Raw genomic sequence first — 59,851 nt, forward strand, 5'->3', positions numbered from 1 at the left:
TGGTGGGTGTAGGGGGTGGGCAGTAGCCTCAGGTCTTCTTGGCTTGTCTCTCTCGTTGTGGAACTACCACCTTACAGGCCTGGGCAAAGGTATAGGGCCCCAGGATTCTCAGTAGCACCAGGCCCAGGTAGAGCATCCATCCTACCAGTGGGGGCTGCGCAGAAGGGAGTCTGTCACCTTGCAGCGGCAACCACCCAGAACTTAGCCTCAGCAAGCAGTAGCTGGGGGCAGAATGAGAAATGCTGGCATCCTGCCTTTCCCAAGAAGACAATCCTCTGGTTGGGAGCTAGGGGCACAGGGAGCTCCGTGTTCTTGGCTGCACTGGTCTGAAATGGAGTTTCTGTCCTCCTGAGCTGGGAGACAGCAGCGAGGGAGTGGGTCTTAGCTCAAATACCACCCTCTCACTTTTCTTACTGAGTTTTAGATTTTCTTGAATAAGTGTTTCTTCATTTACTGTATGCCCTTAGGAGACTTTAAATGGTTGGCTTTAAAAAAAAATTTCATTAGTTTCATTGGGGGGTGGGTCTGCAGAGCTGCTCATGCTGTCATGCCAGAAGTGGAACTCCTTCCACTCTTCAGTGCTCTGCAACTCCACTGTGCGCCCCCCGCCCCACCCCATTCCAGACTGTTCTCATCAAGGTCATCAATAGCCCCTGAGTGCCAAACCCAGTGGGTGCTCCCCACTATTTTATTTGAGCTCTCTGTAGTTTCTGACACTGTTTGCCTTCCTTGGGCTTCTGTGATGCTGTACTCACTTGGTTTTCTTCCTCCTTCATCCATAATTCTTGTAACATCTTTCATAAGCTCATTCTCCTCTGCCTGACCCTTAAAATGAAGCACAGTATTTCCTCTGGTCCCTTCCTCAATTCTCTTTCTTTCTTCAAACGGTTGTTCACATCCATAGTTTCAATGCCACCTAGGCATGAACAGGCTGCACGGCCAACTCTGCCCTGCCCCCATCTGTATCTCTCAGCCCTGATCATTGCCTTAGGCTTCACAACTACATGTCTACTTGGGCATCCCAGCTTACCCAGATTTGTACCCATAATCTTCCTCCTAACCTGACCCTACTCCTGTATCGCCCCCTCCCCATCTTACTGAGGAGCATCTCTATCCATCATTCCCCAAGCCAGAAACCTGGAATTACTCTAGACTCCAGTGCTGCCCCCTCACATTAGTCACTAAGTCTACAAACTATGCTCAGGGCCACTGCTTTGGCACCCTAGTCCAGACCCTCATCTACTCCTGGACCGCTGAAACAGCCTCCCAGCTGCTCCCTGACTTCCTGTTTCGCCTCCCTTCGATCCATTCTGCACTGTCGCTCCAGTATTTGTTAAATGAAAATCTGTCCATTCCCTTAAAGGTTTCATCACTTACCATCATGTTCTGGTGAAGTTCAAACTCTCAGCCTCGCACACTAGACCCTTGTGATCTACCCACTGCCCGCCCTTCCAGATCACCCACCACGGACCTTCTCCAAGTGCCGTCCTTGCACCAGCCTCGCCTGGGAACTTGTTAGAAATGCAAATTCTCAGGCTCCACCTCAGACCTACATACTCAGAAAATCTGGAGTGGGTCCAGCCATCTGTGCTTTACCAAGTCCTCCAGGAGATTCTGAGGCACGCTGGAGCTGAGAAGCACAAATCACCCTTGACTCCAGCCATATCCCACTTTCCTACATCACCAGGCCTCTACCCGTGGTAGCCCCTTTGGCTGAATGCCTTTTCCTTTCTTAATTCCTATTTGTTCTTTAAGAGTCAGCTTAAGCTGTTCAGTGCTCTTTTGTACTCGATAATGACCTCAGAACAGCTTTACTGCAGTATAAACCAAGATCTCCTCCTAAGTGATTGTTAGCTGCCTTTCCGCTAACTGCAATCCTCTTGAGGGCAGGAATGTTTTCTCACCCCCCACACGCTGCCTGGCTCAGGGCAGGCACTCTAAATGTGCTGAATTTTAAGGATGAGTTTTCTAACAGGCAGAATGGGGAGTCAGGAGATAAAGACTATCATTCTAATTTTCAAAACATCACATGAACAGGAAGGTAAGAAATGCCCCCATCTGCCATCGAAGCTGATGACACTCTCTCTGAGGCAGCCAACTCCCAACTAGTTCCCCTTTCAGTCACGTTGATGATCTCAAACTTCTCCTTACGGAGGCCAGCCTCCCTTGCCGCCCAACGGAAGAGAATAAAAACAGGACTCAATATTGTCCCTTCAGAGGAAGGCTTTATTGTAACATAAAATACACAATTTTGTGGCTGCCCCAAATTTTACACAATATTTTTTTGGTGGCTATATACTAATCTGCCTCAACACTAAAATATGTATCTGAAATAATTTCACAAAGTTTTAAAAAGAAAAATTATAAAAAGTGTGCTTCCATTTTCAGTTAATATTCATTTTTACTCTCCCCCCGCCCCCGACAAAACCCTGCACATATCACACACTGAAACATTTTGATGACACGCGCGTGTGTATGTGTGTGTGTGTGTGTCTGGGAGGGAGCGAGAGGCTGAGGCAGTCAGGGCTTGCTCTTGCCTCTTGTGGTTAGGGAGAAGAGAGAAAACATAATGCAGATAGCAAGCGCACCTTTCCGTCAAAGCTCTCTCCCACTGACGGGCACAGCCTCAGGACAAGGAGGACAGCTCAGTAACTGTACAAGCACGGGGACCCAGGCTCGGGCAGCCACACTCTTCACACCTGTCCCCTCAAGCCCAATGCCAACTGTGAAGTGAGAGCTCTGCCCTCAGCCTGCCCTGGGGCCAGTCCACTACCATCTGGAAGTGTGTCACTGCCCACAGGGGGTGCCACAGAGGCAGGCACTGGGGAAGCCTGAGTGACAGTAGGGAAGGACTCTAAGCGGGGCCCACAGCACACGGGCCTCCTCTTCGCCTGTCCCCAAAACTTCCATCCTCACGGGTAGAATTTAACCAAATCTTGAAGGGTATGTAAGGGGCTCAGCAGCATCCTATGTCAACGCTGGTATCCGTGGCGGGGTCAGCCTGCTTCTCAGAGGCAGAGAGAGTCTACTGCCCGGCATAGAAAAATAAATCAGTGTATGAAACCAAGCCAGGGCAAACAGCAGCTTTTAAAAAGTCATCTTCCAATAAATAATTTACTACAGAGGAATATTTTCCTGTAACATCAAAACACTGATAAATTCAGAAGTTATTTTTGTAAAAAAAATATCTGTTTATTTACTCACATGTATAAAAATAAGGTTTTTAGGGCCATTCTCTCCAGGGTATGATCACGTCCTCCTTTTAAAGAGGGGGCCCAGGGGTGATCTTGTAGGCCTAACCCAAAAGCCACACCTGCGTACCCCTCTTCCACCCCGCCCACCACAGCCCATTCCTTCCCTCTGGGGGAAAGCTATGGAAGAAACTGTGGACAAAATTATGCTGAGGCTTTTTTGTTTTGCTTTGTTTTCGCAGCTTCCCAAACTTCCCAGAAAACCTGCTGACTGCATTTCCCCAAATTACCAAGGCCTGACACCCAGCACCCCGCACCAGGTGGGCAACGACACCCGCTGAGTACACTGGCCCTGGGTCCAGACCATACGCCCGCCACCCACTCCGCAGACAGCGTTGTGTGAACAGTGAAGGGAAACGAGGTGACCTGGGATGAATGACACAGGAAGAAAGAATTCTGATGTCAAATTCGGTGGGAAGAGGAAAACAAAAAAGTCCCAATTTGGAAGCAAAAACACTATTCAACATTGCAGAAAGCCGTTATCGGTAAGCCTTCGGAAAGCCTCGCTTGTGTCCCCACCAGCGCAGAGGAAGGACGGCAGACTGGACGGCAGCTTCCCTGGGTAACAAGCCAACACTCTCAGCGCCTGTGAGTCAGGACTGGGCATTCCACCCCAGCGGGAACACAAAGGACATCAACACAGAAAGCTTCGGCGCTGTGGCCCTCTTTTCTTTCCTCTAGTTCATCAAACGGGTCTGCACATGTGCACACACACAGGAACTGAGTGGCAATTCCACAGAGCAAGAGAAGGAGGGAGGAAGAGAGAAAGGAGGAAAGAGGAGGGAGGGAGAGAACATTTAGATGGGTTAAATGTTATCTAAAAAACCATTACCCATCTGAAAACCTAGGACTCCCCTTGCCCCTTTTCCCATGCCTTCCCAGGACAACAGGGGCGGGGAGAGGGAAGCAGGGAGGACTGGCTTTCTTTGTCAAAAGGCAGTTTCTACATTTCAGAAGAAAAGCAGACAATGATGGTTATATATCAATTGCTCGGCAGACACAGTGACAAAGACTGACCAGAGAGGAGGTGCTTCCCCGCCCTCTGTCCTTCTCTTACTTGAACAGCCACCTGTCAGAGTTCAGCCACCCACAAGACACATGGCCAAGTTCCAGGGTTCATGGAACTAACTGCCTTTTTGCACAAGGTTAAAACAACCACAGTCTCTGCTTGTGGCCCCAGTGCTGCGAGCTCAACTCCGGACAGCAAGGGGGAGAAACACCACAACGTGCAAACTCACACGCACTCACACTCACACTCACACACTCACTCCCTTCATTGGTGCCACCATGCACAGAAACACTAAAGTCAAAACTAGTATTAACACTTCACATTATAAGTATTGTTTCCAAAGAGAAGCGATTCATGGAATTAAAACATCCACAAGAGTAACTCCTCTAGTGAGGATGAAGAAGCCGAAGATGGAGACGGGAGGTCACGACTGCGCATGAGGGATCCACTGACTGTCCATAGGTCGGCCTAAGAGTTCCTCCACCCGCCGCGCCACGTCCATGGTGTCGTCCAGATCGAAGTCCCCATCGGTGTCAAGGACAGGGTCAGGGCTTGGGAGGGAAAGAGAAGAGACGAACAGGAAGGGAAAGGTTGTCAGAGGCCAAGGATGAGGAGCAGAGACCACCCCACCAGGTGAGTGGCCCAAGACTGCCTGTCCCCTCAGCCTAGGTTCCGTGGGAAAAGAACCACTCCTGATCGGAACACTGGGGAGCAGAGTCCCCTGACAGCTAGTTGGACAGATACTCAGACTAAACTACCTACCCCAGCCGCCCCTAGCACTGACTGTCCCATCTCATCTAAATCCCACCTGGTCCTTCTACAGAGCAAGAAAAATCTCCACTTTGGGAGAGGCGAGCAGATGACAATTGTCCAACCCTACTCTAAACTGCCAATATCTTCTGGTCAAATCTCTCCCTTCCTCCCGCACCCCTACCAGAGCCCGGGCTGGGCTGGGTGGTCTCAGCCCTAGAGAAGCTCTGGGTTCCTTTGCCCACCAGCCCTCCAGGGGTCCAGCCTGAGGCCAAGTGCCCGTTCCTCCCCGCGGAGCCCAGGAGAACACAACCTACTTCTGTGGGTACATGTTATAATGAGCCTGGGGACACACGGCTGGGGAGGGGGCCTGGTCCATGTAGGTGGCGCTGCCCCCGGCAGAGTCTGCAGATGCGCTCACAAACCTGCGGGAGGAAGCAGAGCAGAGCCTCAGTGGCCTCAGGGCAGCAGCTGACTGGGGAGGGGCTCAGAGGGCATCTTCATGTCTTTTTTGGGTGTAAAAGGACAAAGCGCCCACTGGGCCTGGGACTCCGGCTGCAGGAGTGGGCCCCGGGTACTGGCCCCATCAGGACCAAGCCCAGTTCCCTCCCCAGGGCTGAGCCAGGTTTGGGGCGGGGAGGGAACGCTGGGCCCATGAACAGGAGGGGTTGGCAGGGAGGGGTGAGGAGAGCGGGGGGAGGAGAAAAGAGGCAGCAGGAGACCAGAGCTGGACCCTGGACACTTACTCAGGGACCACTTGCTTGATCTGTGGCTTCACGTATCCGTCCACTGCTTTAGCTGCCGAGGGGGGAACGGTGATGAGAACCAAAGTTCTCAAATGAAATAAAAACGCAATCTCCCTTAAGAGTCACATGTTCTCTTAGGATAGGACACAACCACCTAATTTTATCTTAGGATCTGATACAAGCACTTAATATTTCACCCTGTTAGGAGGACTGGGTAGAGGAGAAGCCTTAATACTAAAACTGCACGTTAAGCTATCTTCCAAGTTGGCATGCGTATGTCAATAAATTCTTCAAACCACAGAAAATATATACTTCAACACGAATCTAAATCAAGCATTCATTGCATACTAACTGTAAAACGAAAAAATATCTTAAAAAGTTTAAAGTCAAAAATACAGCAGAGGCACAGGATTTGCTCTGTCTCCCAGGAGACAAAATTAGGACCAACAGGACGAGGTTGGAAGGGGACAAATTCTCAGTCATATAAGGAAGAATGTCATCATCATCAGAACTGCCCCAAAAAAGCAATGGGCTGTCTTGGGAAGAAATGATTTCCTTGTCATGGGAGGTTTTCAAGTAGAAGGTGTACAAACGTTTGTCAGGGAGGCGCAGAAGAATCTAAGAAACAGAGAGGAATTAATTTGACTTGACAATCCGCAAAGTTACGCTGAGGATCGACTCTTTTCTACTTCTAGGAGATGGACTATGCCTCTGGCATCTGCATGCTCTTTGGTGCCCCTGGGGTTTCTGCATTTGGGGTAATGTGATGGTCGCTCCTGCCAGTGAGTGCTGTCTCTGCCCCACGGCTAGTTAAAAAGAATGCTGGCATTGTGTCTCTTTCTCTCGCCAAAGAACCCTCCCTGGGATGTGGAGGCTAGGGAATAAACCTGAAGTGATCTGGTCAGCCACAGTGACCTTTTTAAAGGCTGATTATGGAAGTCCAGTTAAGTACGTAGTACGAATGCGACAGCCTGAGGTCAGTAATAAAGTCTTGTTTCCTGGGTGTGAGTATGGGAATAAGTATAATCTTCACTGTATTAGACAATAAACATGATGCTAAGGTCAACAGGACGAAGAGCTTGTCACAGAAACACCCAAGGCAGTGAAATGTCACATGGTCACAAACTGCTTGTTACCCTAACCTGCTTCTCCTAGAGGCTTCAAATGTCAGGAGCTATATTTTCATAATATCTCATGCTTTTTGTGCTTTATAGACTACAGAGAACTTTACAGGTTGGCAGAAAAGATAAAAATCAAAGAAATGCTGTAAAAAATAGGATTTAAAAATCTAAATTATCTGTGCTAACCAAGAGAAGCAGGGACAGATTTAATCCAAAATACCACATCAATCTAAAAATATTTTGGCTTACTTTCCCACCTAGAAATAGAACTACAATCTTAGGGTGGGAAGGCATGATACAAAAGACAGAATCTATAAAGGAAGAAGGTTGATAGATTGGGCTATATAGAAAACATAAGTCTCTGCATTTCAGCAAAATAAACCTTAAATGTTAAAGGACACACTGAGAAAAATATTTGCTATATATAATAAAGGGTTTATTTACTATATAAAAATACTTACACATCATTAAGGAAAAAAGGAATTCCAAAAGAAAAATGAGCCAGGAATATGAATGCACTTCACAGGAAAAAATATAAATGGTCAATAATGTGGTGGTTAAAAAATACAGGCTCTGGAGCTAGACTGTTTGAGCTCAAATCCTGGCTTGGCCACTTCCTAGCTATGTGTCCTTTGCGAATTATTTTATATCTTTGTGAGTCAGTTCCTCATCTGTAAAATGGGGATGAGTAATAGTACCTACATTACAGACGTGTTTTGAGGATTAAAGGAGATACTACATGAAAATGTGCTCAGAAAAGTGCCCAGCACCCAGTAAGCATCCAACAAATGTTATTACTCTATTTATTATTATTGTTATTATTAACACTACACGAAAAGATGTTTTGACCTTACCCAGAATCAAAGAAATGAAAATAAGAACTGAGATACCATTTTTATGTCAATCTTACTGGCAAACATGAGATGGATGAATACAGAATCTATGATTGGCAGGAGGATGGAGAAGCAGATACTCCAACAGACAACCGTGGGAGTGAAAACGGACTCTGCTTTCTGGAAGGCAATTCTGGAAAGATGTGTCAAAATGCTTGAAAAGTATACACCCTTTGACACAAATTCTACCTTAGGAATTTATCCTAAGGAAATAGTTGAATAAGATGTATATACCAGGTTATCTCAAAATTAATCATAATAAAAAACTGAATAACTTAAATTGTAAGTATCTTAAATAACCGACATGGAATCATCATACAACAGAATTCTATGCAATCATTAAAATGATATTGTAAGATTATATTAACTGGCCTGTGACTCTGCCTATGATATACGTTTAAGTGAAAAAAAAATCAGGTCACAGAAGATGATGGACAGCATGATCCAAACCTTTTACTAGACTCTGGCCCCTCCTACTGCTCTGCCCTCATCTCCCACCACTTTCTCCCCTGCTCATCCAGCTCTAGCCGCCCGGGGCCTTGTGAGGTTTTCCAAACAGGCCAATCTCACTCCCACTGCAGGGCTTCTGTACTTGTTCTCTTAGCCTAGAATGTTTCCTCTCCAGCTCTTTGTGTGGCTGGCCTCCTCACTTCATTCAGGTCTGTTCTGATGTCACCTGCTCAGAGAAGCCTTACCTGGCCACTCTAGTGAATGCTACTCCCCATCCTCCTCCTTGTCACTTCTCTATCCCCCTCCCTTGCTTACTTGTCTTCATAGCATCCACTACTAAATAAATACATTTATTTCTTTACTTGTTTATTGTCTTCCTTCTGCTACTAGGTTGTAACCTCCACACAGGAAGTACTTAATAAGCATCTGGTAACTGACTGACGGAAGAACACACACCTATATAGATGGGAAGAATATTCACCAAATTGTGATTAATCTGTAGATGAGAGATGTGTGATACCTAATTTCTTTTCTATCCTTTCTTGAAATTTAAAAATAAATACATAATACTTTTATGTTCAGAAAACAATAAAACCATCTGTTTTGAAAAATAAAATTTTACCTTCCTAATTTCGTTTCGTCTAAGCTCGTATTAAAAGCAATTTGTTCCCTTCAATTTGATATTTGAGGTTAGTGGCAGATGTGTTTTCTGTATGTCTGAAGACGACAGCCCAGGATTTACTTCTGCCCTGGATAAGGCTCAATAACTAAATGCTAATTGTGTAAGTTTTCATGCAAGACAGACACACGCACACTCACACAAAACTAAAACAAAACCCAAATCACAACAAAACCAAATCAGAATGCGAACATTGTTACCAGTGGCAGGCTCGCATGGAACCGGTGTGTAATATTTGGAGTACACTTCATCTTTTGGCCGATCAGGAAACACGTAGATAAGGTAATTTAGGTCCCCCAAGCGGTCAGCCAGGGACCGGATGGAGAAGTCTCTGGTGGTAAAAGGCATCAGATTCCAAAACATTCTCTCCTCTAGATCAATAAACAGAATAACCATATTCTAAACATGATTTCTGAACAGGAAGTCTTAAAACCAAAATATACTACAAATTAAAGCTCTCCATTAAAATAGTCCCAATAAAAATCTCCATTTAAAAATAACCACAGGTTGGCGATCCAGTAGTTTTTAAAAGCCAGGGGTGGATAAGCAGGTAAGGCATATACCACCTTCCTAGGGACCCCATTATCTCAGGTAGTTTCAAGTTCAGATGGTATTTGTCCCTCTCTAGAAGAAACAGTTCTTGCTGACCCTGTACAACAGTATATGGAGAGACAGGAAGCACATCCACAGCCAGGGGACGTGTGAGAGCTATTAAAAGCTACTAAAACCTTCAAGCCGCAAAAAAACTAGTAAGCTGCTCTTTTCTTATTGTGAGGGTCAGAAGAAAGAACTAACATTCTTAGATGGAAATGATCAATGGCAACATCCTTATGCTAATTAGAATAAAGGCATAATTAAAATAATATTACTTCCAGTCTAAATGACTGCAAATCATCAAAATAATTCTTCACTGAAAGAAGTTTAAGGTTGAGTAATAAGAAGGCAAACATTTCAAAAGGGAAGCAGCTGAGATTTTGGAGAGAATTATTACAGGTAGCCATGTCAGTGTGACACATTTGTGTTTCTCAAAATTAGTAACTGCGTTTCTCATGATAAGATTGTACACAGGCTGCGTATTATTAGCAGCTGTCTCACGGTTAGACATCTGTGTCCCTTAATCAGTACTGGCCCCATAACAAGTATTCAAACTGTTTGTTAAAGTAATTTTGCGACAAAAGCAGCTAACTAGAGCCAAGACATGTCTTAAAAAGGGAGGGGCACTCACGAGAGTCAAATTTCCAAGCAATGGTGATGCCGCCGATTTCAGAGTCACTGAATCTCAGCAGGAAAGTCCCATCGGGCTTGTTAATGAGTAGGTCGTGGGCCTGTTGCTTGTTCACGAAACCCAAAATAGCCCTGGATCACAAAGCCAAAGGAGCAGAAGCAGAGTGTGATGTTTTAACACCAGAAAGAAACCGTACATACTCTATCGCTGACTTAGGAAATGACTATTCTCACCCATCATTCCAATGCGGCTTGAGATGTTTTTTTAACACTTCCATCACACCATCAAACCACTGCCAGAAAGTGTAATTCCGTCCTGGTAAATTCTCCTGGTTGGAGATACAACAATGAACACAAGAAGGCAACAGTAACACTTGGAACATGATCTGTATATACTTTAACTGGAAAAATTAAATGGAAAACAAACATCTACGCTGTCAGAATCAGACAAATATACATGCCTGCCCGAGTTTTACCAAATGGTCCCACAACCAAAAAACCAGAGAGAAAAAGGGGGAATAAGGGAAAATACTACAGGGCAATTATACCCCCCCACATCCCCCCCACCACCAGTGGACCCTGCTACACACTTTCCCCTGGATCTGGGCTGATGAGTCCTTTGCTGTCATTGATATGTGGTCTGTGACCAGCAGCAGCACCTGGGAGCTTCTGAGAAATGCAAATTTCCAGGTCCCATCTCAGACATAGTGAATAAGAGCCTGCATCTTAACAAGATGCCCAGGTGATCTATAAACCTGAACTGTATGAGATCACACGGTGAGGCCACAGAGATTGCTCCATCACACAGCTTTCACCAATAATTATCAGCAGAACTCGGTTATCTGATTCCATTGGAAGGCAGGAGCCTTAATGCAATGGCAAAGACAGACGGCCCAGGCCTCCTGCTTCCCGTCAAACAAACCTGTGACCACTAGCAAAGCTGCTGGCCAAGTGCTTAGCACACAACCGTTTAAAAGAGACTCAGAGACTATGAGATCTCTGAATTAGAGCACTTAAAATACTTGGGGGCGAGGGTGTAAGCAAAGATACAAAAAGTTAAATTTAAAATCAAAGATGTGCCAGGTGACATCTGAATTACCCGAGGCTGGAGGACAAGTTTCCTACATCAGCACCCCCTCTTGTGGGTTGAGGGTCCCATGGGAGCTGGCTTGCATTACACATCAGGGGACATCAGAGAGTCAGTGGGACAGAGCCATGGAGCTCTGATCATCACATAAGCTTGACTTCTCATGAGTTACGTTACCACCTGCTTTGCTCAGTTTCCTTTATAAAGGACGAAAATGCACTAGCTGTGCACAAAGCCCAATTTACTTCAATATTCAAAGATGTAATTTTCTCCATAAAAATGTAGTGGTCCACCTCTTCAAAGCTTCCTGTTACTCTGGGCACATTGTCTGAGAGACAGGAAGAACAAGGGCCTGGGGCAGGGAGCCTCCCGAGGCAGCTGGTTTGGAGGGACTGATCTAAGAGCAGCTGGCAGCGGGTCCCTCACCCTGTTGAACTGGGACCAGGACACGGACATGCTGTTGTAGTCCTCCAGGTGGCTGCTGCTGCTGTTGAACAGCTTCTGCGCCAGGAACACGAGGTTCTCCTTGGTCAGGCCTCGGTTGCTCTGCACTTCGGCCTTGAATTTCATGTTGAGGGCTTCACACAGCTGCGGCCACAGCACTTTGTCGGGCACGGCAAATGGCACCCTGCCCTGAGAGCGAGGGAAGCCAGAATTTAGGAGAAAATAGTCGCATGATTTATTCCCTCCACTCAAAGGAAAAACACTGATAGCTGGAAGTCGTTAAGACGTTTGTCTTGCTGAGCCTGAGGATAAATTCAAACTTTCTTGGGGTATGCAGTTGTGTGAAATTCAGAAGGTTCCACTTTGCCTTCTTCCCACATAACTTAGAAGGTAACCTCAGGCTATCTAGGGTGTTCTGTAAATAAGCTGCTGAACGTACCGTCCCATCCTGTGTTCTAACCAGCCACGAAAACAAAACATGACCACCGTCTGGCTCTTACACTGTCAACTCAATGGGAACAGAAAGCTAAAAGGCTGGCTCTCTAGGTACAGAGAGAGAGAATGTGTGTGTGCTCATACACGTGTGTGCACAAGCGCAATCCTCACCCTTGACACCTTCTGCCAAGACCTCTAGCTCAAAGGGAAACAACTTAGTATGGAAGAGTGGAAACTATGAGTTGGATGGCTTTATTGAGAAACAGGCTAGAATATGATTTTTTAATACTGCCTTTCACCCGTTCAGCCATAGCACTTCATTTTATTTATCATAAAAAATTTATTGAATAAGCGATCTCCTTAACAGGATATAAAATTTAAAGAGCAGAGAAGGGTATACAGTGAAGTCACTATCCTATCCTGTTCCCCCAGCAGCCCAAAGGCATGTAAGCTAGTTTCTTCTGTACACCTCCAAAGACTTCTATGCGTGCCAGCAAATAAATATAACTTTTCCTTTTTAAAAATATAAATAGGAGCATAAAATCCATATGTTCTGCATCTCTCTTTTTTCACTTAATGCTATATCTGGGAGACCTCACATCAGCACATAAGGAAATTCCTCATTTTCTTTTGTGGCTGCTAAATATTCTACAGTATGGAAGAACAAGAATATATTTAACTAGATCCCCACAGTCGGATATGTACGTATCAGCCTTCCAAACAACGCTGCAGTGTACTTATATGTTTGACACATAAGCTAACATATCTGTAAATTTCCACAAGTATATATTTATTTTAAAACAGCATAAGATGTACATTAGTCATTAAAATAACTAAAAATGTTAAAATGTTTATTTAGACAAGATACTTTAGCAATGACATGTTGCAGGACATGTCTAAGTTACATGGGGAGTGAGAACTGTGGATAGGCAGGGAAGGAAACGAGAGAAGATGATGCAATTCTATCCAGGAGGCTTATCAGGACATGATGTATGCAGATGTTTTTTAAAAGGAGTCTCAAACTCAGGGTTTGTAGCATAAGCATGGTAGAATTTCTGCTAAACATCTCACCTTTGCAGCAAAAATATTGTTCTCTAAAGAGGACTATTGAGAATGCTAAGTAAGACTCTTTTTTTTTTTTTTTAAAAGATTTTATTTTTTCCTTTTTCTCCCCAAAGCCCCCCGGTACACAGTTGTATATTCTTCCTTGTGGGTCCTTCTAGTTGTGGCATGTGGGACGCTGCCTCAGCGTGGTTTGATGAGCAGTGCCAAGTCCGCACCCAGGATTCGAACCAACGAAACACTGGGCCGCCTGCAGCAGAGCGCGCGAACTTAACCACTCGGCCACGGGGCCAGCCCCTAAGTAAGACTCTTAACATGAGAGTCACATTCAAGAAGGACATACTTTCATGTCCTGAATAAACAACTATACCCTTTTATCACGCTTTTATGGACTAAGCTTTACTGGAAATACGCAACACGTAGAATTTCGCCTAGGGAAATGTTTAGAAAATGCCCATTAAGCAGCGCACTAGTGGTATTCAGATAGTATGCGGGTGCATAAACCCACAGGATCATATTTGCTCCTTTAGACAAAGCATCTCATTCTTCATGAGAGACCCGCGATGAATCACAAAATCTAAAATTTGGAAAAGACATTAAATGTCACCCTCATTTATTGTTAGGAAGAAGACAGGAAGCAACTTGTAAGCTAAAGTAACTTCCTGAGAGGTCTAACCTCTAAAAGGAAACTGGGAGTCCCAAATTCCATTCAGGGTTTCACCCAAGAATTTAAAATAATATTTACTATTGACTATGTGTCAAGCATTTCGCACGTTACCTAATTTAATCTTCCTAACACCACCACGGAGCATTATTATCCCTGTGTTGCAGACACTTCCGGGAAACTTAAGCTCAGACAGGTAAAGAGAATTTCCCATGGTCACAGAGTGAGGAAATGGTGGAGCTTGAATTCAGACCTTGGCCTGACTTTAAGGTCATGCTCTTTCCATTTTCCACATCCTCTTTATTCTGCCTCCTGCTAAGGAAAACAGCATTTTTTTCTATGCTTTTTTGGGGGATAACACATGAAAAAGATTCATGTTTACATCAAGTTCTTAAGACCCGCAGGCCCAAGGAATCCACTTACAGGCTCTGCAAAGGCATTGTCCCAGAGAACAGTGGCCGTTGCGTTGTTGTCCTGGCTGCCATGGACAATCACCACCACCGGGAGGGACAGGGTCTAGAAAGACACAGGAGAAGGGCTCAGTGTCCACAGCCACACTTTCTTCCCCTTTCCCTTTTTTTCTATCACAATACGTTCATTCTCCCTTCAAGCTTCAGTAAATGTCACCCTCAGGTACAGAATCTGAAAGGCTCCAGGAATAACATGACTTTTCACATTGGCACACTCTTAGAAATTTTTGCTTGCTTGATTGATTCATTTTTGCTGAGGAAGATGCAACCTGAGCTAACATCTGTGCCAATCTTCCTCTTTTTGCTGAGGAAGGAGCATCCTGAGCTAACGTCTGTGCCAATTTGCCTCTGTTTTGTATGTAGGTCACTGCCACAGCATGGCTGAAGAGTGGTGCAGGTCTGTGCCCAGGATCCGAATCCACGAACCCAGGCTGCCAAAGCAGAGCATGCCAAACTTAACCACTACATCAAGAGGCGGGCTCAATTTTACATATTTTAAAAGAGATGTTGCTTAGATACTTCTGAAGGATGGAATACGTTTCTGAAAGCTACATGGAGTACGAGAGAGAAAAGAGAAAGAGTATGGAGACATTTCTGGGAAAAAATAGCAAGTAACCAATGTCTAAAACTATAACCGTAACTCAAACTCATTTCTCTTGATTCCTTCTCCACCTGTATCTCCAACTATTCCAGTTTGTTATAATTTGTTCGTATCTTAAGAGAATCTAAGAATCTAAGTTCTAAGGAGGAGGTCTCCTCACTTTCTGTTCATCAATAATCAAACAGAAGAGACTATGTGATCAAAACGATTCTTTTGTGACATAAAGTACGTACATACGTACACACACACACACAACTGAGGGAGGCCTTTACCTTGACTTGAAAAACCAGCTCATTTCCACCAATACTGAACTGTGATTCAAACAGGATTGTAAATTTCTCTTCTGTCACTGACTCTGCTCCACGACGGTCAGACCTCTTAATTCGTTTCAGGGACTGCAAAGGAGAAAAATAAGACGAAGAACCCCTCAAACAACTGGGGAAAGTTTGTCTTTGCTCTTCTCCCATCCTCACCATGTTCCTGAAGTGGGCGCTGAGGGTGCCGGTGGCCTGGTGATACTCCATCACGCAGCAGTTGTTCAGGATCTCTCCACTGTAATCACTGCAAGTCAGAGAGACTCAGCTCTAATCCCACAGCGTCTCAGCCCCACAGGGAGAAAACATATTTGGGATAGAGGACGTAAGAAGGTTGTTAAAAACTTAGATCACTTACAGGAAATGTTAGTTACATAAAATATACAAGAAATAAATATACATAAAATACACAAGAAGTTTCCTTGGATGTATCCCTATTAAATGACACAAAATCATAACTGCTTCATAGAAAAACCCCTTTATAGTCTGAGAGCCAAAGAGGCCAGAAGGGCTAATGGGGTTCCCACACTGAAACAGCTGAGACCAGAAAGCTTCTTAGAGAATCTTTGTCTTTCTATGGCAAGGACTCGAAAAGAGGAGGGGGTGGGGGGAGGGGCACGTACTTGCGGGTGTTCTCGTTCTTGAGCAGTGACTTGGCCTGCTGCTCACTGATGATGGTGGCCTTCACCTGGGGGGGGGTTCATGTGCACGTTCAGCTTCCCGCCCACCAGCAGGCGCACAGTGGCTGCGAACTTGGTCTGGGTCTTCAGGACCTGAGGGGGCTGCTTCTCGATGATGAATGTGCTGTGGGAACACAAGTGACCAGATGCTGCCTCAGGGGACTGCGCTCTGGTCCCTCTGCATGGGGAGGCTGCCTCAGCGGGTGACTTAGGAGCCCGTGTCGCAGCCCCTGTTCCCAGGGAGGCTGCTGAGAGTCGGGGGAGATAGCGAGAGGGGAGGCAGTGAAATGACCTCAGCAGCTGGCACGGGCTGCAGGGGACGAGGGCAGCCCTTGTAGTGTCCACAAGAGAAAATGGGCAAGGTCAACACCAAGAGGCCACAGCAGCTGGGGACGGAGGGGGTTGAGGGTGTGAGGCAGAGAGAGACAAGGACTCAAGCGAGAGTTCCCATCTGCAAAGCACCCCTCCCTCCCCCAGGCCAACCACATGGGGGGCTGGGTGTGGCCAAGACGCAGCCATCACCTGGTCACCAGGGCCGAGATGATGTCTGTGATGGTGGCATTGACCTCGGCCAGCATCTCCTCCACGGGGCCGGGGATGGGCAGCTGCTGGCAGAGGTGCTCAGCTCTGCGGATCTGCTGCCGGTTCTGCCAGATGATCTCGGCCAACTTCTCACACCTGCACAGCAGCCCCAGGGCCAACGGGAGGACAATGGCTTCACCCCCATGTCCCACGCCAGAGGTGGGAGGCTCCCAGGCTGGGGAGAACCCCCAACACCCAGCTCCACCCTTCCCCAGGAAGACTCATGCCTTAGCCACCACTCTACCCACTGAGCGAGCAGACCTGCCCTGCCTTCTGGAGACACAGAGAAACACAGCAGGAGTCGCCCTGATTTGGGCCCCACCAGCATGCCCATCACTCTACACACCCAGCCCTGCCCTGCTCCCCAACACAGTGATTCCTTCCCAGGGAAGACGGTGTGATCTGGGGGCATCAAAGTCTGTATGAGGAACTGGAACCACTGGTGAAATAAGACCTGTCCCACGACAGAGCGAGCCCACTGCACACGAAAATGCAGGAGGCAGAACAAGCAGCTGGTGGCACCACATTGAGCCCCTGCCCGGCCCCGCCTGCCCTCCCTGCCTGCCTCCCCCACACCCATTACCAGGACTGGAGCACGTCCAGGCTGCCCTCGGGGGGCCCTCCATTCCCGGCCAGCTGCTGCCGCCGCTTCCACTGGATCAGTTCGTCATCCAGAATGATGGTCTGCTGCTTCCGCAGCAGCTGCAGGGTCTTCTGGTGCTTCTCGGCCAGCTCCTGAGGGAGGTGGGGACAGCAGGCCCTTCTGGGCTCCCAGACAACAACCTGCAGGCCCTCACTAAGGAGGCGGGCCCGGGACCAGGCCCCAGGCACACGCTTTGCTCCGGCCCAGACCTGCTCTGCTGCACATGCCCCCACAGGAAAGAGAGATCTGGCCTCCTGTTCTCCCAGGTCCTGCTCTCTTCCTGGCTCTAGCCCCATTCCGGCCCCCTGGACAGCCCGGGATGTGGACCTCCGGGCCTGGGAGGAGAGGGACGCAGACCCCACTCACCACGCGGTACTGCTGCAGCGTCTGGGCCTCGCGCTGCAGCCAGGCCTCCAGGGACACCTGCTTCTGCTGGAGGGCCGTCTCCCGGCTCAGACGCTCCTGCGGGTTCAGCTGGGCCAGCTGGGCAAACTGAGCTGGAGGAGGGACAGGATACCCATGACCACGGCCTCCAGCCTCCAGCAAGAAGCCCAGAGGAACCACACACACCTGTTCTGGAGACAAGGCCTTCAAGGGGACACATCTGACCAGGGGCAAGTTGGGGTTCTAGCCGCCAAGGGTGCCCAGAGCTGCGTGGGCTCTGCTCCCTGGCCTCCCGGCTCTGAGCTCCCCTCCAGGGAGTGGGGAGACAGAAGCTTGGGGTACAGCCGAGGACAATCCTGCCCTGCGGCCTTCCATCCCACCCGAGCCCACCCAGCTGGCTGCCCAGCCCTCCTCACGCCACACGGGGGTCTGGATGGGAGCCACGCTGCCTGGTTTGAAGTGTGCCCTCGCTGTTTACTAGATGGGTGATCTCGGGCACATCGCTCTCCTGTGCCTCAGTTTCCCCATGTGAAAAACAGGAGAACCACAGCACCTGCTCAGTGAGTGCTGTGAGGAGTAAACAAGCGATGAGCCAGAAAATGCTCAAGAGAATGCCCGGCATGTGCAGCTCTGGGTGAGAGTCAGTCCTTCGCGGTTAATGGGTTACAGGACGGCATTAAAGGGTGACGGAGACGGCAGCTGCCCCGCCCCACCTCACACGGCAAAGCATCAGCGGGAAGGCCCCGCTCCGCTGCTCCGTCCCATTTCCCGGAGCACACCAGCCCCTCCTCGGGGAAGAAGGCGTCTCTCCAGGTGCCGGCAGGGGCCTCACATGTCTGTCCAGGCTGGGCCCCCTCGAGGCCAGACGGCCAGCCAGGAGAGAGGGGAGACTCCGAGAGAGGGGGACAGAGTGTGCAGGGCCCGCTGGGGACACAAAAGCAGCAAGATTCTCTCAGGAAAGGGAGCGGATTCCTTCCACAGGGGCTGACAGGAATCTCATCAACGGCAGGAATGGGGGTCAGTGCGGCCTCACCACCATTTTCAAAAAGTCCGCTATGACAAACTTCAGACACAGGGAGGTGGAAAGCATGATGCAGGACACCTGGGTACCAATAACCCAGCTGGAGGAATCAAACATCTCCACAGCTAAAGCCACCTGTGCACCGTCTCCTGCTTGCAAACCATCCCTTCCCTCCAACGGTAACACTGTCTTAAACGTGGGCTCACCACCTCTGCCAGGAGCCTTTCCAACCTCCCAGTGTCCTCACTCAGCTGCGTGAGAAGATGTGAGCGTCAGCATGTCTTGGTCGATCAAGTTCCTGGCAGGCCTCTGAGGGCCATGTCACACTGACGTAGGCCCTGCCCCACGGATGCACAAGCTGGGACAGACTAAAGCAACTCTGCACACCCAGGAAAAGCCCAGAACCAGAAGAGAACTGAGAAACAGGGTTCCAATCGCACCGCAGGGGACTGAGCAGGAAGAGAAGTGTCCAGGCATGGAACATGGCAGAGGAATCTGGACGGCCGCCTCGGGAATCCTGCCACCCACAGGGAGGTGGTGGTGAGCCCAACACCTGGGCCCAGCTTCCCCAGGCAAGTGACCCAATTAGTCTCTCCTGGCAATTTGCAGAAGCTTCTGGGAAGGATGCCAGCAGACGCGAGGCAACTGTCTGCTCCACTGGAGGGAGCTGAGCCTTTCCGTGCACAAACAGGTCAATAGTCTGGGTTTCTGATGGGTGAACTTGGATAAATGGGACTGAACTGACATTGCATAATGAGTACAAACCCAAACTGGAATCCAAACCCAAACTCATAAATAGGAAACAGAAAACCAAATATAGGATCAGAAGTACTAGCAACCAGTCAAAAGCCTTGGGTAGAACTAACAGGCTGAAATCTCCTGTTCCCGAATCTAGGAAGAGGGTCATCCTTTCTCTGGGGTCCGTCTGGGGTGGATTCAGACGGAAGACATGCTAGAATCATCCCACCAACATTCACTCAACACCTACTATGATCTAGGCAATGTGCTGGCCTCAGAGCACAGAGATAAAAGACACAGTCCCTTCTTAAAGAATTTATATTCTACTGGGGAAGACAGAGTTAATAAATAGTATCAATACAGTTCTAAGATCGAGCCCAAATGCACGGTATCAGAGGAGCAGGCGGTATGTGTATGTGTATGTTTGTATGGAGGCTTCTCTGAGATTCTGTGATGGAGGAAGGGAGAGGAAACCATCACACTGCCAACTTCCTACAAGGCCAATAGGGGGCGCTGGTGGTGCTCCACAGCCTCAAGACAGACTCTGAAGTTCTCTGTACCCAAGTACCAAGCAGGATTTACCCCAGGAAGGGGAGCCTTTGTCCATAAAGTGTAACTGAGGTGCATTAGTGTGCTCTGCCCCAGGACAGCCTCTCCGAATAACTGCACAAAACAACATTAAAAGTTTTTCACCACAAACACAGTCCCTTGGCCCTTATACTGTCCCTGCTTAGAGAGTTTAACATTTCAGTAAAGCAGCATTTATAAAATGCCTACTATATACAGAAGTACCATCTGGGACTGTTTACTTAGACTCTTTGCCCCTTCTCACAAGAGGAAATGTCCTCCCCAGCAGACCAGGAGCCACCTGGGTGCGGCACCCTGAATGGGACCCCACACTCCAGGGCAGGTGCTTGTCTTTCCCACTTAAGCCTCAGCCTCCCAGCACTGTCTTCAATGCAAGTGATTCCCTGCCGCTCCAGAGGAAGGGAAATGCCTTTGAATGGAAAAGTGGTTCTCTTCCAACCCAACCTGAGCTTCCTAGCCCTCACTCCCGTCCTCAAGACACACCCTGCCCACGCCGCAGGGCCTCACCCTGGATCCGCAGGCTCTCTTGATATTGGATGATGAAGTACTCCTGGGTCTGCTGCAGCTTCTTCAGTTCGTTCTCCGTGTCCTGTGTGACCAGTCGCAGCTCCTCAAATGTCTGGTTGATCTGAAGGTGTTTCTGGGACATGGCATCAGCAAGACTTCCAGCTGGGGACGTACCCTGGAGACAGATGGGTGAGAGTGCAGGCAGCGGTGGGCTGGGCAGTGAGGATGGGAGAAAGCCTCAGGCCTTAATCTCGAGAAAAAGCCAATGCCAGCACCTACAACTGAACTGAGACCCCCAGAAACTAAAGTTTGAGTCAGAGGAATTGCAAACATCATTTGTGAGAACTGGGGTAGAGTAGGAAAAGAGGAGAAACAAGTGACCTGACAGAAGCATAGTAGAAACTTTATTGCAGATCTTCCCTCCACCAGAGTTTCCCAGACGAGGTCCATCTGGATTCTCTTTGGAGAAACTAGAACTCAGCACGTCCCAGGAGTTACCTGGGTTCTCCTACTTTGATGATGACCCCTCATTTCACATTCACTGACTGACCATCAGGTGATAGGGACACAGTGGGGAACAAGGCTGTGTGAACACACATCTTCTGTGTCCTCATCAAGACCTTCTTGTGACTAAAGGAAGAGAGAAGAGGCCGAACCTCTCCCATGTGGTGTCCTGGAGACTCCAAAATGAAGTTACAAGGGAGGCATCCACAAAGCCTTTATGGATCCAGCCATTTAAGTGATTTGGTCTGATCCAGTCATTCAAAACCTGGCTGGGAGGCAGCTAAGCAGAAGTCTTTCCTAAGTAATCTCACTGGAATATAAGGATGCCTTTACTCAAAAACTATTCAGTTGGGGGCTGGCCCTGTGGCCAAGTGGTTAAGTTCGCGGGCTCCGCTTCAGTGGCCCAGGGTTTCGCCAGTTCGGATCATGGGCACGGACATCGCACCGCTCATCTAAGCCATGCTGAGGCGGCGTCCCACATGCCACAACTAGAAGGACCCACAACTAAAAATACACAACATGTACCAGGGGGCTTTGGGGAGAAAAAGGAAAAATAAAACCTTTAAAAAGACCCAAAAAACTATTCAGTTGGGGTTAAACTATTTTGCACTTGTTTTGCGGTTGCAATCTCATCAAGGTTATAAATCAGTTAAGATCAATCTTCTATTTCTTTTGTGCCCCTTGGGACAATGCTCTGTTTATAGAGATACCAACAGATGCACACTGAGTCACCCTGACAAAGGTGGGTCCAGAGAGAGGTGGGCAAGAAAGGACTTCCCAACTCCACCCCCTATACCCACAGGACACTCACATTGTTGGCTTCTCGGACCAGCCTCTGTTCATTGTATAAGATGTGGCGGATGCAGCGGACCAGCTCCATGGGGCAGCGGTCATACGTGTTCTGAAAGAATCCAAGAGCAGACATCACTTTGCTCCACTCGGTGCCATGGGCCTGACCTACCTCAGAACAGCGCAAGATCTTATGATGGAGGAGACTCCTGCAGACACAATGCTGTAACCATGAGAAATGCCGTTCCTCTGATACCAACGGGGATAAGAAACACACACAGTAGGAAAGCCAATTACAGTAAAAGGGTTAGATTATTTGATTTCTTGCAACTTAATTTGCCTAAAGTACTAGGGCATCATGCTTGGAAACAGGATAAATAAATTTCAAAAAGGCCACATCAGAGAAGAAATTGGACACCACCTTGACTGGACAACGAAAGTTACTGCCACCAATGAGGGGAAGATGGATGCTGTATGTCTCCAGATGTGACACCCTGAGAAGGACACATCACTTATTCAGAACGCTGATCAGGCATATGTAACCTGAATCTAATCATGAGGAAACATCACACAAATCCAAAATGAGGTATATTTTATCCTTAAAAAATAGAGGAGCTGAACTACTTAAAAATGTCAACGTAATGAAAGACAAAGAAAGGCTCAGAAACAGTTCCATATTAAAGGAGAGTAAAGAGACATGCCAACTAGATGCAATATGTCATCCTGGATTGCATTAAAAAAATGCCCTAAAGGACACTATTACGATGACAAAATGAAAATACAGATATAAGATTACCTAAAAGTGTTGTATCAATGTTAAATTTATTTAAGTTGATAACTGTACCATATCTATGTAAGAAAAGGTTCATATTGTTAGAAAACACACACTGGAAGTATTCGGGGCAAAGGGACATGGTATATGCAACCTATTCTAATGTGATGAAAGAATGTTTGTGTGTAGAGAGAGAATATGATAAAGCAAATGTTAATAAGAGGTCAGTCTGGGCACATGTGGAGATTCTGTGTATCAAAATCTTGGAGATTTCTATAAATTTGAAACGATTTTCAAATAAAAAGTTAAAAAAGGTGGCTGCAATCACAAAACCAAACAGTACGAATTGATACACATAATACGGAACTCAACAATGCCGAGCTGAAGAAGAGAATGACAACCTCTACAGAAAGTACTGAACGAAGGAAGGGCCCCTCCTAGGGACGAGAATGCAGTGTGGCCCAGAGCACACCCACCTGCAGCTGCGTGGCATAGTGCCCCAGCTTGATCTTCAGCAAAAACCCATCTTCCCCCACTTGGTGCTCCGCCTTCTTCTGCAGCTCCTGCACCAGGCCCTCCAGGAGCTGGGTGGCCTTAATGTTCTCCTGTGGATTATCAAGATCTATTGAGTCCCTAGGGGAAAAAAATTACATACATATGTATACATACATGCACATGAGCCTGGACAAATGCAGCCTCAACGCATCACACCTCTCCTTTGGCTACACTGACTTCATCATAATGCTCACTGCACATTTTCAGAAACAGTCCCATTCAGATTGACTAGATGCGTACATTCATCTATTCTGAATCCTACTAACTACCTTAGTGGACTGCACAGTAGCTTTTTTCTTTCTTTCTTCTTCCTTTTTTCCCTTTTTACAATGTACTCCCCTTTCTCCTTCCTCCTCCTGACTTGCTCTGGCACTTATGCTATCTGCTTCTAGGAATAAAAGGAAAAGGAAACTGCTTTGTGTACTGTGAAGGAAATAAGAACTCCGATAATTTCCTTTTTATAGTTACCCCCTCAAGAGTGTAAGGGGGCACCAGGTCAAGAATGTTCCACATGTTTTTTCCAGACTTGACTAGTTCTATGTATTACTAATTTCACATAGAATATTTCTTTTTTTTTTACTGTGTATTTTTGGCTTGATTATTTTTTTTAAAGAATTTTTTTTTCCTTTTTCTCCCCAAAGCCCCCCAGTACATAGTTGTATATTCTTCGTTGTGGGTCGTTCTAGTTGTGGCATGTGGAATGATGCCTCAGCGTGGTTTGATGAGCAGTGCCATGTCCGCAACCAGGATTCGAGCCAGCGAAACACTGGGCCACCTGCAGCGGAGTGCGCGAACTTAAGCACTCGGCCATGGGGCCAGCCCCCCACATAGAATATTTCTTAAGTAAAGACTGGTGAAGGAACATTTATTGCTATTTCTTTCTTTTTCTTTTTCTTTCTTTTTGGTGAGGAAGATTGGCCCTGAGCTAACATCGGTGTCAATCCTCCTCTACTTTGAGTATGGGATGCCACCACATCATGGCTTGATGAGCAGTGTGTAGGTCCACACACAGGATCTGAACCCATGAACCCCAGGCCACTGAAGCAGAGCTCATGAACTTAACCACTACAGCACTGGGCCGGCCCCACATTGCTATTTCTAAGGAGCCCTGGAAATGAGATACTAAGACAGAAGATGCCCACAAGTATTTACACAAGTCAGATATTTATATCACCAGGTGTAGATTTGGGACCTGTAGGAAACACTATGTCTTTCAATGAACCAGAGAAACTGCTCTATGGACTTTGTATTAATTCATATCCATTTAACTGGTCACAGGGGTTGGATGGTCTCCCTCCTTCCAGTTCTCCCTTCCATCATTCCTCCCTTTCGCCCATCCTTCTGTCCATCCATCCATCCTTCCTTCCATCCTTCCATCCTTCTGTGCGCCCTTCCTCCCTCCCCTCCTTCTGCCCTCCCTCCCTTCCTTCTCCTAGTCTCCACCCCCCAACTCTCTTTCTTTTTTTAAACAACTTAGGCAACAATTGCTATTGGGCAGTGCTAAATTACTTAACTCGGCTCACTGAAGAAACCAAACAGCTGTCAGATTGAAATAACATTCAATTACGGCTGACCGGGTCTGCAGCCAAAGAGGAGGTCTGGTGAAAGCTAAAAGCTCTGTCATCTCTAAACCCCTGAAGTCAGTCAGCAACTCACTTCAAGTGGAGGCCCGAACAGGTTGACCGAAACACTGATAACGTACTTCATCAAATAATATGCTCAAATAGGCACTTCGAGAAGGCAGCAGAGAAAGCCAAATTTTAAATACGTAAACGTTATGTATTAGATAAAAGCCTGGAAAGAGTGAAGCAGCCCTGCACCTCTGTTTCAACTGGCAGTTACGCTCCTCATCTAAAGAACGCACTCTTGAGAAGAACCAGTCTCTGAGCAAAACTCATGGAAATCAAGCACTGCTTCTTGTACTTGTAAACTTAATTTTCTGCTAAAAAAAAAAAAGCCTTTCTAAGCTTAAACATAAAGAACTGAAGATTTTTTAAATTAAGGTCGTCATATTCTTAAGAAAACCAAAACTAAGTAAATTCAGGTTTCCCTTAACATCAACACAAGTCTTTTCACATTTGTTCAGTAAGAAGACTACATGGGAAATCTAAATGAATTTTAAACCAACAGAAACTTCCTGCTAATGTTTTTCTGAACCCTCCAAATCATTAAAACGGACAAGAAAATGAAAAGGAAATGGAAAAGCACTAAGCAAGGTGCAGGTGACATGCTCACATTTAGCTCCTTTTTTCCTCACTTAATTGCACGAGGCTGAGATTTTGGTAATTGCCTAGAAAATTGCTTTCCTTTGGTGCTCGCTAGTTTCTGAACAGAAATCTGCTACTGACACATGATTGCAATTATTCCAAGGTAACACAGCAGAGAGGCACACAGCCCTCCTCAAACGGTAGCAGACACGCTGGCTTCTTGCTGGCTCTGTCCAAGAGGAGCCCCCGGCCACAAGGGTGGAGGCCTGAGGTATCTGGGGAACATGTCAGATCAGACTGTAACCAGACGTAACATACATAACCAGCCAACACACTCCCAGGCCCTGAGCAGAGCAGTGACAGCCCGCTGCCCGTGTGCAATAACGTTGTCTACGAAAAAGCTTTATTGTCAGTCTACTGCATTGTACTAATTCTAAAAGAATTTAAAAACAATTTCCCTCCTGAGTATATAAATAGTAATTTGGAAAATAAGAAAAATAAACATGCTTGTTAAATCTGCCACCAAGACGTAATTATTGTTAATATTTTGGTGTACTGTCTTTTAGTCTTTATGTGTATGTTATGCAAATTAAAAAACGTCAATGTCTCCATCGTTAAATGTGTCAACAATACATTTTATTAAATTATATGCATACGCATAGCTTAGCTGCCCCACTAAGCACTAAATTCTTTGTATACAAAGGCTTTAATTTTTTCATATGAACTTTGCTGCCTACAACACAGCTAGGCACTGTACAGGCACTCAAAATATATTTGTTAACTGTTTTTGATCAGCAGCAATATTCCAAAGCTTTTAGCCAGAATTTACGATTAAAAGCAACAAGTCCCATTGTAAAAATCCTGAGTTATTCCATCTCCGTAAAATCTAAGATGGGGTTAAATATATTTTCATGGGTCACATATATTTTTTTAAATGTACAACTTTTAAAGTCTCCATCATATTATCTTTCCAATCAAACTTTAATATGCTTGTGCTTCATAAAATATGATAGAAAAAACCCTGTTCACTTACCAAGCTTGGCTTTCAATCCACTGGGATAAGTAATGCCGCACCTCAATGGGGAAATGCTGACCATACAACGCCTGCATCTGATGAAGGGCTTCGCCTTGGAGCTGCTGGGCTTGTATCCACACGGCCATGGTTCACAATCTGTCAAACAAACAATCAGTGGTTTGGGGTGGATTTTTTTCCTTCCCCTTTTAAATCCACTAGAGTATAAAAGCTAGACACAAATGCTTTTAAGTTCTTCTGGTAAACTAAAGATCAGTATTCTTGAACTGAATTTCAGCTTTAAAATGTTTTCAAAATGCAAACATTCAGTGCGGCCGTGGAAAGGTCTATAACTGGGTCTAGGAAGGTCTGACTATAAAATGTACTGAAGTCCTGTAAGCAAAAGTGCAAAACCAGCACTGGGGAAGAGCGGCCTACAGCTCTGATATCATCGACGTATTCTTTACTCTCGTTCCAAACTTGAAGCAACAGTAAGCAGCATTTCAACAATAATGACAATCAGCACAGAGATTTTTTTAAAAATCGGTTGTTTTAGATGTGGTATTTTTGACTATATAGAAATGCAATAAACATACTGCCATCTTGAAAAAGACCCAGTAAAAGAAAAGTGAAAATATCTAAAACATGGATTGAATTCTATGTGTTCTAACTAGTTTCCTAAGCAGCAAGGCTTTGCACATAGAGGGCACAGATTTATCTGGAAAAATACCCCAAAGTTCACCTTCTGAGTTACTGCTAAGGAATTTAAGAAGCAATGTTCTGTTAAATTATAGCACTCAAAAATCTTTTAGACATAAAAACAATACATTCCAGCTAAGAGTTAGAAACAAGAACCATTGTATTCCAATAGTGGGTAGGTTTTTAAAACAGGCTCTTGCGTTCAGAAACATGGGTTTATAAAACGACCGTGATGCCTTCTCAGACTCGCCTGAGGATTTCTAATTCCTATGGTAGAAACTGTAGGATTAACCAGATCGTGGCAGCAACAATATTTTCATGTACCCAGAGGGGACTAAAACTGAATCTTGGTCTAACAGTATGATCCATAACGTGGAATTTGGTATAAGGCAGGGCTATCTTGAATGCTATCTAAAAGGATTTGGCTACTGATTTGCACAATTCTCCTAAGAACTATGTTACAGTTAGGGTCTAGCGCGTTAGACCTTGATTTTGCTGAATACCAGAGACGACACATGTGTATTAGGAAACAAAAATCCCTCCTCTGTTGGTTGTAGTTGTCCGATCGCATAACACTGAGCTATTTATGGCACAAGTCAGTTAGCCAACAATCAAGCGCGGGGTGGGTGCCAGCTACCTATTTCAGACTTGCGCAATGCTATAGAACACTTCAGCGGTGTACAATTTTATTTAGAGCTTTGGGCATTAAGGTTGGGATCACTGTAAGATCACCCAAGACATCAAATTTCAATGGCTGAGAGTTTACTAGGAGAAAGACTTGGATAAAAGAGCTCCCTCCAAAAGGAATTCCATGTTATAATAAAAAATCTGGAAGACATTTAATTGTATAATTTTTAATCAAATTAATCACATACTAAGATTCTGGAAAACTGGAACAGATGTCAAAGCATGTTTTTCAGATAAAAGGTAAAGAGATGGATGAATGGATGAAGGTGCTTAGGCATTTAAGTGTATGGAAGAATGATAAAAGGAGGAAGGAAAGAATTCGGGTATTAATCCCTTTTAGTGGTAAGGAATTGGAAAGAAGAAGGACCCCACCATAGCTCTCTAAATGAATATGTGAACAATACCAAGGGACACAAAAATTATCTTGTATCCTGAATTCATTAACTGAATTGACTCAAGAGACAAAAGAAGGAAAACGCTGAGAAACCGTTTATCTCCTCAGAGACTCCTTCTCAGCTCACCCAAATAAAATAATATTCTGGTCACTCTCTGTCCTCTTTATATTTTGCTTCATCTCATTTATTACTTCCTGACATTTATCATATATTTGTTTACTGACTTCTCACTAGGGTGAAATCACCATGAACAAAATGGCTTTGTTTTGTTCCCAGCTCTTTTTCTTGGGGCTGGAATGGTGCATGGCACATGAGCATTCAGTAAATTTCTTTTGTTGCATAAATAAATGTATATACACAATTTGTTTGAATCTATCAACTCTTTTTAAAATTATTATGGAACAAAATATCACTCTGAAATACAAAGGCAAGAAAACAAAACATTTTATAATTTGGACAGTCTATATTAATAATGGTCTATTTGATGCTTAATAACATATGCCACAATTTGTAATTTTTCCTTTTCCTTTTTGTTAATTTGTTCTTGTCTCTCTTCCCTACTGAACTCTGAGAAGAGTCAATGAAGGGAGCACAGGCACTCACCACTGCGTTCCTGGTGCCTAGTACAGTGGCTTGCCATGGCGAGTAGTCAATGAATATTGGCTGAGTGAATAAATATATACCAAATACTTGGTAAATATTTCACATATCCTACTGGCTGAGCACATTACAGGAGTCTATTATTGTTTTAAGAAAGAAATACTATAGTGATATGCCACATATGTAGGGGTACTATATAAATGTCACACTATTTATTTTGTCTTAAGTTTTATATTAGTTCTTAGTTTTTACAAAAGAGTGGAATGTTGAGCTCTGAGAACTTGTCAGAATATTTTTTACAGTTCTAAATATGAACATGTCATAATAGTTTTTATTTTTTTGAGGAAGATTAGCCCTGAGCTAACTACTGCCAATCCTCCTCTTTTCGCTGAGGAAGACTGGCCCTGAGCTAACATCCATGCCCATCTTCCTCTGCTTTATATGTGGGATGCCTACCACAGCATGGCTTTTGCCAAGCAGTGCTGTGTCCGCACCCGGGATCCAAACCGGCGAACCCCGGGACGCTGAGAAGCGGAACGTGCGAACTTAACCACTATGCCACCGAGCTGGCCCACAATAGTTTTTTATAAAATGCCATTTGAAGAATAATAGCTGGTAAATATAAGGGGGTAAACACCTTATTTTGATAAATATACTTTAATTTCACTACGTAAAAATGCTCTGATAGAGCTGGAAAGTAGATTTTGCCTACTACTAGTTAAAAATGTAAAATAAAAGTACACTAACTAGTACAGAATCATTTTTATTTTGCTTTTTAACTAAGGGTTATATACACATGGAATATGAGACGACTTATTGAGATTATCATGTAACGATTTAAAATATGCAGTTGAGAAACCTCTTCCCCACACTGCATTAACAAACCTAGAATCCAAGCAGTGCTTTTCTTCATACCCGTCAATGCTCTTCACACCCATTACCACGCTACGCCCACACCTGGTGTAAGCGGACTCCCTGTCCCTTCTCATCAGGCTTTATCCGGCCATCAAACGCTGCTCCACACACGCAAGGGCCCGCCTGCCCCGCTGTCCTCCACACACGCCCTCTTCTGCTTATTTCCAGGCAGCTCCACCTTCAGTGCGTGCTGTTCTGACAAGGGAAGTGGTTTCTATCTTTGGTAAATCATCACAGGGGCTTCTCTAAAGACTGGGAAACGGATTCACAATCTGATTTTTAGCCAAAGACGAGAACTCTCTGAGCTCTGCTTAGTTGCACTCTTCGTGTTCATAAACATTCCAAACAACCTGAACCAGCCTTGGATGCAGAATAGGGTACTTTCTAAAAAGCATGAGGTATCTACATCGACCTCATATATCTGGATATATCCTAGGAGTTCCAAATAAAGTGGACCCTTAGGCACTTGTTTAAAAAAGGTTTCAAAGTCTAATAGCTCATAATGTTACAAGTTAAAGAAAAATCACAAAATGAATGTCCACTAACATAAATAAACGATATGAGTGGGTGGGATTTAGGGATAATTTTGTCTAAATAATAAATACCTTTTTATTAGAGGCTTCCCCTCACACCCTGTTTTTTATTTTGGCTGAGGAAGATTCGCCCTGAGCTAACATCCACTGTCAATCTTCCTCTTTTTTTGGATGTGAGCTGCCGCCACAGCATGGCCAATGACAAACAAGTGGTGTGGGTCCATGCCTGGGAACCAAACCTGGGCCACCAAAGAAGGTGTGCCAAACTTAACCACTAGGCCACTGGGGCTGGCCCTTGATGCTTTCTCTTTTAAAAGTAAAATATAAATTTTTGCAAAGAAAACATCTCTCTCCCTGAAGAATTCCAGAACCTTGTGGCCAAGGTCATGCCATAGCTAAACTGTAGGGGAAGAGAAGTATGGAGTACGTGACAACAGACGGCTCCCAACACATAAGCCTCGACTGAGAGAAAGAATTCCAGCTTGGAGGGGGTGGGAGGTTAAAACGTGTGCAGGGATTTGGTTTGCTGGATTCATGTGTATGGTTGAAAGCACTTGATAATTCCTATTCTCCATCCCACCCAAGGGCTAAGGTCTTTAGATGTGGTTAAAGTTCTGGAGATAATGGGGAACTAACCTAAATAGAGTTCTACAAAAGGTTTAACCTCTTAACCCGCTCTGTGCCTCAGTTCCTTATCTGTAAAATGGGAATAACACCTCACGCATCCCTCAGGGGGTTGCTGTAAGAATGAAGGAGTATGTGTCAATGCTGAAAACAGTGCTTGGCTCATGGCAAGTGCTCAGCATTATTCTGACTTTTTACAACCTTAAACTTACAAAGGTGGCTTCCTTCTCCCCATCTCCAATTTTAATGCACTTCAATAATCTACCTTTCCAAAGTCAATCCTCTACAAAGAGCTCTTGCCATCCCTCTCCTGGACCAAAATCCTGCAGCATAAACTTTATCTGCCTTTTAAGAGACAGTATTCCCATTTCTTACTCAATTTCACTGGCGCCAGGACTTCTGTAGGTGAGAACTGACGGCTGGCCATGGTGGAGAGCCACTGGGAGGGCTGTTTTCTCACCTCTGAATGAAAGAAGAATGGGAGAATCAAGAATCCTGAAGGGCGGTGTAACAAGAGCAGGACCGCATAAGTATGCTAAACTCCAAAAAAAGGGAAGAGCACATCCATTCAGGTGTGCTTTTCTGACAGAGAAGGCTAAGCCAGCAGGGAACTGTGCCTTTTCCTACTCCTTTCAAGGACATATCTGACTCCTAGTCATGCAGGAATGAATTCTTAGCACCAAACATTTTGATTCATCTAATAAATTAAAATAAATTTCAGAAATACGATTGAAAAATGAATTCAAATAACATTAGTATTATTATCCACCATCCAGATTTATCATTTACTATCATTTATTGAACACTTATTACATTATTTATAACAATAAGTGTTTTTATGAATCTACTCATTTAGTTCTCACAAAAACCCTAGGAGGCAGGCCCTCCTATTATCCTCACTTTATAGATGGGGCAATTGAGGCTCAGCAAATTAAACAGGATTGTAAAATGGTGTAACAACTTTGGAAAACAACCTGACAGTTCTTCACAAGTTTAAACATGTAGTTACTATATGATCCAGCAGTTCCACTCCTAGGTGTATGCCTAATAGAACTGAAAACAAATGTCTGCAAAAATCTGTACACAAATGTTCATAGCAACACTATTCATAAGAGCCAAAAAGTGGAAACAACCCAAATGTCCATCAACAGACGAATGAATAATATGGACATGAATGGAAAAATAAAATGGAATATTATTCAGACATAAAAATGAATGAAGTGCTGATACATGCTATAATATGGATGAACCTTGACCAACATTATGCTAAGGGAAAGAAACCAGACACAAGGCCACATGTTGTAAATTCCCTTTATATGAAACGTCCAAAATAGGCAAACCCATAAAAATAAAGTAGATTGGTGGTTGTCAAGGGCTGGAATAATGGGGAGTGGCTGTTAATGAGTATAGGTTTCTTTATGGGGTGAAATCTTTGCCCTCGGTCCCACACTGCTGAGGGGCACCATTGGGGCTGCACCTGGGCAGTCTGGCCCCAGAGCCTGTATTTCTACCACTGCACCATGCTGCCTTTGTCCTGAGGACTTCGAGTCGTCTGTCATATTATTTTCTGTACTTTTCTGTATGTTTGTTATATTTCATAATTTAAAGAAAGAAAAAGAATAAGAAATTAGAGTAAGAAAACTAATATTGTGAGGCTCTGATTTGGGCAAAGGCTTGGGCTAGTTGGCAGATGAAACAGAAGGTGTATAAACATTGCTACTGATCTGAGAAGGATAACGAACCAGGATTCAAAACTGTTAACCAGATCAGCACTGAATGACTGAAGGACCTTGGATAGGATACACAGAGCAAGTTCCCTGGTTATGGTGACTGCTTTACTGTCAACACCCACGGCATTACATGTATTCCGTGGAAGCAGCTACCTAGTAGTAGGAACTTGGAAGGACAGAAAAATATTCAATAGTAGTAATAAAGAATTCAGACTTTGTCCATATTAAAATTGTCCTAACATCAAGTAAGAAGGTTAGAATAAAACTATCCCATCTAGAAGTAGGTCAATACCAGAGCCATCTGCTCTTTAAAAATACATTTCTAAACACTACTTTATAAGCAATCAGGAAGGCAATTCTCTAACAAAATCAGATTACTAAACAGATGGGAAGAGAACAGAAAAAATAAAAGTATTTGGCTTACAAAGAAACAAACAAGGAAAAATGTGCCCAGGCAACACAGAGATGATAATGTTCTGGGAAGACAACCAGTCCTAAATCTTTATGTCACAGCCAAATCATTACACATTACTTTGGGAAGAAGAGAGAGAGAAAAGGAGAGAGAAGGAGGGAGGGAGGGAAAGGAAGGAGGAAGGGAAGGTAGAGAGAGAAGGAGGGAAGGTAGAGAGAGAAGGAGGGAGGTAAGGAGAGGGAGGGAGGGAAGGTAGAGAGAGAGGGAGGGAGGGAAGGAGAGGGAGGGAGGGAAGAAAGGAGGGGGGAGGGAGGGAAGGTAGAGAGGGGAACGGGAGGGAAGGAGGGAGAGAGAGGGAAGAAGGGCAGAGAGAGTGATGGAGGGAAAGGGAGGGACTGACTCTAAGACCAAGTCCTAATTAGTGGGTTATCATATATTTAAACCTCTCACCTAAATATAAGATATCTTGGCCAAAAAAAACACAAGATGTCTTGGCCAAAAACACACAATCTCAAAAATAAAGAGAGTAGACTCAGACAGGGAACACCACAGCAGCTAAAAGCCTTAGGTAATACTGTTCGGAACAGGATATTCACACAGTCTCAAAGCATGACCTCACATATTACTTATTATTCACAAAGGGGAAAAGGTACATTTTCAGTGCAAAAGGCTGGGGGACAACACCTCAACCAAGTTAATTAAAAATCCCCAATCACGGAACAAACTGACATTACATGCCTCCAGATGTGACACACTGAAAAGAATACACAAACTAAATGTTTTACCTCTACTCACGAAGAAACAGACAAATCCAAATAGTGAGACTCATATAGAAGACAGAAAAACGTGGAAGTGTTCTAGATTACAGGAGACTAAAGAGACACAACAACTAGAACACAATTTTTTTTAAAAAGCACAGCTCTAAAGGACATTACTGGGACAATTAAAAATTAAATTTTTAAAGTTAAATTTAAATACGGCCTATATATTGGATATTATTGTATCAATGTTAAATTTCTTGAGAGTGATAACAGCACTGAGCTTATATAGGAGAATGCTCTTTTTCTTAGTAGATACATACTCGAGTGTTTAAGAGTAAAAGATCATGATGTCTGCAACTTACTTTCAAAGGGGAGGGGGGGCGGCTGTAAGGAGGGTGATAAAGAAATGTAACAACGGGTAACAACTGGTCAATCTGGGCAGTGTATGTATATGAACATTCAATGTTAAATTCTTTCAACTTTTCAGTAATTTAAAATTTTTTCAAAATCAAAATTAAGGGCAAAAATAAAATACAAAAAAAAAAGCAATGAGAGTCAAGGTTTGACTCTCATCTTGAAACTGTCCCTGGCAGTACACCACAATATGGATTTCTCAGACTTTGCACTGCCGCTGGTAGGATGCCATCACACAACTCGGGCTCCCTCGTGCCACACTGGCCCACAGCTTGAATGCACGTGCATTATCCTTATCTCTGTGTGGAAATCCATGAAGCAACTTGAACAACCCATCTGGGAAGAAGCTACATCAACACTATTTTCCAGATAAAGATAACTAAAAACATTTGCTGTAGCCTACAAATAACGATCATCTGCATTACAGAGAAGTAAGAAATGATCTCAGGCTGCCATACAGCCCTATGTTAGCCTCAGAACTTCCAAGGAAGGTTTCTATCCGTACCCATTTTTATCCTGTTAATCAAGACCAACTCATCTTAGAATGTGTCTCTCACCCAGTTTGAATTCTTTAGTTTAGGAAATAAAAATTCCTCAGCCACTACAATATACTGAGTTTCTGTACCATTTAGATGAAAGGTAATTCCTTCCCTCTTTTTCTGAAGTTAAAAAAAAAAATGAGATTTATTCATAAATCTACAAGTGTTGCCAATATTTTCCTCACTAAAGTTCACAGCCTCCCTCTTACCACTGAGAATTACAATATTAAGTTTCCACTCAGGAAAATTTGATTTGAAGAGCACCTTCCATAAGTCAGCTCCCAGGGATAACCTGGTTAAGACAGCACCCTACACAATAGTGAGAAACTGGAAATAACCTAAATGTCCAAAACAGGAGAATGGTTAAACTATAAAATAGTAATCTGATGGAATACTGTACAACAATTTAAATGAAATATAAAGGTTATGTTGAAATATACAGCCATGTAACACATTTTTTTAAAGGATAAACAGAAGAATGTTAAATAAGAAGTGTACACAGTATGCATGCTCGAGGACAAATATCAGAGAAAGGTCAAGGAGAACCATAAACAGTTGTTGCATTTAGGTGGAGTTCTGGTACACTTTTTTGTAAAGTTTTTTTGCTGGGAAAGATTCACCCCTGAGCTAATATCTGTTGGCAATCTTCCTCTTTTTTTTTTTCTCCCCAAAGCCCCAGTGCATAGTTGTGTGAAGTCCTTCTAGTTCTTCTGTGTGAGCTGCCACCACTGCATGACAACTGACAGACAAGTGGTGGTTTTGAAACTCGGAACCGAACCTGGGCTGCCAAAGCGGAGCATGCTGAACGTAACCACTAGGCCATCAGGGCTGGGTCTAAAGTTTTTTGATTAAATTTTGCTTAAAATGTAAAACTTGAAATATAAATTTAATAATCATGGGCACTTGGTACCACGGACTATCCCACAGGAAGCAAGCATACAGAGACATGCAAAAGACATAGGAAGAAATATTTCCCAACACAACAGTATCCAGGTTAAGGCACTTTCTTACAAATTAGGTAGTCTTGATTTAAGTAGGACATGAAACAGTAAAAATTCAGAATTATAAAAAAATTTTGGGCCAGCCTGGTGGTGCAGAGGTTAAGTTCGCACGTTCTGCTTTGGTGGCATGGGGTTCACCGGTTCAGATTCCAGGTGTGGACATGGCATGGCTTGGCAAGCCATGCTGTGGCAGGTATCCCACATATATAAAAAAAAAAAAGTAGAGGAAGATGGGCACAGATGTTAGCTCAGGGACAGTCTTCCTCAGCGAAAAGAGGAGGATTGGCAGCAGTTACCTCAGGGCTAATTTTCCTCAAAAAAAAAAAAAAAAGTTAAGATTAATTTGTATGTTAACATCTATTGATAGATATTCATATTATTCTTTTGTTTAAAAAAACTCTTCTTTTAGAAGTAGTATAAAAATAAATGGCACAAAAATATATTTTGAAGCATTTTTTTTGAAGTCCAGAAGAAATAAAAAAGTGTATTATGTCGATAGTGGATGAAAAAAGATTAGCAAAATTTTGGTAATTTTTTCACTTGAGTGACGAATCTATGGAAATTCATTATATACTATTCTCTCTTACTTTGCCTATGTTTGAAAATGTTCATACCAAAAAGTTTAGAATACCAAAAGAAAAAAAAAGGTAAACTAGAACGTAGACCAGTTTGAAGATGACTGAGCCCAGAGGTAGTGAAGTTTGAATTTAGGAGGTTTTACTGTGATTTCTGAAGGTAATGCGGAAAATAGAAAAAAAAAAGAATATTTGGTAAAGTCATATTTCAAGACAAGAAATAATATACACTTAGATTCATATTTGGCTCTTTTTTCCTCTTTGATAGGACAAAGCAACTGGCCCTGCAGACTTGTACCAAGTGTAAATAGAGTAAAATACACAGCAAACCACTCGGAGCAGTGCAAGAACTCCTTCCCCCAGACTGCACTTCCCTTACCCCTAATGACGCACCTGAGCACAACGCCTAGGTGAACGCCCTCAACAGCTCAAGGGTAACAGCTCAAGGCCTCCAGAAGGCTATACTTACAAGATCAGACCCCAGAAAGCCTTAGCCATTGGTTCCTAACTTTGCTCCTATTCAAAGGCCAACAGAACTGGGGGGGAAATCTTCCTGTTTTTTTGTTGATAGCAACTTATTTGTGCCAAGAACCTATACCTAAAGCCAAGGCAAGGTTTGGTTTCCTCCCCCTAGGATCCTTCACTATCTAGGAAGGTTGAACAGATCAGAACAGTTTCCAAGAACAGAAAAGAAGACGGTAGGGCACTCTTGCTAAGGAAGCGCTGAGATAACTCTCCCAGGCTCCTCTCTACACTTTTTATGGACATCGACGCTAACGCTCACCCAATGACCTTTACCGCCAACAGTAAGTCTAGGAAAGCGACCAATAATCCATTGGAAAAGCACACTTACCCACCGAACCCAAACTAAATGCAGAAGAATACGGTATTTTGCCCCCTCTTTTTAGGTAGCCGTGTTCTCTGCATTTACGAATAATCATAATCTACTTCATCTTTGCTTAAGTCACTCGAATATAAATCCCTTCAAAAAACAAAATAAAAATGAACCTAAACGTGTTTTGGTTAAAACAATGGAAGACTACAATCTTCTCTTTTGAGAGAGAACTGCCTCATCGGCTGGTGCCTTTGTCTGTTTGCCGGACGGTATTCCATCTGCGAAACCCGGGCGCAGCTGTCTGAAGATAACGCCGCGTGTGGGGTATGATACTCACTGTGCTGAAGTAAAACAAGTCCCGCGGAAAAGGTGGGCCCAACAATGGGGAGCAGCTGTGTTAAGAAGCTAATTCTAATGCTAACCCATGCAAATAAGAGCTCATGTTTTAGAAAATCAAAATGTTTGGCCTGTCAGGAGAAAAGGTTACCCAGTACAAGAAGCAATATCGCTATCAGGACGTTCAATATTAAGATGAATTAAAATTGTGCACAAACTAATTGTCCATGTTTACCACAGCACCAACACTGGGACTTTCCAATAAAATACACCTACTTTTTTTAAAACAAACTACTTTTTCTGGAAGCAGATTCTCTCTCGCCATACGTCTCTGGGATAGTTACATACAACTCAGCACCGTGAACCCGAGTGTTGCTACAACACACAACAGGCGCACTGAAACAGGCCCACCTCCTAACTAACAGCTTATGCCCCAAGACATCAGCCAGGATAACGGCAGAAGCCTTCTGTGTATGTGTTCTTTCACAGGCTGCACTGTTACAGGAAGAAGCAAAGAGCAGCGATTTCCTTCCAAAAGGTCAGCTGCCTCAGACAGACCAAACAGAAAGCAGTTAATTCTTGCCAACTTCCCCTCCTGCTTCTGCAGCTAGTACGCAATAGCTTTTGGTTTCCAGTAAAGCTCCAAAGAAAAACAAAGCAAATGTGAGACTTAGAATCTATGCAATACAAAGTGTCTCACTTGACTAAACGAAAGACAATAAGAGCACATGGAGCTACATTCTTACACAGCAATGGAACTGTGTTAAAACGACCAGATTCAATGTGGACTTAAATATGAAGAAAAGGACAGGACTGGAACAATCACAGATTTTACACTAATGCTCCAGAAGTCTCCACCTAAAAATAAAATGGTATTTTGGCTATAATAAATGTGACAACATATAAGGGCCCTAGTTGAGTTGGATATAAAAATAAATCTTCAGGGGCTGGCCCCGTGGCCGAGTGGTTAAGTTCGCGCGCTCCGCTGCAGGCGGCCCAGTGTTTCGTTAGTTCGAATCCTGGGCGCGGACATGGCACTGCTCATCAGACCACGTTGAGGCAGCGTCCCACATGCCACAACTAGAGGAACCCACAACGAAGAATACACAACTATGTACCGGGGGGCTTTGGGCAGAAAAAGGAAAAAACAAAAATCTTTAAAAATAAATCTTTAGCTTTCCTTTTCTCAAGCTACATTGAGATCAGTCATCCAACTTGCTAAGGCACTGGCTGGGTTCAATGCCGACAATCAGTAGAAGCAGGTATATAATGAATATATAGTTTCTTAGATTAGACAAGGAGAAAAGACTGTACAACTAATAAAAAGGGAAAGAGGACAGAAAATATAATTTTAAATCTTCTTTAGGTAGTAACTCCAAATAGTTATGGAATAATAGTGAAGACCCAAAGAAACAACACAGCATTCTTGCATAGACATCTTTAAGCAAGCATCTAGGTATTCAAACTTCCTAGAGGTAACAGAATTAGATGCCTTTGAGTATAAAAGTGAAGGAGAAGAAAGGAAAAATGAAGACTTTTGAAGTTTTCTCAGCCAGATCAGTTCCTCGCTTAGCTATCTATACACAACTTACAAGAAAATGTGATGGGTCCTTCGGAAGGGCTCCTACAGCAAGTCATGGGGCCATGTGGTTTCTAACTCGTTAGTTTCAGGTTGTGGTGGCAACAGAGACACGAAGCTTTTTGTGAGACAAGCTCTTGTTCTAAAGATTCTAGGCTTTGATGATGGAGAGTATGTAACCCTCTCTGAGACAACCTCCTTTGAAACGAAGACAGTTTGGGGTTCAAGGAAAAACTTAATAGTTTGTTATAGAAGCTAAATTACTGCTACCCACACTAGAAACTTTCATGTTGGAAACAAAACAAATGATTACATTTCCAAGCCTTTCCTATACTTAATCACCCAACCTTAAATAACAGCAGAGGAATTAGCACAGAAAAGGAGAAAGAGAGTACTAGCAGTAACAGTAATAGTGATAATAGTAATAATAACATTCAAGGAGCTCTTACTACGTCATGCACTGTTGGTGCACTTTATACGCGCCCTCATTTAACCTCATGACAAACCTATGAGGCAGTACGATAACTATCCCCATTCTATAGATGAACAAACAAGCTTCAGAGTTAGGAAATTTGCCCAAAGCCCGCAGAAAGTAAGCAAAGGAGCTGGGATTAGCACCTAGGCTGTCCCCTTCAGGCTCACGCTCCTGCCCCCAGTGCTTTACTGACTAACAAACCCTCACGTAACCAAACGAGTTTTTCATGACAGTGCTACTTGTGGTTTAAGACTGCTTTATGATACAAGCTTCAGAGTGAATTAACACAAAATGCAACTCACAAATATATACAAAAAATTATTTGACAATCCAAAAATGCTTTAAATGGGATTCCCTACCCTAAAGGTCAGAGAACGTCAAGATGGCAAACCTTCCAACACAACCAAAGGAAGACATATTAGGGGTTTGCTGGCTCATCTTCATTCCCCTAAATCAATCAGAAATCATCTAAAAGCGTTAGGTTGTAAAAGGGAGTGGGAGGAGAATAACGAGAACCGTTCTGGGGGTGGGTAACTTTCCAAGAGGCCAAAACCTAGATCCTGACCACTTGTGGTCAGAATTAACACTGTGACATTTCCTATAAGAGGCAGAGTGGTTACATTTGTTATATTTGTTCCAAAATTCCTTGTTGGGTTTCTAGTAGATACATTATTATCCATCACCGACATTTACCAGGGATCATCCTAAACTCAGGTTTGTTGCAGACAGAAAACATTTCTCATTAAAGGGACAATAGCATTGCTACAAATGAGAAAACAACTTGTGAGATATCCTAGTGGGTAAGATTGGATAGTAAAGGATACTGAAGTCAGTTGTCATTGGATAAGTGTTCACATTTTATGAATAAGTGAACATCAGCTTACCTAATACTGATGTGCATATGAAGTTACAGACAACGTGTAAATGATAAATTCCTGCAATGATTGATAAACATTAATATGACAAATGTAGAAAGAACTGTTACTATGCACAGTGTACGTTAAATATTAGTTGAATGTTAGTAGATCATTCACCAAGCTAAGCCACTAAGAAGCAGTTACTCCATGTGGAAGACAACTTCTGAATTTAACAGTTTGTGCAACATGTCAAGGGAAAATTTGGGACAAGGACACCTGGGAAGTCCATACTCCTAAGAAAGGTGCCTCATACAATCTTTAACACCTTTAGCTAAAAAGAGAATCAACACAATACTTGTATCCTATGCCTTTTATCATTTTGATCATCTCATTTTTAAACAATGGAATGCTTTACCTCTCTAGAATTAGAATTTACCCTACACTCTGGGCATAAGAACCCAAGCAATTTTGAGTTATCTGTCATTCAACTACCAGACTGTAAGTTATCCCAGGGCAGGAACCATGTCTCCTTCATTTTGATTTCCTCAACACAGTACTCGGTACACGGTAGATATTCAATAATTGTATGTTAAAAAAAATACAATTGTGGTAGACCTCCATGTTACCAAAAGAACCTAAATTGGGGGAAATGGATGGTAGGTTAGTGATTTCCTTTGAGATGTTATTTTTAACACTGTGGAAGTCATTAACTTGAATCCTTATTACAGGAATAATGGAACTGAATCATACTTTATAGAAACTGTGACGGACGTTTTGACTCATCATTGGTGCTAATCAAGGTAACTATAATCACAGTTGTACCATTCCATAAACAGTGAGACAAGTTTGTAAAATAGAGCTAACGCCTCATTTCAGCAATTTCAAAGAGGAGAATTACATGAAATATGATGATGCTAATATGAGCTGAAATTCCAAAGAAAGCTTCTTCTTTATGCAAACCAAACTGTTTCTTTCCTTTAATTATGTCTCAAGAAAGAAACTGAGTATAAATGGAAAGCACATTGTTTATCAACAATTCACTCCTTCAGTTACCATGTATACTACCAAATACAAACCAGAAAGATTTACTATTGTGCCAAAACAAGATGAGGAGGTTGTACAGCCAGAGTGTAGATTAACGTTAGAAGGATGACTCAGGATTAATGGCATCGGTCTGACAGACACTGAACCTATTTTTTATCTCTGGAGAGTTCTGCGACTACAGGACTGACTGAATGCCAACTCAGGAAGATATTTCGGTAAACACAGCCACCTTTGACTACAGACTATTTTTTATTCAAGATGTATTTCCATGTAGCAAAGCAAATTTAGCAAGTGAAAATATAGTCTTGAATTGCTATGGATGTCCCCTACCCTGCCAAAGATGACAAGCTGCTTGCTCAAAAGCTGTCACTAATTAGCAGCTGCTGCTGTAAAGAAAACCGAAGTAAGTGCCAATAAAAGCATATTGAACTGAAAGAGGGCCCTATGACAAGGAATGGGAAATGCAAGAATCTATTTGTGACTAGTAAACTTCATAAATACTGGCAATCTAAATTGGGTAGAAGTGGGGGCAGGGCAACAATGGTAATACATGTCCATTCATACTTAAACAGGAAGGACTGGAAGATTCTCCTGACACCCTGAAAGTCACAGAAATCCCGGGATACAGAGGTTACTGAATTCCATCACAACCATTTCCACCTTTCCATTAGGAGCCAATTTTGGTTTTGGACAATTTATCATTGTCAATACTTATATCTCTAGCATACTAACACCTGTATTTGTAGACATCATAAAGATTGAATTTTAAAAATACCTTTCATATTCTAACGGTTTCAGTCCAAACTCTTATGGTTGTGAATCTAATTGATGACACTTCATTTTACAGGTGGAGAAAATGGAGTCAAGGAAAGCAGAAGTGATCTGCCCAGTGAAAATGAGCAGGGATATAGTGGTAGAAAATCTTTTTACTAGCCCCATGTTCAATGTTGAGTTTAAGAGACTCTAAAATAGTCCAAAGAGTAAAATCCTGCTTGAAGTCTCAACTCCACAGGTGACTTTTCGAATCTTTCTCCAAGGCTCTCCCTCTCTTTCTCTCTCCGTTTCTTTACCCATCAGGCCCCTCAGTATATTTCTCTTTTCCCTCAACAAGCTAGGTTCTGTCCTTTAAAAAAAAGATTAAGAATATTTCCCCCTTAGTTTTAGTTCTCTTACTTTCTTCTTCCCCTCTCCCTCCAGGCAGACTGAAAGAGAGGCATGACTATTTTATTTATATTTGGATCATAGGGTCAAGTTGTCTCTGTAGCAACTATTCAGAAAAATGAGAATGAAAAAGAAAGAAAAAAGGAAGGAAGGAAAGAAGAGAGGGAGGGAGGGATAGATAGACTGGAAGACAGCGAAGGAAGGAGAAAGGTATAATGAGGATAGAAAAACAAGGAAAAGAAACAAGTAGGAGCATACAATTTCTTAATAGAGCAGCAATCAAAACCTCTTTTGTAGCTGTTGTCCCTTACGTGGAGTTTGTCTGAATGTCTGCACAAACAGTAACTTTCCAGTGCATAATCAGGCTATAGCAAGGAGAACAGTTTGCTTTATGAAACATGGCGAAAGGCTAACCTCTGATATTACTGTCAGTGCAGGTTTATCAGCAAGACTTGGAGGAGATAAACCTACAGACATACAGATTAGGAATCACACTGTCAAAGCTTTAATAACCCCCTAGTGGTATGCAACAAGCTGTGGAATTAACTTGTCTTTGGATACTTATTGTGTATGCATCATTGCCCAGGTCTAGGTACAAAACAAAAACTAGAAACCCAGGGGAAAGAAAAATTGTCAAGTCTCCAAGCAAAAGGGCCGTATTTAAAAAAAAGAGTAAGCCAGACACAAAGGGACAAATATTATATAATTTGTACCTTATATGAGGTACCCAGGGTAGTTAAATTTAGAGAGAGAGAAACTAGAATGGCAGTTGCCAGGGCCTGGGGTGGGGGGAGCAGGGAGTTACTGTTTAATGGGTACAGAGCTTCAGCTTGGGAAGACGAAAAGGTTCTGGAGATGGATGGTGGTGATAGTTGCACAACAATGTGAATATACTTAACGCCACTGAATTATTTATTGAAAAATGGCTAAAACGCTAAAAATATATACTAAATATATATAATAAATTATATATATAACTTTTTTAAATGGGGGGGGAAAGCAAGTTCTTGCCCAGTGAACTCACACTTCTTCCATCTTCAACTCTGAAATCCAAAGGAAACAAAGAGAATTGGCTTTCCTTTCTCTCTTCTTTTTTTCCACAGTAAAATATTTTCAGCCCTTCTGAGGGTTGAAGTGGTCTCTGGATACACCCTCTATATTGAGATTAAAGAGGAATAAATGGAATTAAGGTATCTTCAACATCAACCAATGCTTATTATCAGAGATGAGCATCTGCCTACCATAAACAAATGGAAGTGGACCAATCCTCTAAAAGAAACAATTAGTATCTATTTAACAAGCACTTACTGAGCACCTGTTACACGCCAGGTTCTGTTCTAGGTACGAAGATACAGCAATGAATAACACAGACATGCCTTTTATGGAACTTAGATTCTAGGATCTAACATTAAATATTTTAAATAATAAAACCTATGCTATACTTTCTAATTTTTGCTTTTAATTTTCTTCTTTTCATTTCTGTTGGGGGAAAAGGATACCACCTGACTATTACAGAATCTTACAGGTAAACAACAAAGTCTGTGCATTCAAACCAATATTTGGAAAAAAGTTTTCAAAGCATCGCAACAAAATCAGACTAACGAAGGTGATGACTGGCATTTGTGAAAGGCTTGGCAATGTGAAAGCAATTTCTTCTGAAACCAGGACATCTGCTCATCCCTGCGGAAACTTGATCATCTTTATGAAGCTATGGTATGTGCAAAACAAATCGGCTCAAATCAAGGATTCCACAGTCGAGATCATTTCAGCGTGGTATTAGTCCAGCTTTTTTCCAGGATACACAGCTTTATTTAGAGGATAACTTTCATGCTCGCCACAATCAAATCAAATCATTTATCTTTCAAAGATGATTTGCAGATTCAATCTCCACAAGGTACCAAAAATAAAGAGCATGGAGTTAAAAATTCGCAATGAGACTGGAGTTTCTACCCATTAAGGCAGAGCCACATGAGGGGATAGGTGGCTAGGAAATGTTTAGTTTCTTCTTTTTCTCACAGAATAAAGATAGGTCAAATTCTACTAAAACAACAAATACCATCACAGTGAAAACCTGGGTATAACAAAAATATTTTGAAACACTTGAAAATGCCCCACCTGTTTCTCAACGCACACAACAGTCTTTTATGGAATCAGTATAATGAATTTTAAAACAAAAGAATCAGACTCCTTGGAGCATAACAACTTTTGTATATGCTCTTAAATTTTCATCTTTAAGAAAACATGTTAACTATTCTAAGATAGGTTGTCTTATTCTATTTGGAAGAAAGAGATTTTCCCTTTTTGAAAATAATCCTTAATTTTATTGACGGATAATTTACATTCAATAAACTGTATCAAGATGTTTTAAGCATTACGATTAACCTATTTGAGGCACCATACTAAAACGGGGGGGTTCCTAAAGCCCACGCAGTAGTAAAAGCTACTGAGGGTTCAATTTAGCACTAAAAAGCCAACTAATTTGGCTTAGGTGTCAGGCAATGTTCAAAGCAACAGAGAAGTTCTATCTATTTCTTCACAGGTTCCTTCTAGAATCAGAGATCTAAAAAGACTATTAGGATAAACTAAGTAGGAAGGAGGCCTGAAGAATGGAGGGAAGTGGGGCTTAGGCATTACCAGGGTCCCAGAATTTCTACCAAGTTGGCCTTCTGAAGCTCTCTTCGCTCAGACTCCCACACACAGTTGGAGTTATCATCACCTCATCTAAGGAGAACTAAAAATTACTCTCCTCCCTTAGGTACCGCCTAAGGCTAAACTAACATGGGGGGGGGGGGGGGGAATCTTTCTTGAAAGGAAAAATTTCACCTGTAACTGGAAGATATCAAATTTGAAGCATCAACTTTATGTATACCATAAAAATGAATAGTAGCTAAGACCGAAAGATGAATAGGATTCTTTTCTAGGCAAACTCAAGTTTCAAAAACAAAACACACACTTGCACCCTGAAACAAAACAAAACACCAAAAAACACCACCTAAAAGTGATCTGATAGTTAGTTACACCTAAAACAGAATGGGTTGTTTTAGTTCCAGAGTGGTAAGCAAGGTGATATAGGTGACAAGAGACACTTTCGGCTGATGTCTCGAAATTCAACACTGAAGCCCCTATACCTTTCTATAACAAAAACAACAGGCAACCCTCAACCGCTTCCCAATCACTTTACAAATGCAATCACATCCCAAAATGTATCTGCACATTTGTTTGGAACATGGAACATCTTCCTGTAGAAACAAAGTCACAAAGAGATGAAAAATTCCTAGGTGAGCTCAAAAGCCTCAGTTGATCTACAATCCTACAAAACTGACTTACCTTTTGTAATTTTGTTTCTGAAGGGAATGATATTAGAATTCCTAGTCAGGAGTGCCATTAGTAACAAAATAATGCCTCCACCCGGGTCTGTTCCCATCCCACCTCCCACACAGCAGACTGCTTTTCTGCTCCTAAGAAAAGAGAAGCTCCTCCAAGGACGTGGATAATGCGGCAACCATGCCCTGGTGCAGCAGTCTCCAAAAAGGGAGTGCGTCCGTGTGTGTTTGGGGTGGGGGTGGGGGGTGTCTGGTGGGAGTCCCCGAGTAGCTGCTGCTCCCTTACAGAGCAGTGGCTTCAGTGCCCAGAGGGCAAGAGATCCTACTTGTATTTGAGTTGTTTGTAAACTAGATGTTAAAAAGAGACGGTCTGTATTTTATTTTATTTCTTTAGAAGGTCTTTAACTGCACTGTTCAATATGACAGCCACCAGTCACCCGTGTCATTGGGCACTTGAAATGTGGCTAGTGTGAGTGAGGAAGTGAATTTTTTTTTCCCCTCCCCAAAGCCCCAGTGCATAGCTGTAAGTCTCTCTGGTTCTTCTACTTGGGACGCCACCACAGCATGGTTTGGTGAGCGGTGTGTAGGTCTGCGCCCAGGATCTGAATGGGTGAACCCCGGGCAACTGATGTGGAGCGGGCAAACCCAACTACATGGCCAGGGGGCCAGCCCCTGGATTTTTTACTTCAACTTAATGTAAACTTAAAAACTGATGCTCGATTTAGTTATTTGGAACACTTTTAAGTATGTTTGGAACAACCCGGGTATGTGAATCTATTAACTAAAAGTTTTATAAAATCTGAACACAGTTCATGTATTTCTGGTGAAAATTTTGCATCCAAATTGAGACATGCTGTAAATGTAAAAAATAGACCAGATTTTGAAGACTTAGTACAAAAAAAAAAAGAATGTAAATTATCCCATTAATAGTTTTTATCCTGATTACATGTTGAAATGATAGTGTTTTGGATACACAGGGATAAAGAAAATATTAAAATTGATTTCACCTGTTTCTTTTTACTTTGTTTTCTAAGGTAGCTACTAGAAAATTACATTTATATATGTACTAGCTAGGACTCATTTATAATATAAATGTTTTACACGTTTCTATATAACTCTTGTTTACAGTTTTCTAGTTTATATATGTCCTATCTGTAACATTTATAACTGTCCTTCTATGTTTTGCTTAGGAGAAAATTTTGAAAGCAATCCTAAGCTTTTAAATTAAATTAAAAAAATATATATTGTCTTACTATATTACTGAAATGTTAGAATGAAATTACACTATTTTGAGTCAAAAGTATACAGAGTATTGTTTTTAAAAATTGCTATTCTGCTACATAATCTCTATAGAAAGATACATGTAAGACTAAATCTAGTGATTCTTTAATGCAACTACTGGTGATTATCTACCATCTGTTCAGAGAAGGTGAAATCCATTCTGAGTCACATTAAAAATCTATCCTAACGCATATTTCAAAGGAAGTCTATGCAAATTCTCAACTCTCTGACTTATTCTCTGAAAAAATTTTAATGACCCAAATAAAACATCCAATAATTAAAACAATGTAGCATATTCAGAGACACACTGATCTATGGAACAGAATAGACAAGAAGCAGATCTAGATCTGAAGATATATGAGGACTTTGTACATGACAGACTTTCCTATCTGTGGGGAGAAGAGGGAGCTGGTGGGAAATGGTGGATTTTTTTGGATAACTGGTTAGCCCTTTGGAATTGATTTAGGCTAAAATTATTAATACATGTGAAACATTTAGCTCAGTGCTTGGCACACAAGTGAGTGATCAATAAATATTAACTGGGCCGGCCTGGTGGTATAGCGGTTAAGTGCACAACTCCGCTTCGGTGGCCCAGGGTTTGCTAGTTCGGATCCCGGGTGCGGACATGGCAGCGTTTGGGAAAAGCCATGCTGTGGCAGGCGTCCCACATATAAAGTAGAGGAAGATGGGCACAGATGTTAGCTCAGGGCCAGTCTTCCTCAGCAAAAAGAGGAGGATTGACAGCAGTTAGCTCAGGGCTAATCTTCCTTAGAAAAAAATTAAATAAATAAATATTAACTATTGTTATTTTTAGGAAAACAAAGCTACATTCCCACCTCACTCCTTACACACAGACAGATTCCAGATGGCTCGAGAGATGTAATGCAAAAAAACAGAACCATAAAATATTCTATAAGAAAATACAAATGAAAATTTTACAATCTTTGGGTAGGGATGGTTTTTCTAAGCATATCTTAATATCAGATCAGAGAAGAAAAGATTATTAAATTAGACTACATGAAAATTTAACATTTTTGTACTACAAAAAATAGTGTACAAAGTTGAACGCAAAAAAAAAAAACACCTGGAGGGAAATTACTTGTAATATGTAAGACAGAAAGATCCTTGGGAAAACTCAAAAACATCTATATAATAGAAAAACAGGCTAATTATATAAGAAGGCAAATCAAAAAGAGGAAACAAATGACCAATAAACATGTGAAGAAATGCCCAACTTTGCTAGAAATCAAAGAAATACGAAGAAATATGAGAGACTAGCAAAGATATAAAGGTTGTCCACTCTCAGTCATGGTGAATGTGGGGAAATGGCCATCCCCTTCGTGCAGTAGTTATTGGTGCGTGCGTAGACCGGGACAGCCTTTCTGGAGGGCAGTTTGGCATTATCTATGTAAATGACTCAGCAACTCCAGTTCTAGAATTCACACAAAGGAGATGGTCCAGTAAATGGCAAAAATTCACTCAACCTAAGAATCTGCACCAGGGTATTGTTTACACAAGTGAAAAACTGGAAACAGTTAAACATCCTTTGAAAGGTATTAACGGATTAACTAAACCATGGTAGGGTTATACAATGGAACACAGACCTAACAATGTTGAAGTAGACTGATATTTATTGAGTTCCCAGGGAAACAAGTTCCTGCTGAGCCCCCGGACAACAAGGTTTATTTGAACCTTAAATTTGGATTGCTACCTCTTCTCCATATTCACCCCCACCCCCACCCCACTCCCCACCCCCACCATTACCTGTGTTAATGAAGAGTTGGTAGTTTATATTAGGGGTTTGTAACCTGAGTCCATGAACCTCTTCAAATGTATGCAAAAATTTATGTGTATGTGTATTTTACCCAGAAGAGAATGGTTTCCCTTAGAGTCTCAAAAGGTCTCCTAATTCCCAAATGGTTAAGAACCACTAGCATATACAGTTTAACAAGTCAAACTGTTGTCTAACTTTGCCTTATAAAGCATACGTGATGGTACAGTCCATTCATTCACTAGTCAATAAATATTTACTTAAGTCTTATCTTGATTAGTAGCCCAATTACTACAAAACTTTGGCATAAACTTCTTTACTCGCCTTCGAAGTATTTTTAAACACACAAACACACAATCCCAAAAAGCCCTCTAGCAGCTAAGAGACAAAAAGCAGATTAAAGAGTTTCAAATAAAATTAACTTTTTTTTCTTAAAGATTGGCACCTGGGCTAACATCTGTTACCAATCTTTTTCTTCTTCTTCTCCCCAAAGCCCCCCAGTACATGGTTGCATATTCTAGTTGTGAGTGCCTCTGGTTGTGCTGTGTGGGACGCCGCCTCAGCATGGCCTGATGAGCAGTGCCATGTCCGTGCCCAGGATCCGAACCAGTGAAACCCTGGGCCACTGAAGCGGAGCGTGCAAACTTAACCACTCGGCCACGGGGCCAGCCCCTATGTTAACTTTTAAAAGAAGTTTTTTTTTTTTTTTTTTACAGTCATTTGAATCTTACATAAATTTGAGCTCCTTTAAGAGAGAACCTTAAGATTTATGGGCTTGGAAAAAGACATCTTTGTAAAGATAGCCAAGTTTCCAAAATCAAAGAAACACTAGAACACAATCAAGTAACTAGCTCTAAATGAAGAAAGCAATAAATCATTTTATATATTAATTTAAAAAATAAGTTCTGGGGGCTGGCCTGGTGGTGCAGCGGTTAGCTCAGGGATAATCCTCCTCAAAAAAATAAATTCTATAACTTACTGATGTCATATTATGAAACATATAATGCTAAATTTGAGGTCCCAAATTTACATGATTTCTAAAATGCCATGGTTTGGTGAAAATGATTCAGATATATAAGAGAAGACAGGATTATTTTAACTGGTCACAATAGTATCACAGTGATAAAGCAGATTACAGGAAAAATGGACAACTATAAATGAACTGAAACCAAAGGAAAGCATAATTGTGGATTAAATGAGATTATCACATTTTCAGGAGGCAGAGGAGGTAAGAAGTGATAAGAAAAAAAGAACCACAAAATCAACAGGATTTATTCATGAAGGTATATTGGGCAATATATGTTTATATATTTATATTTATTTACTGAGTTGAATTTTACATAAAATAACTAGGTCTTCTGCTGTGCTCAAAAATACATTATTTAAGATTGCTATTTTATTTGCTGCAAAGTGATAAGACCTACATAGCTGTGCTCCACAATTCTCCTAAAACATCAACTTGTAAATTTATTTTCATTTTTCTTCTTTAAACTCCTTAAAATGTTAAAATGCTTTTAAACACTAAATCCAGTTACAACAAAACTATTTAATGTGGATTTAATTAAGGCAGAATACAAGAGTCTTTTTATTAGCAATGACATATACCCAAGAGAAAGTATCTCTCGCTAGAGATTTCCTTTACCAGATAGTCCCAAACGAATACCATAATAAACACAGAGAAGTCATTAAGCATGACTAACGGAATTACAAGAAAAAGAAATCCATAAACCTAGCAACCTTTGTAGGTATCATCATGAAAGAGAAGGCAGTACAAAAGTAAATGCAGAAAATATATTGAAACAATACAATATTTGGGGTTGCAAGAAATTAAAATAAACTAGACCAAATTTTTTTCAAAAGTTGGAAAAAACAAACTCATCTTCAATATGAAATGAATGGTAACTTAGCAGAGCACATACAGGAGTAAAACAATATAATTTCTTTATTATATTTATAAATATAATTCTCCATCAGCTTATATATAAAAATATGGAGCATTTCATCAAACATAGGAAATAACTCAGTCTTAAAATTCAAATTATCTTAACTCTGAAAACATTAAATACAGTTAGAATGATTTTAATAATTCTTCAACAAAAGATGTCATATAACCATACCAAATATTTAACAGACATCAAAAATTACTCATTTTTCTGCTCCTAAAAAGGAAACACTAACTGAAAACAAAAACAAGTTTCTTATTCTAAGATAAATCAATACATCACTTTAAAAATAACTTTTTTCCACAGCTTTACTGAGATATAATTGATATATAACATTGTGTAAGTTAAGGTATCAATGTAATGATTTGATAGAAGTATATATTGCGAAACGATTACCACAATAAGGTTAGTTAACACATCCATCAACTCACATAGTTACAATTTTTGTGTGTGTGGTAAGAACCTTTAAGATCTAATCTCATAGCAACTTTAAAATATACAATACACTATTGTTAACTACAGTCACCATGCTGTACATTACATCCCCAGGACTTATTCATCTTAACTGGAAGTTTCTACCCTTTGACCACTTTCACCCATTCCTCCCCCACTACCAACCCCTCCCCCCAACCAGCCCCAGCCCCTAGCAACCACCAATCTGCTCTGTTTCTACGAGTTTGTTTTTTTAGATTCCACATATAAGTGAGATCACACAATATCAGTCTTTCTCTAACTGAAATTTCCTTTAGCATAATGCCCTTGAGGTTCATCCATGTTGTCGCAAATGGCACGATTTCCTTCTTTTTTATAGCTGAATAATGTTCCATTATATATCTCTCTCACATTTTCTTTATCCATTCATTAAAAATACCTTTTTTTCTTGACTACAAAATATTCCCTGTTCATTATTACCTGTTTATTACAGAGAAACAGGAAGATACCAGAAAGAGCACACCCCCCCGCAGAATCCCCAAACCTAGAAGAAAAACATTCTTTTTTCCAAGCACAACTGTGATTATTTTGTAATTTGCCTTTCCATTTAGTAACATATTGTGGACTTTACCTAAGTCATTACATATTGTTTTATAACATGATTTGAAATGGCTGAATAGTATTCCACTGTACAGATATTCCTCCATTTAGCTCACTAGTTCTCTAATGCCAAACACTGAAGTTGTTTCTAATTTATTGCTGTTTTAAATAGCACTATGAGGAACATCCTTGTATAAAATCTTTGAAAATATTTAAGATTATGTCACCTAAATGGAACTGCTAAATCAAAGGGTATGCACATTTTTAAGGCTTTTAACACATATATCAAACTGCCCTTCAAAAAAAGCACCAATTTACATTCTGAAGAAGGAATATGAATGTGCCAGTTTCCCCACATTCCTAAGTAACACTTTTTATTTTTTCAATACTTTTAGTCTTTGTAAATCTGTTAACTGGACAAATTATGTCATTGTTTTTATCTGCATTTCTTGATTTCTAGTGCAGTTGAATATAATTTTATATGGTTATTGGCCATTTGTATTTCTTCTTTTGTTCATTTTCCCATTGGAAAAAAACATCTTTTTCTTGTTATTTGTATATACTCTTTATATATTAAGAACATTAACCAATAATCTTTTGTCACATATGTTAAAAATATTTTTCTTACTTTGTCATTTACCTTTGGTTTCTGGCATCTTGGGCATAAAGAAGTTTTAATATTTATGTATTCATATATATCAATATTTTCTGTTATGAGTTATTCCATAAGAGCCACTGTTTTTGTTTGTCATGTTCAAACGTCCCAATATAACTGGAATGTAATATTAAGTTCCATCCAAACTAGACCTCTCACACATAGTAATGAAAATTCAAAATCATACATTTTGACAATGTCACATTTCTGGGACAAAATTTAAAATGTATGCTTGAGGTAATAAGTTATCTTACTTATGGTCCATTCCTTTAAAATTACGTGCTCTGCTCTGGTGTTGCAAAATCAAGGGATCGTGCTTCATCACCAACTCAGCATGTTAACTGTAGCCATGCCATTCGGGAAGCCAAATCTTTTCTATTTTGTTTTGATACCTTCAACAGTTAAGCAGGAAGGTCAATCTCTATACACATTACAATGAATTCAGTATTTTTACCTGATATTTAAACTCACTGCAAGATAAACGCATCTTTAAAATATGCTTAGGATATGCTTCAGGGTTTCCATATATCATTCCATAATTGAAACAATAACAACAGAATAAAAAGAAGGAATATTTGCATTGCATCCCTATATGTAAGACCTTCCATACCTTTTGGAGTAAGGCTTTACCATGTCCAAGTCTCACTACGATTCCCCCTCACTTTCCACCAAAAACAGATCACAAATCCTAAAAACATAAACTCACAGGGTGAACTGACTTCCATTTTGTAAAGAGCTGAACATTTCTTTAGATCTCTAGTTTGCTACTTTTCTCAAGCCTAAAAGATGACTAAAAGATTTTTAGAAACATGAAACAAAACAAAAAAATAGAATTAGCATTGTTTCTGAGAGAACATTTCACCTGGTTTAAACTATGAATGAATATCTGGTAGAATACTATATTACAAAGCTGGTAAATCCCAATTTTTAGCACTTTAGCAGATTAAGTGCTCAATGGTTTCTCTTTACAAACACTACAATGACATTTGTGAATGTAGCCTATTTAAAACATTTCACCCAGGTTTGATTTTTAAATCCCATTCTTTACAAAAACATGGTGATTTGCCACCAGCTACAGGCTCTGAATTTCAGACAACACAAGATAGTTTTTCGCAAACTTTCTAATTTACTCTCACCTAAAGGCTAGAAAACCCCAGTGAAGCCTTTTTCAACTAATCAGACACAGAAAAAAAAAAACAACAGCTTTAATTGTAGGATCTCACTGACACAAACATAAGGAAATTCTGAGTTATAGATACTTCACATTCAGCTTTTTCCACTGACATTGTAACTTCTGTCAACATTCAAAGAAAATTCAACCCTGGTCAAAGGTGACAGTTTGACAATCCTGGAAGCTAACATCCTCTGTTTATTTGAACAAGTTTATCCCCCCTGCTCAGGGAACTGAAGCTCTTCTTGTCCCTGACTTCATCTCTCAAATTCAAATCACTGCACTTTAAGGTTGTGAATTCTGTCTCCCAGATTTAACTTCACAATCCATCTCCAAGGCAAAGTGCTGGGAGAAAGGAAGCATCAGATACGAAAAGGGATACATTTCTGAGGCTAGTTTCCAAGGGCCTTTGCATAGCTCTAAACACAAAAATTAGTCCCCCCCAATTAAAATGCTTAAGTCCTTCTATCTCAGAAATCATGATTAGTAGCTCTAAAAAGCTTCAATAAAACAAGAATAGGACCATAAGCCCCTTCAAAATAAAGTTGTGAATAACATGAGCTGGATACTTGCATGCTCAGTCAACAAACACATATGTTATACGCCCCACTGGCAAAAAAAGATTCTTTTGTTTATAAACAGAGGCCAAGGAGACAGCTTATAGGTCTTCTCCTATGATGCGTCTGGTAATGCTGGTAGAAGAATAACAAAGCACAACTTTTAGTGAAAATTAAGATGTTCTCTGTTTTAATATAATTTCCACTAGGAATATATATGTTAGTTGGAAAATACTTATCATCACCTTCATAAACTTAAAAACATTCCAAATACACATAAAAAATTTTCTATTAAAAACAAACAAGAACACAAATAAATGCCTTAAAGAAACCAGATATCTTATTGCAAAGCTGTAGTTGCCTGCTCCCCTTTGCAGTGCAGTGGTTAAAAAAGCAGCCTCTGGCATCAGTTTGGCCTGGGTCGGGATCCAGCCCTGCCATTACGAGCAAGGTGACCTTGGACAAGTTACTTAACTTGTCTGTGACCATTTCTTCATCTTTCATCTGAGGATAATACCCACCCCTTTAAGGATCATGAGTTTAAACACGGCAAGAGCTTATAACAGTGTCTGCTTGGCACACTGTAAGCGGACAGTATTAGGTATTAGTTTTATTATCTGTCTACTTTTAGGTTTGGGACATAATTTGAAGTACTTTTTAATTAATTTTCTGATCTGATCACTTTTTGAAAGATGGCCTAATAACTATCATACAGATAACGAGTACATCTTCCCAGATGAGCCCATGGTAAGCAGAACCACAGCCCAGAGTGGTAAACAGTTGTTTTTAATACAAATCATGGATGTGGCTATTACTGGTAAGTTTGGCTTGATTTCCCATACACAAAAAAATCCCCTACCAGGGAAAAACAAGCAGTATTAGAAAACACTTGGGTTTGCCCTGTCATCATTGCAGGGTAAAGTAAAGCCAAATTCACTCTTACTGGCCCAATGGGCATTGAAAACATTAGTCACCAAATTAATCCCAACAAATAAAAATAATTGATTGGCACATTGATGTATTTCCCCTTGTCTTCCCCAACCTTTCTCTAACTAGTCAGAAAGGAAAGTTTTCATATTTTCTGAGAATCTCATTACTGCTCTCAAACCATACTCTATATCTTAGTATAATTAAAAAAATGAGTCAGCACAAGCACCTCTAAAAACTAGCAGTGCATAGAATATGGAGATATTTCTCTTCATAATAGAGATCTGGAAAGATCTAAAAAAGAGTTAGAAGTTCCAGAGGCAAGGGAAGAATAAATGGAGAGAGTTAGAGCAGATTTCGCAAGCTAGCTTCCAAAAAATAAATGTTTTTTATCAATCAATATATGTATTTTTCATCTTAATAGGATTATAATACATGGGAAATGCATGTAATTATTATGAATAAATCCAAAGAAGAAAATACCCAGTATGTGACAGATTATAACTGCTCCTTCCTTGAATATTGGGGCGAAATGAGAGGTCAAGATACTCTATGTTTTAATCTCATTTGTAAATTGCATTATGCATAACTGTGCAGAATTCTGCATACCCGCGCAGTATTGTCTTTAGGAATGCGATCCAAAAGAAAATTTAGGAGAGAGAAACTGCCCTGAACTGCAAACATATCTGAATCCCAATTTAATTGGAGTCTATTTAGTCATTACACTTCTTAAAGTTAGGTGAAGGCCAGGAAAAGGCAACTTGCTTCAATCATGGAAACAATACTAAACATGCTCCTTTCGAGGATACACTTCTCAAGGATCCACATAACTCAGACACCAATGTCGACATTAAAAGTGACCTACCACGTAAAAATTATCCAGCACGGTCAAGGAAGAGTCTTCCGGCTGAGGGTGATTCCTCCAGAGTTCTACTACCATACCCTCAACTTCTCCTTGTTCTTACTTAACTCCTCCACCACATTCTGTATGGCCTTTAGGTGAAGGCAGAAAAACTGCTACAGCTACCGCTTACTACATGGGGTTCTATGTTATACAAACCCACAGCCATCTCCCTTTAAGGCTCTGACATTCAAGGCTCCGAATAACACGTTTCAACTCTATCTTAGAGGTACCTGGGAGGAAAGAGATAGCAGCAGGCCCATTTTTCTGTTAATTTCTCTGGTGTTGTTTTAAGATTCCTTCAAGGCTGCTAAACCTTGAAGAGAGTTGGGAAAAGATTCAGGAATGTCGTGCCTTCCCAATTGGGTATTCAGGCTGAACTCAGTAAAGCTGTCATGAAGCAGTACGACAGGTCAAAGACAAACCACATGACATCTGACGCTTGCGTTTATATGTTTAAATAAAAATGTGACACTACAAGAAGGTTAACATGTGGACCTAATTTTGAAAATACAAACAGGAAGCACCCCCACCCCAATATTACCATTTAAAAAAAAAGGAAACCAAACCTCAAAGATACCTTCCAAGGAAGTCATGGGTGTGACCAAAACTAACAAAAGTAATAAAACGTCATCTAAAACCCTGAAACCACCAAAAGTGAGGGTCTCATTCAACCAACCAAAATTCAAACACCTGTAAATTACTCCTCCCTTTGATTAGTAAAAATAGCGTAGATTTAGAGATGTAAAGTCTTCAAACTGACAGCTTTTTCAGTAGTAAAGGATCATCATTAATAAGAAAACATGTCAATATTCTACTTAAAATAAGGACACGATAATAGAGTGACTGCAATTTTTCAAAAAAACCTTTTTATCACTTTGATGCTCGCGATTTAAATGTATAAAAAACTGTTTGATCAATGGAAACTAGATTGTTAAATCTGACTTTCTTATTCCCAGAAATAAGCATAAAACTGTTGTGTTTCCAACATTGCAGGGGAAAAAAATACTTCTGATTTTAGAACAGTTCTGTTAACAAAGCTCAGATTTAAAGAAAATTTTTTCCTTTAAACACCACACAAAATTGGGGACACTGATACTGCAGAGCTAACTTTTAAACATTATTTTTATTAAGAAGTTTCAGGGTCAAAGTATTTTGACACGTTATTATGCAGTAGAAGGATTTTCTTCTGAAGAGCTCAGTAACCTGGAATTGTCAGATAACTTTTTAAAAGAATAGGTTTCAAATGCTCAAGACAAATTAATAAAAACTGGAGGATTTTTGCTTCCTTTTGTAGGAATAACGTGGTGACCTACACTCTAAGAGAAGGGAAAAAATGTATCACTGGTAGTTAGAACTTCCAGAAATCTGTGAATACTTTATGAGAAGCGTACATGTTTGTAGGGCACTAGAATAATTAAGCTTCCTTTGATTCTACCTTCAACCTCACTTTAATCTTGAGCGTGTTATGTACCTATTTGTAACATCTCCCTTTTACAATAAGAAAAGCCTACCTGTATCACCTCCCTACACAAAAACAAGCCAAATGAGCCACCACAAGTGCATTCATAACTATAAACCTAACACAAATCACAAATAATTTGAATACTAACACTAATTAACTTGAAAAAATTGACGTAAGTACCAAAAGAGCAATAAATGATACCTTTTACTAGTTTTGCTATTGTTTTTTGCATACGTAAATTAAATTTTTAAAAATCAATTGAGAGCAAGAAAATGATGATGAAACGAGAAGTTGGGGCATAATAGGAAGTGCTGACCAAAATATTTATGTTGTAACATTCCAAACAATGAGAGCACTTCTTCCCCCCTTCTATCATATATATCACAAAGTACCCATTTAAGGACTATATCCACCTTAAATTTCTTAACACAATCCATACTAAGGTCCTGCTGGCAAAAATGTGAATACTGAAAAGGCGAGGACTCGTGAGAAGGTGGGATAATTATTTAGCTGGGTAGATAGCAAAGATTTTGTGCAGTTTAGCTCTGGGTTATGCAATAACCAAACTACTGGTGATAGAAATCAACTTTTTTTCCCCCCTGATGTTTTGCTTTTTTAAAACAAGATCTCTCCATTCCTTCCCTGTGTCTCAACAGGTGCTTGAAATTTTCATCTTCCAAAGGCTGGAGAAAACAAATAAGCTGCTAGATTACACTTACCTGACCACGGTGTGGTGGTATTTTAATTAAACATGACGGACATCACAAACTGTCACACATAGTAAATTTTTCTTAAAATCAGCAGCCCTGTCTCTCATTCACACTATCAGTTCTAACAACTCTGATCTTCCATGAGATGGAAATTGGTACCAAAACAAACAAAAAGCCCGAAGCTTTGAAATAAGGTCAATCAATAGGATTCCACCATTTGAAATGATCAGAACTATCCAGTTTTCATCGTGTTACAAAATGAAATGAGAGAGACATGAAAGGCACACTAAATAAAATATATCCTCTTCTAAGAACTATAGCCAAGGGATAGAAACAATATAATATAAACAAATGAACAACAGAAGAACGTTGAGGAAAGAAGGAAAGCTCTATTATCTTAATTGAACAATAACAAAATTATTTGAGAAAATACACCCAACAGCAGAAAGCTTAGTATGGCCCAGGAGGCTACGCAACCACTTTGGAAACCGAACCTACAAGCGACGACGAACACCATCTGAAGACTGAAAAAAATGACATGAGCTCCGTTTAATAATTTGGTGACACACCAGCCCTTTCAAGGGGCATTTCCCGAAGACATTCCAGAGGCAATTTACAGAATTCTATTTAGGCAAAGATCTACTGCTTCACTGAGCCTTGGGAAGGGCACCCATCGGACAGTCCTCAGACCGACATTTCACTCCCTGAACTACTAAAAAGCTGTGTGAACTGAGCAGGCCACTGACTCCATATATCTGGGCCTCAGTTTCCTCATTTTACAATAAAAGAAGGCAGCATAAACCCGGGTCCTTTCCAGCTCTAACATTCGAGGACCCACCTTCAGCACTATTTATTTGATAGAAACGTATGACAGGCTCAGAGGGGACAAGAAGAAAAGGCCGTGGGCTATGGCTCTTTGGGAAAGAGGATCGGTATCTCTCTGCCTTTAAAATTCTTGTGGTTTTCATTAATCCCATCCTCCTAAACGCTGGCGCTTGTTTTTCTTCTTTGCCTTTTCCATCACTGCTGGCTACAAATGTTTGCAAACGCCTGTTGCCCCACACAAGTTCTGTCCTCTTTGATCACCCTGACCGTCTTGCCAGATTCCTTTAGCCTCAGACCAATTTTTGTGACACAACGACTCTCCTTCCGACTCTCCATATCTACCCCCGACACCAGGAGCACTTTTTTTTTCACTCTTTATCCCCGGCTAGAAAAAAAGAACACGCTGCATCCCCACTGCCACACGCACCAGCCGGGGCCTGGCAGGTCCTGATGTGGGATCCCGCACCCTGGAGCCTTATCGAAAGGTTCGTTTTGTTGTCTCGACTCCTTATAAGGCACTGTTCCTTGAAGCTTTGCTAATACCCCCTACCCCACCGGGCATCCCCGGGCACATCCCAGCCCCGGGAGTCGCAGATACCTCTTTCGAAAAAAGGAGGAAAAGCAAGGAGACGGTAGGAGCTGTTCGGCACTGCAACACAAGGTGAGAGGCGGCCGGCAGTGGCCCCCTCGGCTCGCGGGGGTCCGCGCAGGGGTCGCTCACACGCCCCCCCAGATCCACGCGCACGCACTCTCTCCACGCTCCGCGACTCCCGCCTCGCCCCAGTCCCCGCACGGTGGCCCCCGCGCGCCCCCGGCCACGCGCCCCCGCCGCCCCCTCCCCAGCGCGCAGCCCCTGCGCCGCCTCCGGCCCGGGGAGCGATGGCGGCGGCGCGGCCCTACCCGGCGGCTCGGCGGCCGGGGCGCGGGGCCCCGCCC

The 59,851-nt window shown here is 41.9% G+C and overlaps 1 protein-coding gene across 1 annotated transcript; it reads right to left on the reverse strand.

The window, feature by feature from the left end:
• Positions 1–2,205: 2,205 nt before the first annotated feature.
• On the reverse strand, positions 2,206–31,032 carry STAT5B (signal transducer and activator of transcription 5B). The gene is given in 20 exon segments (XM_046676446.1): positions 2,206–4,811; positions 5,328–5,435; positions 5,757–5,808; positions 9,100–9,270; positions 10,125–10,255; positions 10,358–10,452; positions 11,637–11,843; positions 14,239–14,331; positions 15,159–15,281; positions 15,360–15,447; positions 15,824–15,897; positions 15,899–16,004; positions 16,403–16,558; positions 17,046–17,197; positions 17,472–17,602; positions 20,344–20,518; positions 21,659–21,748; positions 22,885–23,041; positions 26,204–26,341; positions 31,011–31,032. Coding segments are annotated over 19 exon segments (2,364 nt in total). The 5' UTR covers positions 26,332–26,341; positions 31,011–31,032; the 3' UTR covers positions 2,206–4,684.
• Between the last annotated feature and the right edge of the window lie 28,819 nt (positions 31,033–59,851).

Source organism: Equus quagga, chromosome 11 (genome assembly GCF_021613505.1).
Source record: "Equus quagga isolate Etosha38 chromosome 11, UCLA_HA_Equagga_1.0, whole genome shotgun sequence".
Classification (NCBI taxonomy): Eukaryota; Metazoa; Chordata; class Mammalia; order Perissodactyla; family Equidae; genus Equus; species Equus quagga.